Consider the following 72,089-nt stretch of genomic DNA (forward strand, 5'->3'; position numbering starts at 1 on the left):
TAAATAGTAAATATTCAAGTTTTGAAACCAATTATTTTAAATATTATGAATGATTTGAATAGAAAGATTTCTAAGGACCTAGTGATTCATATTTTATAGCTATATAAAGTGCACACACAAATATTTACATCCACACATTTGCAAATGTTGAAGTAAGTCATTATTAATGTGTATGCCAACGATTTCATGGGTTTAAAAGAAAAAAGAAGAAGAAGATTTGAAATGTTGAAAAATGTCATAGTTTTTTTTGAAACTTATAAGAAATTGAATAGGTTCCTCCACAAGGAAATTCATAACAAAATCAAAGACATAATTATTATTTTTAATTATAATAATTATTATTTTAATACATTTGTAATTGATTAACGTTTCATGTAAAATAATATTTTTCTCAAAATTATTTTCTAAGTCTTCAAAACTCATTTTTATAATACTAAATCTTATATTTATTAATTAATTTAAATCTATTGAAGGCTTTATAAATTAAAATTTAATTTTAATACATAGAATTACATTATTAGGACTTTTGTTAGGGTTAGTTTTTTATTGGGACAAGGGTTAAAGTAAGGATTTAAGGGTTAGGGTGAGCATTAGGGTTTGACATTTAGGATTAGGATCATGGTTTAACATTCATAACAAGTTATTAGGGTTAACCATTTAGGCTTAGGGTTTATCTTAAGATTTAGGATTCAAGGTTAGTCTTTTACATTTTGTATGAGGGTTTAACATTTATGGTTATTATTACGTTGAGCGTTATGGTATGGATATGCATAATAGTTAAGATTGGGATTTATATTAAGATTAGGTTTAATAGTTAGAGCTAGGATTTAGAATTAGGGTTGTATATTTAGACTTGATGATTAGCAATTAGGATTAGGGTTTAACATAAGGATTGGATAATGATTTAAGGTTTATCATTTAGGATTATAGATTGGATTTAGATTTAAAGTTTAGTTTTTCGGATTATGATGTGGTAATTGGGGTTAGGATTGGAGTTTGGGATTGGAGTTTATTATTTAGGGTGTAGCATTTAGAACTAGGATTACAATTAAGGCTTATAATTTAAGATTTATTTAGTTATTTTTGGAAATAGGATATGATATTACATCATGGTTAGTATTATAGCTCTGAGTAGATTTTGAATTATGATAGAATTTGGGTTAAAGTTCAACATTTAGCATTATGATTCAATAATAAGGGCTAGGATTAGTTTTTGATAATAGTGATTAGAAATTATGATTTAGGATCATAATTTAGGGTGGGATTAGGATTAGGGTTTAGCAAATTGGATTTGGGATAGGAGAGACTTAGACTTAGGTTAAGGTTAAATATATTTTTTTTGAAAAAAATATTAATCATAAACCTAACTACAATTGAACTATAATAAAAATTCTCACCATAAACTTTAATGAAAAATATTAATCCTTATGCTTACATAAATTTTTCCTTTGATTGTAAGTGTAATAAAAAATCATAACCCTAATTTATTTAATATTCTCACTACAATTATTGTTTGGGTGTTTGAGATTGGAGTTAAAATTTAGGGTTTTGTATTTAGATCATAGTATGCATTATGGTTCTAATTAGGGACACATAATAGTAAATTTTAGTGTCAAGGTTAGTGTTTATAATTATGATCAACACTGAGATTTTACCAATAGGATTATAGTTAGAATTATTTTTAGGTTTACTATATTTAATAAAATTAAAATAATTGAGAACACTATCCACCTCATGTATACAATTATGTAACATATCTTGTTTTTTTTCTCTATAATGACATTGTGCATAAGTTAAATTTTGTGCAAGTTTTTATTTTTGATATTTTCCTTAAATTTGGGCTTACTTATTAGAGTTTAATTCGACTACACTTCCCTCACACATGTTTATAAAATTATTCCAATTAATCACTAAGTTGTGTCAAAATTAAATTAAATTTTATCTACTTCAAAAAATTGTAGAACATATATATTATCCTTTTACTTATTTTTAATATTTATCCTAGAAATAATGAAAATGATTAATATGTATTTTTAACTATCATATATTATTGAGGACTATTTTTTTTAAATAATTAGATATCTAAATCATACGCTGTCTACTCTAAATACTTATCTGAAGTACTTTGTTACCAATTTTAGGGACCACCTCAAATTGGTAGAGCTATATAGTTGTCAACTGAATGAAAACTACATGTTTTCATTTTAAAAATTTCACAAAAATTGATAAAGTTATACTCATTCTTACTTTTGATCTAATTTCTTTAATAATAAGATAAAGGATAAACTACATACATAGCATAAAAAACTTGAAGTACAACATCAAAATAATGATTACTATCAATCATGTAAGAATATTAAATTTGAAACCAAGCCATGTAATCTCATGAGTGAATAAAAAAATAAATAGTGACAAGTTACAATGCTTATCATATACAAAAAAACATCTTGCTGATAACAAAGAATTAACAAAATGATATTGTTTCACGTGAAGGACTAGTCCAATGCACCAAAATTAATGTTGCTAGTTTTTTCTTTATTTTTCTCAAAAGCACCGATAAGAGGATCTACACCTTGAGGAGAGTAAGTGGTAGTCTCCCAACTTGGGCCTACCTTGTCCCACTTCAGTTGGATGGCCCCATTCACTTTCTAGATATCAATGACTCTCTTTAGTGAGCTATCTTAAAGCTTCACATTCTTCCTAATTTAGCATGTTTGAATAAATGTCAAAAGAATGGACTAGTTGTATACCATCCTTATATACAATCAGTATTCCCTCATTAATCTAGATCATGAAGTGGTCCTTGAGGAACTCTACAACCATAGATACTTGAGACAAGATATTGAAGAAGGTGAGTTTAAGCATAAACCTAGTAAGTTCCCTCTTGATATTTTGGAAGACTTCATCATTCCTCTTTTTTTGAAGATACAAAATCACTTCAGTAGATAGAAAAAACTAGAACTGATTAAGGACATTGTCAAATTTATCTACATGACTAGCAAAGACTAGTAAATGGAGTCAACAAAAGGTAAATCGTGCATGAAAGCTTTGAAAAGAAGGGAAGTAGAATATTTTTACTTTAGAGCATTCAAGATTTGATGGATTTATTTTAAGACCCAAAATGGAAGCATTTTCACATAATGTTCATTTGCATTTTAAATGAAGTGTCCATCGCACTGGTTTAGTTTTTAATACTTGCCATTCAAGAGTGGATTTTCTTAATTAAACTATCCAAACATTCCAATGAAAAACATTATAATATTTAGACATGCATTCCATGAAAAATCAAGAATGGTTCATTTTTAAGCTTTTAAACATGGGTTTTCAAGCAATCATTATAAGAAACTTGCAAAAACCTGTTACTATTTTGCTCCCACAAATACTTGCAACAAAAAAAGATTATAGGTTTGCCACTGGTTGGTCAATCCAGCAAGCTCATGGGTTTAAACTATGATCCCACAATGCAGGATCAAAGCTAAAAGGTATTGGGATTGCAGTGAAAAAAATTGGTGAAACTACGAAAAAATGGGTCGTGAGAAGAAAGTAACAGGGCAATCTTGCAAAACGATCATCACATGGGTTTATGGGTACACTTTCCCACTGACAAATTTATCTGTGGGTTTGATAGTGGAGGGAAAAAACTCGGGTACAATGATTGAATAAATAGGTGAAACATTCCTGTAGGTTTTTACAGCGATCCTGCTGGTAAAAATTAGCGTTCCCATGGGAATAGGGTTAGTGGGTATGACAACACGGATGTTTTTAATGGCACGTAGTGGTGGGGTTTGGGGCAAAGGGTGATTTCTCGTTCACAAGGTTGTATTCTCGTGGGTTGAGAATCACGATCTCACAAATACGAGTTTACAATTTTGTGGTTACGGGATTGCGAACCAGGGGTTCTAAAATGTTGGTGAAACTAGAATTTGATTTTATGGCCGGGAGCATAATTCTTGGCAAGGGACTTTGGTGCCTTCAATTTTTTTTAGAAGAACACCTACATGCATAAAAGACACAAAATCTTAGTTTGGTTAGTTCAAACATGAATAAACAAAAGTGTGATTATAGTGACCCGAATGCGGACTCCCACAGGGTGTGCCAAAATGTATCACCTAATCTAGTAGTGTAATATTGAATACTAACTAGTAAAAGAATTCACATAAGTAAATAAGTAAAAACTTATAATAAGACGAGGTTACCACCGAAAGAAGGCAAACCAAGAATGGTAAGCTCCTTGGGTGTAACCTATTATGCCGTAGATATGTCCCTAATGGATAGGGGATGTATGCTGATGATGTACTCAAGCTTCCAATGGGTGGGGGTTTTTACCAAATGTGTAGATGGGTGAGAGTTTCAACAATGGAGGTGTGGATGTATTTCAGCATTATGATGGTGTAAAATGGCTATGATGTAGTAGTCAGTGGGGCATTATAAGTTTTCATAAAAGTGGATTGATAGATTGTGAGAGGGAAGGGCTTTATTTATAGGCTAAGGGGTAGTGAAATGGAGGGTCAAGATGCAAGGATAGGAGAATGGTGAGGAAGGGCTATGATGCTTTCAAAGGGAAGCACATGGATTGTGCTTGTTTAGAGCCAATAGGGAAGTGACACTTGTCCCAAGGAGGATCAATGTGAGGGGATGGAATAATGGTTGGTCAAAGGGAGTAACAAGGGAGGATGAGTGTTTAAGAGAGATGTAAGAGGTATTTAATGGAATGCAAGAGGTATTAATGGTATGTAAGAGCCATAAATTCTCTTGGATAGGGATGGAAGAGGATAAGGGAGACCTTTGGACTTTAGCTTGGGTTAGCAAGTCTCAACCCTTGCTTAAAGTTGTGCACATGTTTAGGAGGGGGATTAAACTTAGTTTAGAAAGGGGATTAGGGGGCAAGTGGCTTAGCTTTGATGGGATGGGTTAGTTAGGTGGCCAAGTAAGGTTAGTATGGTTGGATGAGTTGGATTAGGGGTAAAGGTTGGGTTTAGGGATATTTTTAGGGGTTTTGATAATTTATTTAATAATATGGGGGATGTGGGATTAAATTAAATAGGTTTGAGGATTTATTTAATTTAATAGAGGAATATGGATTTAATTGATAGATTGATTTTGGGTTATCATTTGATTTTATCAATTGGACTATAGTCAATTAAATAAATTAATTAACTAGGGGATGATGATTAATTAATTAAATAATGAATATTTAATTAGTAATGTCCTAGGAGACTACTAAATAAGATTACATAGTGATGTAAATAGATTTAGGTGTCTACAAAATTTACTTTTGAATTGGGGATGGATCCTATGAATTTTCTAGGAAAGTTGATGCATAACCCAAATGATATTTCTCACACAAACTTGACTCAAGCATTTTTTGCGCAAAAAAAATGGGGAAGAAGCAAGAGCAATGAATACTAAAAAATCCCTTAGATTGAAACCCGACATCATACTATACTCATATTTGAATGAAAAATGATTGCACCTGTGAAAAAGGACTTAGGGATTTTTACGACCACAGTGAGACTAGAAACATTAAAAAGTTTTGACTGCTGGGAAAACAAAGGGGCCTTAAACATGACAATCGACCCTTCATTAATTGATTTCAAAAAGTAACTCAAAATTATAATGTGGTAAAGGTTTTCAAGAGTTTCACCTAGGGTTTTATACTTAGGAAACTTTAATGGACATGGAAACAAGTAGAAATCCCACCCTATCAACAAAGTTTGAGCATTTTATGATACAAATATTAGATTTTGCACTTTACTAGAATAAGGGCTAACACCCACAACTACAATTAAACCCTTTTAAATAATTTAGGTTTAAGAAATGAGTTTTCTTTCCTTTCTGTCAGCTCTTCTCTCTCACTCATAGTATCAAGGTTCATAGAGAGAATCGACATAAACCCATTTTGCGCCAAGGTTTAATGGTTTTAATTTATGATTACATAGTGGAAAAATGTGAAATTAAACCTTGCGAGGTCCTTGGTGTTTAATAAGGATAAAAGCTAGAAATTTCCTTCTAGCAATAAAGGTAAGGGAAAAGGAATTATGGAAGAGTTGGGTGATATTAAGAGTGAAATGAGTAAGAGGAAGAAGAAAAATATCGGTTAAAAGGATACAAAAATAGAGTTAGAAGGTGAAGGGAGGAGGATGGAAAGATATTGAAGATGGTGGATGATGGTTATATTGAGTATTTTGGTGGTTCGATGGACAAAATATACAAGCCTCTCAATAATTGTCCTTCCCCTATTTCATCCCATTCTCATGACAACCAAGGCCTTCCTCAGAATGACATGGCAAAGGAGGAAAAAGTGATTAATCAAGAGGAGGATGATGAGGATTTTGATAAAGAGACTCTCCATCTTGAAAAATTTGTGGATAATGTGAATCATGATGTGTACAGTTCACTGAATTCCTCAACCCAAAAAGGGGATCAATAAAGATGTTGAAAATCAAAGAAAGAACATTCCTATAACTAATATGGTGGACACGGATGAGGTTAATTTGAAGCTTTTGGAAGATGAGCTTAAGGATCTTAGTGTTGAACCTTCCTTGGGTGTTTTGTAGATAGTGAAGGCAATTTCCTTGACCAAATTTTGTATGGAGAACTAGTCATTCAATGCTATTAAACTCTTGAATATCAATTATAGGGCCCTAAATGCTAAGATGTATGAATTCTTAGGTAAATGCAAGATTGCATAGAGAAAGAGAATTATAGGAAACGCATTAAAAAGAGCAATGTTATTCTAGCATTGATAGAAAGAATTGAGAATCTAGAAAATACTATGAATGCGAGGATTAAAAGTTTTCACCATATTTTGGAAGCTACCGTTGAATGTCTTAACAAGACACAAAGTAAAGTGGATCAGAAATTGAAGAATCCACTTGTTCTAGAATTAGAGGACCCAAAGTGTTAGAATATATTCGACCAATATAACTTTTGGGGGGGTGGGTGTTGAATTAGTATTTTGTGTGACAGAAGGCAAGCCGCTTGCTCATATTGTATCCCAAGAATTACTGATGATTTATCTACGAAGAGTTAAAGTCATTCAACAATTAAGTCTTTCATTGAGTAAAACTAGAGTAAAGTCCTTCTTTGGTCAAGTAAATTTCTTGAGGAGATTTATGCCTGACTTCTCTAAAATAATTAAATGTATAGTTGGTATGATAAAAGAAAATACAACTTTAAAATGGACTGATGTTGGGAAAAGACTTTTGAAGATATCAAGATTTCCATAGCCAAAGCCCATGTTCTTGTCCATCCTAACTACACTAAAGAATCCATTATTTACTGTTATTCCTTAGAACATACTATGTCAACTATATTGATGAAAGAGAATAAAGAAAGAATACAAGCTCAAATTGCTTTCATGAGTATACCATTGAAGAATCAAGAATTGATATACTCATAGATGGAAAAACATGTATATGCAATGGTGAGAGCCCTCAAATTTTTTAGGTTTTATGTGCTACATTCTCATTCAATAATATATGTGCTAGACCCTACAACAAAAATTATTATGATGGAACAAGAGGTTGGTTGTAATAATAGAGGAGTATGGATAGAAAAAGTCCAAGAATATGATATAGAAATTAAGCCAACAAAACTTGTAGGAAGTAATACACTTTGTAAAGCCTTGGTAGAGGATCAACAATTCAAAGAAGAAGATACTCCAAAAGTTCTAATGGTAAGCCTTTAGGATCCTTGGTTCTCAAACATTACTTATTTTATGATATATGGTGAATTCCTTGATGGATTGATTACTTAGAAAAGAAGGGTTCTAAAAACAAAAATCTTGAAGTATGTGATTCATGATGATGTCTTGTACAAAAAAGCAATTGATGGAACATTTTTGAGATGTGTGGATAAAGAGTAATAGGTAAAATTGTTGACATATTTTCATAATGAAGCATGTGGAGGATACTTTTATTCTACTGTTACTGCATTTAAAATTTTGAGGTGAGGTTATTATTGGCCTTACATGTATAAAGATGCATATAAGTGGGTGGTTACTTGTGAGTTTGCTGGTAAACCTCAACTTGCTATTCTACCTCTTAGGCCAATGGTAGTTGAAGCTTGTTTCAATGAATGGGGTTTATATTTTATAGGTCCACTTAATCCTCCTTCTAGTCAAGGACACTCTTACATGCTAATTGCCACAAATTATTTTAGTAAATGGGTTGAAGTAAAGCCAATGAAGAAGTATTCATCAGAAGTAGTATGTGAATTCCTTAAAGAGCATATATTTATTAGGTTTAGGGTTCCTATAAAATTGATAATGGATAATACATCTAATTTTTCCTCTTTATAAATTATTGGATTTTGCTATGATAATGGTATTCAAGTTGGACATTCCTTTGACTATTTTTATTAAGGAAATGGGCATGGTGAGTTTGGTAATAAGAATCTAATTAATATTTTAAAGAAATTGGTCTCAAATAATCAAAAAAAAGGGCATAAGAAGATTCATGATGGTTTATGGGTTGATAGGACCACACCTAAAAGGGCTATTGGTATTTCACCTTTTCAGTTAGTCTATGGAGTGGAAGCTAATTTGCTAGTACCCTTAGAGCTTTCTACATGTAAACTAAAGACGATGATTAAAGAGGATGATTTAAAAGATGGATTAGAGAAGATGATCTTGTAACTTAGCAAATTGCAAGAGGAAAGAGAAGCAATGGTTGATAAAATCACTGAACACTAGGGAATAATCAAAAGGCTGTTTGATAGAAGAACAAGGCCTAGAAAATTTTGTGGAAGGTGATTTGGGGTTGCTATGGGATAAGAGATATGAGCCAAGAGGTATGCACTCAAAGTTTTAGTCTTTGTGGAAAGGGCCATTTTAGATCATTTAAGTGAATCAGAATAATTCTTTCAAATTGGAATATCCCACTAGAGAAACCCTACTATGTTCCTATAATGAAAAGGATTTGAAGTTGTATCAAATGCAAAATTGAAAGTAGATAACCCCTGCATAGTAGTTAGATAGGTAGGTAACATGCAGTTTGCTTTAGCTTAGTTGCTTGCTTTCTTAGGTAGTTTGTTGTTGTTTTCCTAGTTTAGTTTTTTTTTTTTTTGTTTGTTTTGTTTTTAAGTTGTCACCTTTTGTGCAGAACCAAATATTGCTGGATTTCTTTCAACCATTATCATGCTTAAATACCTATCCAGAGTCAGCCGTTGCCGAAGTTTTAGTTCATATCTTTTTGCTTCAGGGTTTTGGAGTCAAATCAAGTATCAATGTTTCAAGTCTAGGTCTATATTTCCCATAGGATTATCTATCTTCTCATCATTCCTTCAAATGCGCTAACCTAATGCAGAGAATCATATGAACAATGCATCAATTCAAAGCTGGGTGGTTAGGGTTTGAGAGGTTTTATGTGTCATCTTGATGAGAAGAAGGTCTAGACCTTCTATTGATTTGTTCCTAACCATGATCAACAAAAAGATTCAACATTATGTTATGGTTTCCATGAAAGACATTGCAGATAAGAAAGATCAATGAGCAGAAGAAGTAGTTCATGCAAAAGAAAAGATTCAGAACCCTCCTAGAGTCACAATATGAAGATAAGAAAATATGCATCGTCGATTTGGTACATGAATGGTTCATATGCAATCATAATAAGCTAAATGGTGGAGAAAATTCAAAGGAATGAAAGAATGCACAGTATTGGCTAGTTGATAAGTCAAATGGTTTAGAAGATCAAATCCAGATCATTGATAAAGACCAGATCGATGGATGAAGTTTTAATGATCGAAATATGACTATTCAATGATGCATCTTATTCATTGTAAGATCAAAAGAACATCTACACTCGTCACTATATCATTATGAAAAGATGAACATGCTTTAATCATTACAAAAAAGCGACAGAAAGACATTTGTCCTATGGGCCATTACATTTCACGAAGCAAAACTAGGTCAATGTTAGATCGTCCAAGTAATAAAATAGTTCCAACTATTCACCATGGTGTATCTAGTTGGAAAGTGGACCCGCATCATAAAGAAAATAGAGAATTAATATCTTTTATTTTTGCCATCAGATCAAAAGAGAGATCAACGCTCATTGTTATGTTGCTATAAAAAGTTACAAGGAAAATAATCATAGTGATAGAATGATTGAAAGATACGTGTACATGGAGGGACTCATGGATGAAGTTTTAAAGAAAATTTATAATGTTTTAATCATGATCGTTAATTTAAGATTGATGGTTAGTGTTCAAAAATGCAATGACCATTGGAATATGAAATACATAGCTTTGGCCCAAAATAGTAGACTATGAAGAATTAACAATTTTCTACAAGTTTTTCTGAGATTGCATGAAATCAAATAGTCATTTCCTGTTTTCATAAACACCATGGATTTAGAATCATTGATGGAGAAGATGCCACATATTCATATGACTAGATAATTTCACATTTTATTTCCTTTTCTATTTTGTGACTGTTGCTCTGCTAAACTGAAGGATAACAAAAAACTATAAATGTAACCTCATTTGACGATATAAAGGTTGACAAACTTGATGGTGAATTGGTCTATAATTTCATTTACCCTATTTTCTTGTTATGTTTTATTGCCCATGCATAGATTAGTTTTGCATTAAGAGTTGAAAGAAAATCATATGTGGCTCTGTGGTTAACATATGGATTCTATATCATATTGGTAACTATAGTGAAGGTGATTCCATTTACTTTCTTTATATATGGTCTTGTTACTCCTCTTATTAATTTCATCCCACATTAGATAGTTTCATTGGGAAATGAAAGATAAATGTGTATGAATCTATTAGTTATTGGTTGGATTCCATTTCATTCAAGGCTTGTAGTGAGAGCAATTCCATTTTCCCTCATATGCATATCTCTTCATTCCTCTTCTACATTTTGATGGTTAATCTTCATTTGGAATAGAAGTAAGAGTTAGAAATATTAAGATAATCTACTATAGTCATTCCATTGAGAGTGATAGGTTATTCAACTCTATTTTGCCTAAATTGTTCGTGCCTACAAGAAATTTGGTTATCTTTTACCACTGTCAAGTTATGAGCTTATAATGTCAAAACCTCTAATCTCATAAAAACAAATTCATTGCATATCATTTCAAATCATAGGGAATTACACCTAATCATTCAGAGGGTAATCATAGAATACATATACTAACCCGTTTGTTGGTAAACATGTTTTTGTCTCTCCAAGCATTGGGTATCCAAGAGTTAGGATTTTAAAATCTAATAGGAGAGAAAATTGTTAACCAATAGTATTTAAAAAGTAAATTAATCTAATATATCTTGTAAATGGATGAGATCATATTATGTTAGATTTAATCTTGTAGAACTTGTAGGATATGTGCAAAATGATTTTGTTGAGAGGGAAATATGAACTTTTAAGTAATTCTTGCAAGAAACACTATATCAAGACCTAAAATTTTTGTAGGACATGCACAACATGAACTTTTAGAAAATCCTTTAAAGACTTCAAGGAAAATATAGTTTCAAGTTTAAAGCTAGATCATGTCATTGATAAAATAGGATCATTAGAATTATCCATACATCTTCAAAATATGACTTGGGCAATAGTACATTCATGAGACTAACTACTTTTTCAATAGCAACATACATACTTGTCATTGCTTCATTCAAAAGAACAGTACACATTGACAATGCCTAAGGTGTACACTCATTTTCAAGATACGTTAACAATAATATAGATAATATCAATTTTATACATTATATAAAGTACATAACAAAAAAGTTTCTAATTTGAGCCACTCATTCATTGTTAGAATATAATCTGTTACTAATTTAAAATTACTTAACACCTATTTTAATAGAACATTTGCAGGATCTATAAAACCATTCAAAGGAGAAACAATATGAAATATTTCCTAAATTTCTTGTGCACATCATTTGTTTATGTTCAATATTTATTTTCAAGCTACAGATGCAACATAGTTCTATATTCTTTGTCTATGACTCTTTAGATGAACACTTGAACACATACATTACTTTAAGAAACTTTACAATTTATGAATATGTCACCATTACTAAATGTTCAAAAATTTTAATGTACAATTTGACTCAACACTTACCCCAAAACCCACCACACTAGAGGCAAGAACTTTGGCGCTTGCACCCCTTGTTAAGATCTATCATATTCAATAGTAGTATATAATAATAATATATGATGGTTAAGTTTTGGCGGTGTTCAATTTAATAGTGGTATTGTATGAAAGTTAAGTTTTTGTGTGGTATTCTCCTTACTAAGGATCAAACTCTAATAAATAAAATAGACCTATTTTTTAAAAAAATATTATTATTATTAATATTAGGGTTTACATCTAATCTTAATTGAAAAAGTGTCAAAAATTTATACAGATATAATTGAATGTCAATCATTAATTCAATTTGTTAGATTTAATTTTATAATTAGAAATTGAATAATATCTTGATTGTAATTCGAAGAATGTTAGAAAAGTTATATATTTTTAGAAACGCTATTAAAATAACTCAAATTTTGTCATTCTGATAAGTCAACCTGAAAGGTGACACAACTTTGTACTTTCACCCTCTAACTCCAAGTCTAGAGAAAGTGAGGAGAAAGGGAAACATGCGAGGAAAAAATAGAGAACTAGGAGGTTCCAGTGCATCAATGATGATGAGAAGGAAAATGCTACTAAGTCTCCCCTGATGATGGAGGAAGTTTAGTCATTATAAAGGTATATCTCATGTTTCAACTAGTTTCAGTTTGGACAATCTGGATCTCACAGGTTGTCCAACCTAGCCACCCATATAAAAAGATGTGAGATCTAGCTTGTCCAAACTAAAACTAGACAAAACATGAGATATTTCTTTATCTTGAGAAACTTCCTGCATCTTTAGGGGAGATTTAGTAACATTTTTGTCCTCCTCATTATCGATGTACTAGAACCTTCTAGCTTTTTGTTTTTTTCCTTGCATGTTTCTCTTTCTCCTCACTTACTTTAGACTTAGAGTTAGAATCTAGTTCTTTCAGGCTCTCATTATTTTTCACTCTTTTTTTCTTATTAAGATTTGAGACATCTCTATGGGAATGTCTCCCACCCCTAGTTAATTAATTCCATCCTAACCTCACCTACATCCACACCTTGAAATGTCTAAAATAACATAATTGAAAGTTCTAGTATTACATCAGAGAAATGTGGACATGTGGAAGAAAAGCAAGATGAAATAAAAGATAGCCTGGAAGAGATAGACTGGGATTTTGTGTCTAAGGGGATTGGAAAAAAAGGAACCCATGATGCTAAGTAGGAGCAAATAATCTAGGAGGAACTTGTATATTAAGGAACAACATGGTATACTCCAAGATACTGCAAAAGCCTTCTCAGATATAAACACCCATGTTTTGGCTACACTTAGTATGGGCATGGAAAATCTCATGAGAAAGGATGATAACCTAGGCACAAATGATAACTCATCCATGACATCTACTTCCCCTCTCAAGAGGCCTAAGGAGGACCCCCTTATTTCCCCTCCCCCTAAGAAACCCCTTGTCCAACCCTTGACCCCTTTTACTTGTCCCATGCACCCCCTTGTTCAAGACCCCAACCCACCCACCAATTTGGATCAAAGTACTTTCAAATAGGTTGAAGCTAAATTGAAGACATTGTGGACCAAGATGAAAAAGCAAAAGAACCTGCTAATTTATTTGAATATGAGGTTCACCACTTTGGTGGATTTTTTTTGTAAAGTTTATGCATTTTGTAGTAACCATTCTTTAGCTTCTTCAGTTAGGGAAGATGGGAGGTAAGGTGGAGGAAGATGAGGAAAGCACCTAAAGACTCTATAGGTTCCAATTAAATGACATGTTGAATGTGCAGCAAGGGAAACCAACCCCCTGATGAGAAGAAAGACCGACTACTTGGCCTCATTTTGTGTTAATTTTTAAATATTGTTATGATGGTTAAACTTTGACCTTGTGTGGCCAATATGGAAACTTTTTATATGAACTTTAATGTTGGTAGCCTAATTAGTTTTCTTGTTGGTAACTTGTATGACACTATAGACTATAATGGTTTTGATAGTAGATTGACAAATTCCTATAGGTACTTATTTTTTACGATAATGGGAAGCTAATTTGTTGTTTATGATTTGGGTCAGTGAGCTATCTGTCAAGTGATAGTGTTTCCTTCACTATGGTTGTTCTCACTGTCCTAGTCACCCATTTTGGACTGCTAGTGTTATACATAATAAAGGTGACATCAAATATGAAACTCCTTTAGCCACATAATAATATTTGATGGTAAAGGGGTGATTTCCTTCTTAGGCATAATAAATCATATAATGCCTTAAAATTAATCGCATGAAGTTGGACTATATTATCTTGGATTGTTAAGAATATATTCAACTATTATTTAGATTAATTTAGACTAAAGTAATTCTTTTAAGATTTAAAGTGAAAAATTATTTTAATTATGTATTTATATTTTTATAAAATATTAATAAAAAAATTCAAATACTATATCTCGAAGTAGTACAAAAACAATCAAAATCTATGATCTAGCTATTGGTTGCGTATATTATTTATAGATTTAATTTTGTAAGGTTTTTGCACAAACTATCTCATCCAATATTAGAAATGGGAAATATGACAAGACAAATGACAGATCATGAAATTTGATATTGAACACCTAGGAAAAATATCATCCAATAAAATCTAAAAGTAATAGATATTACTCTTTAAAGATTCTTGTAATCAAGAATCTATCACTTGATAATTATTAAATCTAAAGTCCCTTACTTGATCCCACTTTATAAGCCATTCTTGGCTTACATGGTAGAATAAAGTCTATTATCCATCATACATAAAGTAAGAAAAAAGAAAAAGAAATCATACAATTTCATCCAAATTTCGAAAAGAACAATCCATAGAATGGAATTTAAAATTTAAAATTAATATATATTCTTATTTAGAAAAAATGATAATATAAAATCTCTCTATAATAAATTTCAACGAAAGATGTTTAAATTTTATAAAACTATATATTTGCATATAAAAATAATTTTTTAAAAAAATTTATAATAGCCTTTTCTATTAATAATTAATAATCTAGAAATACAATTCACCAAAAAGGAACCAGAGATACAAGATCACCCACCCAGAATTCACAAGTATTATCTCCGTGACAATGAAAATAAAGTAACTCAATCATCTCCCTCTCCCTCTCCGTGACAAGTATTATCTCTGCCATTAGTAAAACAAGAAATGCAAAGGTCGATTCATTCGAGAAGCTGAGTTTTTTCTCTTCCATCTTGTAAGGCAACCGCAAGAAGATATGAACGATTTTCTCGATCCTCAGAATTTATAAGATCTGCTTCCTTACTACAATTGAGCTCATTTATAAGGTGCTCCAAGATTTTAGCCAGGGTGTTCTTCTTTGGAGTTTCTGAGCGCTTGTGTAACTATTCAGACCAAGATTAAATTACATTATAAATCAGGTTGGTTGGATCTCCTCTACTTGAAATTTAAGCTCTTGTATCTGAAATTTGATTGAATCGATTTTGTGTACCATGGCGTCTCATGGTAGCGGCGAATGCAGAACTAACATCAGTACGTTTAATGAAGAAATTAGCTACAAGGAGTCTTGAAACGAGGGATTTCGGAGAAAATTTTGGTTAAATATAAGCAATGTTTTGATGGGGTGGTGTAGAAACATAATGGATGTTGGAAGAGAGGATCCCAGAAGGATTACGCATGCTATAAAAGTTGGATTGGCATTGTCATCGGTTTCGCTGTTATTTCTGTGGGATCGATTATTTCGTAGGGTGGGATTTGGTAACCATGCAATTTGGGCAGTCATGACTGACGTTGTCGTTCTCGAATTCTCTGCGGGTATGAGTTAGTTTAATTTAATTTACCCCTTGTTCGATTGTTTCCCACACAACCATCTTTTTCACCCTAATCGACTAACATTTAGAATGGCTGTTGTTGCTGCTTGAGCAAGGGCTACCATGAAGAAAGGCCTCAACAGAGGAATTGGAACCATGGTGGCTGCATTTCTTGCCTTCCTCATTTGCCACGTGTCAGAGAAGGTAGTGCGAGGAAAGGCGTTTGTAGTGGGATCTTCCCTCTTCATTGTGGGTGAGTTTTTGTGCTCTCTTGGAATCACCTTGTTGCATTCACCAAATCTCAATTAGTACTCCACTACACTCATTTTCCAGGAGTGGCTACCACGTATGCCCGTTTCTTTCATTCCCTCAAGAATAAATTTGACTATGCAGTGCTTATATTCCTGCTCACATTCAGCATGATAACGGTCTCTGGATATCGAGTGGAGAATATATCACGCATGGCATACGAACGCTTCGCCACCATACTCATCGGATGTGGAGTGTGTTTGGTTGTAAGTTTGCTCATCTTCCCCGCCTGGGCTGGCGAGGATCTTCACAATTCCACTGTCAGGAACTTACAAGGCTTGCAGAAATCTCTGCAGGGTAAGAAATTGAGGTTAAAAATCCTTGTTTTGATTGTGATGAAAATGTAACGTTTTCTTCAGCGTAAAATTTGTGTTTTTCGCAATGGGCTGTTACAGGTGAACTACTAGTACGCTTTGATTGGTGTGGCTTGTTATAAATTCGGTAGATTAACTTTTTAAAATATCTGATTAATGTAATGGGCATGATATATTTGATGTTAGGATGCGTGGATGAATATTTCAGCGGATACCGTACTGATGAGAAGGTGGAAGATGAGTCAGAAGATATTATACACAGAGGATACAAGTCTGTGCTGGACTCAAAGGCTACCGACGATTCTTTGGTAAACCGTAAAAATATATAGTTATTAGAAGAAACTAATTAAGTGGTAGCCATGACAACTTTTGACATTAAAGAATGTTAAATGGATCATCTGAAAGCAGTGATTGTACATGTTAATTGCAGGAAGCATTTGCTAGGTGGGAGCCAAGGCACAATCTATTTCGATGTCGGCATCCATGGTAGCAGTATGTGAAAATTGGAGTGAAGCTTCGTTATCTGGCTTATCCTATTGTGGCTTTGCACGGATGCCTTCGATCTGAAATCAAGGTATATTCGTATGCATTTCCTCTTTTGGTATCATTACCTTAAATTTACAAATTATCTTCAATGCATGCACTATAGCTGATGAATTTTTGTTTTGCATACGTTTCAGGCCCCTCATTCCCTTTGTTCACCATTGAAGAAGCCATGCACCAACGTCGCCCACAAAGCAGCCAAATTACTGGCAGAGCTGTCAAGCTGCATTGAACAAATGAGAATATATGACTTTGAGCCAATATTGGAAGAAGTTCAACATGCACTGGAGGATCTTCAAGTTTCCTTGAATTCTCAACCAAAGCTCTTATTCCATTCAACAAGAAGAACGCCGAGTCAGAAAATCGTACTTGAGAATGAAAATAGAGAGGAGGAGGTAAGGTGGGTGACGAGAATAAGATAATGGCATGGAGAAAGTAGTGACGAGAAGAGGTTAATGCTGAGACACGGCGTTGAATTTGGAGAAGCACTTCCATTGGCTACGTTTGTGTGGTTGGTGGTGGAGATCGTAGCGAGGCTTGAGCACGTGGTACATGCCGTGGAAGAGCTCGCGGAAATGGCAATATTCAAGCCTCACAATCCTTCGACGTTGGATCAGGAGGCTTTAATCATAACTAGTTCTGCTTCTCCCCGTAGTTATATCCAGAGACCCAGTCTTGAAAGAACGCCAGAAAGATGTGTACATATCAACAATGTCGACTGATTTTCCCCTTCAATTCACACTCTAATAGAGGAGTCAATTTTTAACATCATACACTAAGGAAAAAATTAAGCTTGTCAAAAACAAAGTCAAATTCTATCGTTGCATTATTAAATTTTATGTATTAATTATTTACGTTAGTCTCATTTTTGTCTCTCTCACAATTGTCATATCATCTTGCTGACACCATGAGCTACTCCTAATCCCAATATTTCTGAGAGGAGCACATATCTTAACTTCACTATGCATGTCTAATCGAATAATATTATAATTATACCAAATAATCAATTTAAAAACAATATACATTATTATTACATTGGTAAATTTTTGTAAACTTTTCAAAGACTAGTTGTTACACCTACTTCCAATCTTGTTTGAGCAGATGTCAAATAACATTTTTAATTTTCACTTCTTTCTAATTTACTAATATCAATCTATAATACCTTCTATTCTTATTTATTATTATAATTATAATCTCATCACATAATTTTATATCATGATTATTCTTTATTTGTTTCTACTAGCTCTATCTACATCTCTATAACTCTTGATATTACCTCTTTGAGACCACTACCTCTTATGGTCCAAATATCAAATATATGTTTATTCATGACAAAAAATATTTCAGATTATAAAATATCGTTCTCTTCTTTCATACGCTTTTCTCTAAATATATCTATATCATTCTTCCTTCAAATATCTGCTTTATATCATCATTGTTTCATGATATGTACTTCTAGATTTCATTTATGATTATATCTAAATATATTTAAAAGTAAATTTAATTATTTTTATATTTATTATTAGTTATTATTTTTGGTTTAAAATAGAGTAAAAGAATCTCAAACCTTTCCTTTTACTTGAAAGTTGGTGTGTAGAGTCCTTGGGCACACTTTTTTAGAACAAACAAAAGGTTTGCAATGCAACTACTGGCACCTACAAACAAGACAATGGAAAACCTTGAATAAATAGTAAATATTCAAGTTTTGAAACCAATTGTTTTAAATGTTATGAATGATTTGAATAGAAAGATTTCTAAGGACCTAGGGATTCATATTTTATAGCTATATAAAGCGTGCACACAAATATTTACATCCGCACATTTGCAAATGTTGAAGTAAGTCATTATTAATGTGTATGCCAACGATTTCATGGGTTCAAAAGAAAAAGGAAGAAGAAGATTTGAAATGTTGAAAAATGTCATAGTTTTTTTTGAAACTTATAAGAAATTGAATAGGTTCCTCCACAAGGAAATTCATAACAAAATGAAAGACATAATTATTATTTTTAATTATAATAATCTCTTTGAGTAAAATATTATTTTTATTTTAATACATTTGTAATTGATTAACGTTTCATGTAAAATAATTTTTTTCTAAGTCTTCAAACCTCATTTTTATAATACTAAATCTTATATTAATTAATTAATTTAAATCTATTGAAGGCTTTATAAATTAGAATTTAATTTTAATACCTAGAATTACATTATTAGGACTTTTTTTAGGGTTATTTTTTATTGGGACAAGGGTTAAAGTAAGGATTTAAGGGTTAGGGTGAGCATTAGGGTTTGACATTTAGGATTAGGATCATGGTTTAACATTCATAACAAGTTATTAGGGTTATACATTTAGGCTTAGGGTTTATCTTAAGATTTAGGATTCAAGGTTAGTCTTTTACATTTTGTATGAGGGTTTAACATTTATGGTTATTATTACATTGAGCGTTATGGTATGGATATGCATAATAGTTAAGATTGGGATTTATATTAAGGTTAGGTTTAATAGTTAGAGCTAGGATTTAGAATTAGGGTTGTATATTTAGACTTGATGATTAGCAATTAGGATTAGGGTTTAACATAAGGATTGGATAATGATTTAATGTTTATCATTTAGGATTATAGTTTAGATTTAGATTTAGGGTGTTGTTTTTCGGATTATGATGTGGTAATTGGGATTAGGATTGGAGTTTATTATTTAGGGAGTAGCATTTAGAACTAGGATTACAATTAAGGCTTATAATTTAAGATTTATTTAGTTATTTATGGAAATAGGATATGATATTACATCATGGTTAGTATTATAGCTACGAGTAGAGTTTGAATTATGATAGAATTTGGGTTGAAGTCCAACATTTAGGATTATGATTCAATAATAAGGGCTAGGATTAGTGTTTGATAATAGTGATTAGAAATTATGATTTAGGATCATAATTTAGGGTGGGATTAGGATTAGGGTTTAGCAAATGGGATTTGGGGTTGGAGAGACTTAGACTTAGGTTAAGGTTAAATATATTATTTTTTGTAAAAAATATTAATCATAAACCTAACTACAATTGAACTATACTACAAATTCTCACCATAAACTTTAATGAAAAATATTAATCCTTATGCTTACATAAATTTTGCCTTTGATTGTAAGCATAATAAAAAATCATAACCCTAATTTATTTAATATTCTCACTACAATTATTGTTTGGGTGTTTGAGATTGGAGTTAAAATTCAGGGTTTTGTATTTAGATCATAGTATGCATTATGGCTCTAATTAGGGACACATAATAGTAAATTTTAGTGTCAAGGTTAGTGTTTATAATTATGATCAATACTTAGATTTTACCATTAGGATTATAGTTAGAATTATTTTTAGGTTTACTATATTTAATAAAATTAAAATAGATGAGAACACTATCCACCTCATGTATACAATTATGTAACATGTCTTATTTTTTTTCTCTATAATGACATTGTGCATAAGTTAAATTTTGTGCAAGTTTTTATTTTTGATATTTTCCTTAAATTTGGACTTACTTATTAGAGTTTAATTCCACTACACTTCCCTCACACATGTTTATAAACTTCCTCCAATTAATCACTAAGTTGTGTTAAAATTAAATTAAATTTTATCTACTTCAAAAAATTGTAGAACATATATATTATCCTTTTACTTATTTTTAATATTTATCCTAGAAATAATGAAAATGATTAATATGTATTTTTAACTATCATATATTATTGAGGACTTTTTTTTAAAAATAATTAGATATCTAAATCATGCGCTGTCTACTCTAAATACTTATTTGAAGTACTTTGTTACCAATTTTAGGGACCACCTCAAATTGGTAGAGCTATATAGTTGTCAACTGAATGAAAAGTACATGTTTTACTTTCAAAAATTTACCAAAAATTGATAAAGTTATACTCATTCTTACTTTTGATCTAATTTCTTCAATAATAAGATAAAGGATAAACTACATACATGGCATAAAAAACTTGATGTACAACATCAAAATAATGATTACTATCAATCATGTAAGAATATTAAATTTGAAACCAAGCCATGTAATCTCATGAGTGAATAAAAAAATAAATAGTGACAAGTTACAATGCTTATCATATACAAAAAAACATCTTGTTGATAACAAAGAATTAACAAAATGATATTGTTTCACGTGAAGGACTAGTCCAATGCACCAAAATTAATGTTGCTAGTTTTTTCTTTATTTTTCTCAAAAGCACTGATAAGAGGATCTACACCTTGAGGAGGGTAACTGGTAGTCTCCCAACTTGGGCCTACCTTGTCCCACTTCAGTTGGATGGCCCCATTCACTTTCTAGATATCAATGACTCTCTTTAGTGAGCTATCTTAAAGCTTCACATTCTTCCTAATTTAGCATGTTTGAATAATTTTCAAAAGAATGGACTAGTTGTATACCATCCTTATATACAATCATTATTCCCTCATTAATCTAGATCATGAAGTGGTCCTTGAGGAACTCTACAACCATAGATACTTGTGACATGATATTGAAGAAGGTGAGTTTAAGCATAAACCTAGTAAGTTCCCTCTTGATATTTTGGAAGACTTCATCATTCCTCTTTTTTTGAAGGTACAAAATCACTTCAGTAGATAGAAAAAACTAGAACTGATTAAGCACATTGTCAAATTTATCTACATGACTAGCAAAGACTAGTAAATGGAGTCAACAAAAGGTAAATCGTGCATGAAAGCTTTTAAAAGAAGGGAAGCAGAACATTTTTACTTTAGAGCATTCAAGATTTGATGGATTTATTTTAAGCCCCAAAATGGAAGTGTTTTCACATAATGTTCATTTTCATTTTAAATGAAGTGTCCATCGCACTGGTTTAGTTTTTAATACTTGCCATTCAAGAGTGGATTTTCTTAATTAAACTATCCAAACATTCCAATGAAAAACATTATAATATTTAGACATGCATTCCATGAAAAAGCAAGAATAGTTCATTTTTAAGCTTTTAAACATGGGTTTTCAAGCAATCATTATAAGAAACTTGCAAAAACCTATTAGTATTTTGCTCCCACAAATACTTGCAACAAAAAAAGATTATAGGTTTGCCACTAGTTTGTCAATCCAGAAAACTCATGGGTTTAAACTACGATCCCACAATGCAAGATCGAAGCTAAAAGGTATCGGGATTGCAGTGAAAAAAATTGGTGAAACTACGAAAAAATGGGTCGTGAGAAGAAAGTAACAGGGCAATCTTGCAAAACGATGATCACATGGGTTTATGGGGACACTTTCCCACTGACAAATTTATCTGTGGGTTCGATAGTGGAGGGGAAAAAGTGGGGTACAATGATTTAATAAATAGGTGAAACATTCATGTAGGTTTTTACAGCGATCCTGCTGGTAAAAATTAGCATTCCCATGGGAATAGAGTCAGCGGGTATGACAACTCGGATGTTTTTAATGGCATGTAGTGGTGGGGTTTGGGGAGAAGGGTGATTTCTCCTTCACAAGGTTGTGTTCTCGTGGGTTGAGGATCACGATCTCACAAATATGAGTTTACAATTTTGTGGTTACGGGATTGCGAACCAAGGGTTCTAAAATGTTGGTGAAACTAAAATTTGATTTTATGGCTGGGAGCATAATTCTTGGCAAGGGACTTTGGTGCCTTCAAATTTTTTTAGAAGAACACCTACATGCATAAAAGACACAAAATGTTAGTTTGGTTAGTTGAAACATGAATAAACAAAAGTGTGATTATAGTGACCCGAATGCGGACTCCCACTGGGTGTGCCAAAATGTATCACCTAATCTAGTACTATAATATTGAATACTAACTAGTAAAAGCATTCACAAAAGTAAATAAGTAAAAACTTATAATAAGACGAGGTTACCACCAAAAGGAAGGCAAACCAAGAATGGTAAGCTCCTTGGGTGTAACCTATTATGACGTAGATATGTCCCTGATGGATAGGGGATGTATGCTGATGATGTACTCAAGCTTCCAATGGGTGGGGGTTTTTACCAAGTGTGTAGATGGGTGAGAGTTTCAAAATTGGAGGTGTGTATGTATTTCAGCATTATGATGGTGTAAAATGGCTATGATGTAGTAGTCAGTGGGGCATTATAAGTTTTCATAAAAGTGGATTGATAGATTGTGAGAGGGAAGGGCTTTATTTATAGGCTAAGGGGTAGTGAAATGGAGGGTCAAGATGCAAGGATGGAAGAATGGTGAGGAAGGGCTATGATGCTTTCAAAGGGAAGCACATGGATTGTGCTTGTTTAGAGCCAATAGGGAAGTGACACTTGTCACAAGGAGGATCAATATGAGGGGATGGGATAATGGTTGGTCAAAGGGAGTAATGAGGGAGGATGAGTGTGTAAGAGGGATGTAAGAGGTATTTAATGGCATGCAAGAGGTATTAATGGTATGTAAGAGCCATAAATGCTCTTGGATAGGGATGGAAGAGGATAAGGGAGACTTTTTGACTTTAGCTTGGGTTAGCAAGTTTCAACCCTTTGCTTAAAGTTGTGCACATGTTTAGGAGGGGAATTAAACTTAGTTTAGAAAGGGGATTAGGGGGCAAGTGGCTTAGCTTTGATGGGATGGGTTAGTTAGGTGGCCAAGTAAGGTTAGTATGGGTGGATGAGTTGGATTAGGGGTAAAGGTTGGGTTTAGGGATATTTTTAGGGGTTTGGATAATTTATTTAATAATATGGGGGATGTGGGATTAAATTAAATAGGTTTGAGGATTTATTTAATTTAATAGAGGAATATGGATTTAATTGATAGATTGATTTTGTGTTATCATTTGATTTTATCAATTGGACTATAGTCAATTAAATAAATAAATTAACTAGGGGATGATGATTAATTAATTAAATAATAAATATTTAATTAGTAATGTCCTAGGAGACTACTAAATAAGATTACCTAGTGATGTAAATAGATTTAGGTGTCTAAAAAATTTACTTTTGAATTGGGGATGGATCCTATGAATTTTCTAGGAAAGTTGATGCATAACCCAAACGATATTTCTCACACAAACTTGACTCAAGCATTTTTTGCGCAAAAAAATTGGGGAAGAAGCAAGAGCAATGAATACTGAAAAATCCCTCAGCTTGAAACCCGACATCATACTATACTCATATTTGAATGAAAAATTATTGCACCTGTGAAAAAGGACTTAGGGATTTTTATGACCACAGTGAGACCAGAAACATTAAAAAGTTTTGACTGCTGGGAAAACAAAGGGGCCTTAAACATGACAATCGACCCTTCATTAATTGATTTCAAAAAGTAACTCAAAATTATAACGTGGTAAAGGTTTTCAAGAGTTTCACCTAGGGTTTTATACTTAGGAAACTTTAATGGACATGGAAACAAGTAGAAATCCCACCCTATCAACAAAGTTTGAGCATTTTATGATACAAATATTAGATTTTGCACTTTACTAGAATAAGGGCTAACACCCACAACTACTATTTCACCCTTTTAAATAATTTAGGTTTAAGAAATGAGTTTTCTTTCCTTTTTGTTAGCTCTTCTCTCTCACTCATAGTATCAAGGCTCATAGAGAGAATCCACATAAACCCATTTTGCGCCAAGGTTTAATGGTTTTAATTTATGATTACATAGTGGAAAAAAGTGAAATTAAACCTTGCGAGGTCCTTGGTGTTTAATAAGGATAAAAGCTAGAAATTTCCTTCTAGAAATAAAGGTAAGGGAAAAGGAATTATGGAAGAGTTGGGTGATATTAAGAGTGAAATGAGTAAGAGGAAGAAGAAAAATATCGGTTAAAAGGATAGAAAAATAGAGTTAGAAGGTGAAGTGAGGAGGATGGAAAGATATTGAAGATGGTGGATGATGGGGATAGTGAGTATTTTGGTGGTTCGATGGACAAAATATACAAGCCTCTCAATAATTGTCCTTCCCCTATTTCATCCCATTCTCATGACAACCAAGGCCTTCGTCAGAATGACATGAAAAAGGAGGAAAAAGTGATTAATCAAGAGGAGGATGATGAGGATTTTGATAAAGAGACTCTCCATCTTGAAAATTTTGTGGATAATGTGAATCATGATGTGCACAGTTCACTGAATGCCTCAACCCAAAAAGGGGATCAATAAAGATGTTGAAAGTCAAAGAAAGAATTCCAACAGAAAGAACATTCCTATAACTAATATGGTGGACACGGACCAGAAATTAAAGAATCCACTTGTTCTAGAATTAGAGGACCCAAAGTGTTGAAATATATTTGACCAATATAACTTTTGGGGGGGTGGGTGTTGAATTAGTATTTTGTGTGACAGAAGGCAAGCCGCTTGCTCATATTGTATCCCAAGAAGGAGTGATGATTTATCTAGGCAGAGTTAAAGTCATTCAACAATTAAGTCTTTCATTGAGTAAAACTAGAGCAAAGTCCTTCTTTGGTCAAGTAAATTTCTTGAGGAGATTTATGCCTGACTTCTCTAAAATAATTAAATGTATAGTTGGTATGATAAAATAAAATACAACTTTAAAATGGAATGATGTTGGGAAAAGACTTTTGAAGATATCAAGAGTTCCATAGCCAAAGCCCATGTTCTTGTCCATCCTAACTACACTAAAGAATCCATTATTTACTGTTATTCCTTAGAACATACTATGTCAACTATATTGATGAAAGAGAATAAAGAAAGAATACAAGCTCAAATTGCTTTCATGAGTATACCATTGAAGAATCAAGAATTGATATACTCATAGATGGAAAAACATGTATATGCAATGGTGAGAGCCCTTAAATTTTTTAGGTTTTATGTGCTACATTCTCATTCAATAATATATGTGCCAGATCCTACAACAAAAAGTATTCTGATGGAACAAGAGGTTGGTTGTAATAATAGAGGAGTATGGATAGAAAAAGTCAAAGAATATGATATAGAAATTAAGCCAACAAAACTTGTAGGAAGTAATACAATTTGTAAAGCCTTGGTAGAGGATCAACAATTCAAAGAAGAAGATATTCCAAAAGTTCTAATGGTAAGCCTTTAGGATCCTTGGTTCTCAAACATTACTTATTTTATGATATATGGTGAATTCCTTGATGGATTGATTACTAAGAAAAGAAGGGTTCTAAAAACAAAAATCTTGAAGTATGTGATTCATGATGATGTCTTGTACAAAAAAGCAATTGATGGAACATTTTTGAGATGTGTGGATAAAGAGAAATAGGTAAAATTGTTGACATCTTTTCATAATGAAGCATGTGGAGGACACTTTTATTCTACTGTTACTGCATTTAAAATTTTGAGGTGAGGTTATTATTGGCCTTACATGTATAAAGATGCATATAAGTGGGTGGTTACTTGTGAGAAATGCAAGATGTTTTCTGGTAAACCTCAACTTGCTATTCTACCTCTTAGGCCAATGGTAGTTGAAGCCCCTTTCAATGAATGGGGTTTATATTTTATAGGTCCACTTAATCCTCCTTCTAGTCAAGGACACTCTTACGTGCTAATTGCCACAAATTATTTTAGTAAATGGGTTGAAGTAAAGCCAATGAAGAAGAATTCATCAGAAGTACTATGTGAATTCCTTAAAGAGCATATATTTATTAGGTTTAGGCTTTCTATAAAATTGATAATGGATAATACATCTAATTTTTCCTCTTTATAAATTATTGGATTTTGCTATGATAATGGTATTCAAGTTGGACATTCCTTTGACTATTTTTATTAAGGAAATGGGCATGGTGAGTTTGGTAATAAGAATCTGATTAATATTTTAAAGAAATTGGTCTCAAATAATGAAAAAATGGGCATAATAAGATTCATGATGCTTTATGGGTTGATAGGACCACACCTAAAAGGGCAATTGGTACCTAAAATGGCTATTGGTATTTCACCTTTTCAGTTAGTCTATGGAGTGGAAGCTAATTTGCCACTACCCTTAGAGCTTTCTACATGTAAACTAAAGACTATGATTAAAGAGGATGATTTAAAAGATGGATTAGAGAAGATGATCTTGTAACTTAGCAAACTGCAAGAGGAAAGAGAAGAGATGGTTGATAAAATCACTGAACACTAGGGAAGAATCAAAAGTCTATTTGATAGAAGAACAAGGCCTAGAAAATTTATGAAAGGTGATTTGGGGTTGCTATGGGATAAGAGACATGAGCCAAGAGGTATGCACTCGAAGTTTTAGTCTTTGTGGAAAGGGCCATTTTAGATCATTTAAGTGAATCAGAATAATTCTTTCAAATTGGAATATCCCACTGGAGATACCCTACTATGTTCCTATAATGAGAAGGATTTGAAGTTGTATCAAATGCAAAATTGGAAGTAGATAACCCTTGCATAGTAGTTAGATAGGTAGGTAACATGCAGTTTGCTTTAGCTTAGTTGCTTGCTTTCTTAGGTAGTTTGTTGTTGCTTTCCTAGTTTAGTTTTTTTTTTTTTTTTTTTTTTTTGTTCTGTTTTTAAGTTGTCACCTTTTGTGCAGAACCAAAGATTGTTGGATTTCTTTCAACCATTATCATGCTTAAATACCCATCCAGAGTCAGCTGTTGCCCAAGTTTCAGTTCATATCTTTTTGTTTCAGTGTTTTGTAGTCAAATCAAGTATCAATGTTTCAAGTCTAGGTCTATATTTCCCATAGGATTATCTATCTTCTCATCATTCCTTCAAATGAGCTAACCTAATGCTGAGAATAATATGAACAATGCATCAATTCAAAGCTAGGTGATTAGGGTTTGAGAGGTTTTATGTGTCATCTCGATGAGAAGAAGGTCTAGACCTTCTATTGATTTTTTCCAACCATGATCAACAAAAAGATTCAACATTATGTTATGGTTTCCATGAAAGACATTGCAGATAAGAAAGATCAGTGAGCAGAAGAAGTAGTTCATGCAGAAGAAAAGATTCAGAACCCTCCTAGAGTCAAAATATGAAGATAAGAAAATATGCATCATCGATTTAGTACATGAACGGTTCATATGCAATCATAATAAGCTACATGGTGGAGAAAATTCAAAGGAATGAAAGAATGCACACTATTGGCCAGTTGACAAGTCAAATGGTTTAGAAGATCAAATCCAGATCATTGATAAAGACCAGATCAATGGATGAAGTTTTAATGATGGAAATATGAGTATTCAATGATGCATCTTATTCATTGTCAGATCAAAAGAACATCTACACTCGTCACTATATCATTATGAAAAGATGAACATGCTTTAATCATTACAAAAAAGTGACAAAAAGACATGTGTCCTATGGGCCATTACATTTCACGAATCAAAACTAGGTCAATGTTAAATCCTCCAAGTAATAAAATAGTTGCAACTATTCACCATGGTGTACCTAGTTGGAAAGTGGACCCGCATCATAAAGAAAATAGAGAATTAATATATTTTATTTTTGCCATCAGATCAAAAGAGAGATCAACGCTCATTGTTATGTCACTATAAAAAGTTACAAGGAAAATAATCATAGTGACAGAATGATTAAAAAATACGTGTACACGGAGGGACTCATGGATGAAGTTTTAAAGAAAATTTATAATGTTTTAATCATGATCGTTAATTTAAGATCGATGGTTAGTGTTCAAAAATGCAATGACCATTGGAATATGAAATACACAGGTTTGGCGCAAAATAGTAGACTATGAAGAATTAACAATTTTCTACAAGTTTTTCTGATAAGTCAGCCTGAAAGGTGACACAACTTTGTAATTTCACCCTCTAACTCCAAGTCTAGAGAAAGTGAGGAGAAAGGGAAACATGCGAGGAAAAAATAGAAAACTAGGAGGTTCCAGTGCATCAACGATGATGAGAAGGAAAATTCTACTAAGTCCCCACTGATGACGGAGGAAGTTTAGTCATTATAAAGGTATATCTCATGTTTCAACTAGTTTCAGTTTGGACAATCTGGATCTCACAGGTTGTCCAGCCTAGCCACCCATATAAAAAGCTGTGAGATCTAGCTACTCCAAACTGAAACTAGCCAAAACATGGGATATATCTTTATCTTGAGAAACTTCTTGCATCTTTAGGGGGCATTTAGTAACATTTTCGTCCTCCTCATTATCGATGTACTAGAACCTTCTAGCTTTTTTGGTTTTTTCCTTGCATGTTTCTCTTTCTCCTCACTTACTTTAGACTTAATTAATTCCATCCTAACCACCCCTAGTTAATTAATTCCATCCTAACCTCACCTACATCCACACCCTGAAATGTCTAAAATAACATAATTGAAAGTTCTAGTATTACATCAGAGAAATGTGGACATGTGGAAGAAAAGCAAGATGAAATAAAAGATAGCCTGGAAGAGATAGACTGGGATTTTGTGTCTAAGGGGATTGGAAAAAAAGGAACCCATGATGCTAAGTAGGAGCAAAAATCTAGGAGGAACATCTATATTAAGGAACAACATGGTATACTCCAAGATACTGCAAAAGCCTTCTCAGATATAAACACCCATGTTTTGGCTACACTTACTATGGGCATGGAAAATCTCATGAGAAAGGATGATAACCTAGGCACAAATGATAACTCATCCATGACATCTACTTCCCCTCTCAAGAGGCCTAAGGAGGACCCCCTTATTTCCCCTCCCCCTAAGAAACCCCCTGTCCAACCCTTGACCCCTTTTACTTGTCCCATGCACCCCCTTGTTCAAGACCCCAACCCACCCACCAATTTGGATCAAAGTACTTTCAAATAGGTCGAAGCTAAATTGAGGACATTGTGGACCAAGATGAAAAAGCAAAAGAACCTGCTAATTTATTTGAATATGAGGTTCACCACTTTGGTTGATTTTTTTTGTAAAGTTTATGCATTTTGCAGTAACCATTCTTTAGCTTCTTCAGTCAGGGAAATGGGAGGTAAGGTGGAGGAAGATGAGGAAAGCACCTAAAGACTCTATAGGTTCCAATTAAATGACATGTTGAATGTGCAGCAAGGGAAACCAACCCCCTGATGAGAAGAAAGAATGACTACTTGGCCTCATTTTGTGTTAATTTTTAAATATTGTTATGATGGTTAAACTTTGATCTTGTGTGGCCAATATGGAAAATTTTTATATGAACTTTAATGTTGGTAGCCTAATTAGTTTTCTTGTTGGTAACTTGTATGACACTATAGACTATAATGGTTTTGATAGTAGATTGAAAAATTCTTGTAGGTACTTATTTTTTATGATAATGGGTAGCTAATTTGTTGTTTATGATTTGGGTCAGTGAGCTATCTGTCAGGTGATAGTCTTTCCTTCACTATGGTTGTTCTCACTGGGCTAGTCACCCATTTTGGACTGCTAGTGTTATACATAATAAATGTGACATCAAATATGAAACTCCTTTAGCCACATAATAATATTTGATGGAAAAGGGATGATTGCCTTCTTAGGCATAATAAATCATATAACGCTTTAAAATTAATCGCATGAAGTGGGACTATATTATCTTGGATTGTTAAGAATATATTGAACTATTATTTAGATTAATTTAGACTAAAGTAATTCTTTTAAGATTTAAACTGAAAATTTATTTTAATTATGTATTTATATTTTTATAAAATATTAATAAAAAAATTCAAATACAATATCTCGAAGTAGTACAAAAACAATCAAAATCTATGATCTAGCTATCGGTTGCGTATATTATTTATAGATTTAATTTTGTAAGGTTTTTGCACAAACTATCTCATCCAATATTAGAAATGAGAAATATGACAAGACAAATGACTGATCATGAAATTTGATATTGAACACCTAGGAAAAAACTCATCCAATAAAATCTAAAAGTAATAGATATTACTCTTTAAAGATTCTTGTAATCAAGAATCTATCACTTGATAATTATTAAATCTAAAGTCCCTTACTTGATCCCACTTTATAAGCCATTCTTGGCTTACATGGTAGAATAAAGTCTATTATCCATCATACATAAAGTAAGAAAAAAGAGAAAGAAATCATACAATTTCATCCAAATTTCGAAAAGAACAATCCATAGAATGAAATTTAAAATTTAAAATTAATATATATTCTTATTTAGAAAAAATGATAATATAAAATCTCCCTATAATAACTTTCAACGAAAGATGTTTAAATTTTATAAGACTATATATTTGCATATAAAATAATTTTTTATAATAGCCTTTTCTATTAATAATTAATAATCTAGGAATACAATTCACCAAAAAAGAACCGGAGATACAAGATCACCCACCCAGAATTCACAAGTATTATCTCCGTGACAATGAAAATAAAGTAACTCAATCATCTCCCTCTCCCTCTCTATGACAAGTATTATCTCTGCCATTAGTAAAACAAGAAATGCAAAGGCCGATTCATTCGAGAAGCCGAGTTTTTTCTCTTCCATCTTGTAAGGCAACCGCAACAAGAAATGAACGGTTTTCTCGATCCTCAGAATTTATAAGATCTGCTTCCTTACTACAATTGAGCTCATTTATAAGGTGCTCCAAGATTTTAGGAGGAACTTCTATATTAAAGAACAACATGGTATACTCCAAGATACTGCAAAAGCCTTCTCAGATATAAACACCCATGTTTTGGCTACACTTAGTATGGGCATGGAAAATCTCATGAGAAAGGATGATAACCTAGGCACAAATGATAACTCATCCATGACATCTACTTCCCCTCTCAAGAGGCCTAAGGAGGACGCCCTTATTTCCCCTCCCCCTAAGAAACCCCCTGTCCAACCCTTGACCCCTTTTACTTGTCCCATGCACCCCCTTGTTCAAGACCCCAACCCACCCACCAATTTGGATCAAATTACTTTCAAATAGGTTGAAGCTAAATTGAAGACATTGTGGACCAAGATGAAAAAGAAAAAGAACCTGCTAATTTATTTGAATATGAGGTTCACCACTTTGGTCGATTTTTTTTGTAAAGTTTATGCATTTTGTAGTAACCATTCTTTAGCTTCTTCAATCAAGGAAGATGGGAGGTAAGGTGGAGGAAGATGAGGAAAGCACCTATAGACTCTATAGGTTCCAATTAAATGACATGTTGAATGTGTAGCAAGGGAAACCAACCCCCTGATGAGAAGAAAGAACGACTACTTGGCCTCATTTTGTGCTAATTTTTAAATATTGTTATGATGGTTAAACTTTGATCTTGTGTGGCCAATATGGAAACTTTTTATATGAACTTTAATGTTGGTAGCCTAATTAGTTTTCTTGTTGGTAACTTGTATGACACTATAGACTATAATGGTTTGATAGTAGATTGACAAATTCTTGTAGGTACTTATTTTTTATGATAATGGGCAGCTAATTTGTTGTTTATGATTTGGGTCAGTGAGCTATCTGTCAGGTGATAGTGTTTCCTTCACTATGGTTGTTCTCACTTGGCTAGTCGCCCATTTTGGACTGCTAGTGTTATACATAATAAATGTGACATCAAATATGAAACTCCTTTAGCCACATAATAATATTTGATGGTAAGGGGATGATTGCCTTCTTAGGCATAATAAATCATATAACGCCTTAAAATTAATCGCATGAAGTTGGACTATATTATCTTGGATTGTTAAGAATATATTCAACTATTATTTAGATTAATTTAGACTAAAGTAGTTCTTTTAAGATTTAAACTAAAAATTTATTTTAATTATGTATTTATATTTTTATAAAATATTAATAAAAAAATTCAAATACTATATCTCGAAGTAGTACAAAAACAATCAAAATCTATGATCTAGCTATTGGTTGCGTATATTATTTATAGATTTAATTTTGTAAGGTTTTTGCACAAACTATCTCATCCAATATTAGAAATGGGAAATATGACAAGACAAATGACAGATCATGAAATTTGATATTGAACACCTAGGAAAAAAATCATCCAATAAAATCTAAAAGTAATAGATATTACTCTTTAAAGATTCTTGTAATCAAGAATCTATCACTTGATAATTATTAAATCTAAAGTCCCTTAATTGATCCCACTTTATAAGCCATTCTTGGCTTACATGGTAGAATAAAGTCTATTATCCATCATACATAAAGTAAGAAAAAAGAAAAAGAAATCATACAATTTCATCCAAATTTCGAAAAGAACAATCCATAGAATGGAATTTAAAATTTAAAACTAATATATATTCTTATTTAGAAAAAATGATAATATAAAATCTCCCTATAATAACTTTCAACGAAAGACGTTTAAATTTTATAAGACTATATATTTGCATATAAAAATAATTTTTAAAAAAAAAATTTATAATAGCCTTTTCTATTAATGATTAATAATCTAGGAATACAATTCACCAAAAAAGAACCGGAAATACAAGATCACCCACCCAGAATTCACAAGTATTATCTCGGTGACAATGAAAATAAAGTAACTCAATCATCTCCCTCTCCCTCTCCGTGACAAGTATTATCTCTGCCATTAGTAAAACAAGAAATGCAAAGGCCGATTCATTCGAGAAGCCGAGATTTTTCTCTTCCATCTTGTAAGGCAACCGCAAGAAGAAATGAACGGTTCTCTCGATCCTCAGAATTTATAAGATCTGCTTCCTTACTACAATTGAGCTCATTTACAAGGTGCTCCAACATTTTAGCCAGGGTGTTCGGAGTTTCTGAGCGCTCGTGTAACTGTTCAGACCAAGATTAAATTACATTATAAATCAGGTTGGCTGGATCTCCTCTACTTGAAATTTAAGCTCTTGTATCTGAAATTTGATTGAATCGATTTTGTGTACCATGGCGTCTCTTGGCAGCGGCGAATGTAGAACTAACATCAGTACGTCTAATGAAGAAATTAGCTACAATGAGTCTCGAAACGAGGGATTTCTAAGAAAATTTTGGTTAAATATAAGCAATGTTTTGATGGGGTGGTGTAGAAACATAATGGATGTTGGAAGAGAGGATCCCAGAAGGATTACGCATGCTATAAAAGTTGGGTTGGCATTGTCATCGGTTTCGCTGTTATTTCTGTGGGATCGATTATTTCGCAGGGTGGGATTTGGTAACCATGCAATTTGGGCAGTCATGACTGTCGTTGTCGTTCTCAAATTCTCTGTGGGTATGAGTTAGTTTAATTTAATTTACCCCTTGTTCGATTGTTTCCCACGCAACCATCTTTTTCACCCTAATCGACTAACATTTAGAATGGCTGTTGTTGCTGCTTGAGCAGGGGCTACCATGAAGAAAGGCCTCAACAGAGGAATTGGAACCATGGTGGCTGCATTTCTTGCCTTCCTCGTTTGCCACGTGTCAGAGAAGGTAGTGCGAGGAAAGGCGTTTGTAGTGGGATCTTCCCTCTTCATCGTGGGTGAGTTTTTGTGCTCTCTTGGAATCACCTTGTTGCATTCACCAAATCTCAATTAGTACTCCGCTACACTCATTTTGCAGGAGCGGCTACCACGTATGCCCGTTTCTTTCGTTCCCTCAAGAATAAATTTGACTATGCAGTGCTTATATTCCTGCTCACATTCAGGATGATAACGGTCTCTGGATATCGAGTGGAGAATATAGCGCGCATGCCATACGAACGCTTCGCCACCATACTCATCGGATGTGGAGTGTGTTTGGTTGTAAGTCTGCTCATCTTCCCCGCTTGGGCTGGCGAGGATCTTCACAATTCCACTGTCAGGAAGTTACAAGGCTTGGGGAAATCTCTGCAGGGTAAGAAAATCGAACGAAAACAATTGAGGTTAGAAATCCTTGTTTTGATTGTGATGAAAATGTAACGTTTTCTTCAGCGTAAAATTTGCGTTTTTCGCAATGGGCTGTTACAGATGAACTACTAGTACGCTTTGATTGGTGTGGCTTGTTATCAGTTCGGTAGATTAACTTGTTAAAATATCCGACTAATGTAATGGGCATGATATATTTGATGTTAGGATATGTGGATAAATATTTCAGCGGATACCGTACTGATGAGAAGGTGGAAGATGAGTCAGAAGATATTGTACACAGAGGATACAAGTCTGTGCTGGACTCAAAGGCTACCGACGATTCTTTGGTAAACCATAAAAATATATAGTTATTAGAAGAAACTAATTAAGTGGTAGCCATTTCAACTTTTGAAATTAAAGAATGTTAAATGGATCGTCTGAAAGCAGTGATTGTACATGTTAATTGCAGGAAGCATTTGCTAGGTGGGAGCCAAGGCACGGTCTATTTCGATGTCGGCATCCATGGTAGCAGTATGTGAAAATTGGAGTGAAGCTCTGGCTTATCCTATTGTGGCCTTGCACGGATGCCTTCGATCTGAAATCGAGGTATATTCGTATGAATTTCCTCATTTGGTATCATTACCTTAAATTTAAAAATTATCTTCAATGCATGCACTATAGCTGATGAATTTTTGTTTTGCATACGTTTCAGGCCCCTCATTCCCTTCGTTCACCATTGAAGAAGCCATCACTACTGCATAGAGGGGTGTTTAAAGACATTTTTAAAGACAAATTGTTATTCAATTGTCATAATCAGAGACAATAAAAAAGTTGTGTATTGTCTCTAATATCATCTTTAACCGAGTGTCTTAAAATATGTCGTAAAATATTGTCTTTGTAAGACAATATGAAACAAAAGTAATGTTGTCTCTTTAGAGACAATTTCACCTTTGTCTCTTTGGAGACAATATTTCCCAACTATTGTCTTTGGAGCAACAATATGTGTTTACATCCAACTATTCTTTCTCTAGAAACAATATGTTTTGTCATCCACAAGTCTATTAAAAGATATTTTAAATTAATATTCTTTTCTCAGCAATTTCAACATATATTGTTTCATTGAAATTATTTTAAATATTGTGTTTCTTACACAACACTCAGCAAAGTAGCATAACAAAATACACTCAACAAACTAACATAGCAAACTAACTTGGCCAGAAAAACCATATTAATTTATTTATTTTCAATGCTTTCTTTACAAAATGATGTGGTAGTTCCTCCACCACAACCAATAAAGTATGTTGTTGATATGACATAACTATCATTGAATAATAACTACCTTCATGTTTCATGTCCACCAAGTTTAATGGTGCAGTACAAAATATCCTTGATTTGAATACATATTTTTATGAAAAAAAACCATTAAAAAGGTCCTTTAAATGTTTGGAGTTTTATGTCACTCTTTTCATAAGTTGAGATCTTCAAACTCCTGCACTTTTCTTGTAATCTAATTGGCACAGCCCCTGATGACATGAATATCCATCTTAGTGGGATCTGTGGCCTGCAAATCATAGTGCACCATCAAACTCCCTTCTAAGTCTGTCTTTGGAGGTAGCATAAAGCATATTTGCCCTGATATGAGAGAGAACAAGAGACCTGATGACATCATCAAAAAAATTCACCACATTTAGATGTTAAAGATAGACATTTATGTGCAATGTGTATAGTTTAATCGATAAGGGCAAACAAAGTAAATATACATTAAGTAAAAATTGTGATCCAAGCCATGGTGTGAACTCAAATGTTTCCGAACTTCATGAAATTGATTAGAGGGAAAAAAATTAAATCCATTTGAGCAGAAACCTCAACTCTATGCACTTCAATACTCACCTTATTGGTGTAAGTTACTTCCAAGCAATTCTTTTACTACAATTTACATGTTATGCCTGAAGAGAGGATTTTGCTCAAATAGACCTCCATAAATTGCCACAACATTCTTGTTCTTACCTACGAGTGCAATGACATCTCTCCTTAATTTATTTAGTATTCCCACAATACCAACTCCTACCGAATCAGCAGCACATACTATCACTATTTTTCAAAGTTCAACGACAAACATGCATCAAATTTAAGTACTAAAAGTGGCATATAAAGACCTCATAATATTAATTGGAAACTATATTCATCTTTCAAGGGAGGCTGAAAATGCACTCCTAAATTTATATACTATTTGAATTTATTCGGTACCAAAAACTCTCCATCCCATAAGCAAGTGTTACCATTGCATTATAAGAAAGCAAATATTAAAACAAGCATATTATTTACCATTCAAACTCATTGTGACCAATTAAAAATAACAGGAACAAGTTTTGAATAGAATGAAGTCTACCACAATTAAAGTTAGTGCCAATTTCTTAGAAGGGACATTACAAGATTTTGATTTATCATAGTCCATGCTATTTACGATTGAAACTTTATTTTACTCATTCATATTTGGATCTGCTCAATAGAAATCTACCTTAGATATTGTGATTGCAAGTTTATCATTGAAGAGGAGTGACTGCACCATGTTTTGACACATAGCGAGGATAACTAGAAACAACATTGATGTTTTGTGCAAGAATAAAATCCAAAAACTGAATAGCAACATATCACTTATAGCGATATCTCACATTGGGATAATATTGCTACAAATAATACTTATCATCTGCACATATCTATATTGTTTATATAACACAAAACCATTATACTATCACTATAAGTGATAGGGAACATCATATTCATAGCATATTTCATATCATTATATCAGGTATCAAATATTTTGACATCAATATTATCCTGCACACATATATTATAATTGGATCTAAATTTAGCAGCTTGTGTACCATATATTAATCTTTAGTTTAATTACAAGTATGTGACAGAGGATGTGTGAGAAGTGGAGTAATTGTTCCTATTTTAAGTTGGCCAAATACATTATAGAAAATGATCAAGTTAGGGAATTACCAAATTCACACTGCAGGAGTGTGGTCCAAAATTTGGAGCACCTCTTCTACAACCTTTGTCTGCTTCATCTATTGTTTGATTCCTACAACCAACAACGCAACCATTATCAGAAAAGTCATCGACAATCAAGCCTCAGTCAAACATAATGCAAAGCTATGACCAACACACCCTATTCAAGTTTTGAAAGAAAACTGATCTCTTTTGACAACAACAGTTAGTTTTCTTTGTTCCCACCCCACGACAATAATTCCACTATCGATGTGGATAATTATGGATTCATCTCAATGGAAGCATCTTGACTATTCTACCTAATGACTAAATAGACCATTGTCCATACCTTTGGTAGCTCAAACCCTCATCCCCCTGTAAGCACGTATGTGGCATGGAGTCACTAGAGGTAGAAGAGCAGGGTTGTGAAGATAATTTCTATCTGATTGTGTGAGCCTTTTCTTGCAGTCTCTGGCCCCGATGAAAAGCCCATCGACAAAATATTGAGAAACCATAATGAGTAAGACAATGCATATGTGCAGTAACAAGTTTAACAATTAAATTACTAAAGCTTTAATCTCACCAATACTTACCCTAGTACATTAGGAGTTAATGATATTGATGCCACCTTGTATATCGCATCAACTATCTATTCAAAAGATAACCAATTAAACTAACAAATGTCATAATAATGCTTGAATCTGAACTTCCATAACAAATATAAAGATGGGCATTATTATCTAAAGAAAAAAAAACAAAACATGATTGCTAAAAAGTGTAATGTGTACAAATAAATCTCAAATGGAGACGACAAACATATGTCACAAAGGTAGTTAGAAACATAGAAAATCTATCCTTAGATAGGTATTTAGCTAGTAGCAACAGCTTTGAAGAAATGGAGGGGATCACTGCTTCCTCTATTAGCTACAAAAGGAACTCAAGATCAAATCTCATAATTAATGAATATCTTTATGTTGGTAATGACTATATATACTTGGTAGTTGCAATGAACAAATTCCATTAAGACATAGGACCTAGTTTGGATCCATTTTACATATGCATCTTTGAAATTATGGAATACAAGGGAAAAAGGAAAGCTAGAAAACATCTCTTGCTATCCCTGTGTAAAATAATAAGGGTAGATATAGGATGCAAGAATAGATATGTAAGAGGAGGTGTCATTTCAGGTCTTACCTTCAGTAAAGGTATTGGGGGCTTCTCTTCATCAGATTGTGGATCCCACTCAAGAAAAACATTATTATTCTCTACAGCATCACATACACATGGCCACATATTCATACCTGTTCTTGAATGAAAATCTCCTCCAGCTTTGAATGCATCTAGCATACTCTTACAATTTGAAAGATGGGCAAGAATCCTCAACTCCAACTACAAGACCCTAACGCAAACTCATTTATTAGCTAAACATTCTAAAATAGCGTTTAACAAACATTCAAATAAGAAATTGACAATCATCCCAAATTGTAAAGAAATTAGTGATAAAATCTAATTTATTTGTTAGGCTCTAAATTTATCTAGTAAAAATCAGACACCTCACCTTCCCGTAATCAACAACAATGAGAGAGTTTACTGGATTAATAATAAAAGCTTGACAAATTTTGTAACGATCTTTCTCCAATACAGGTTGGTTTTGATGCCAAGAAAAATTATACATAAAATGTTAATTGAATGGTAAATAAAACTAACATGTTCCTAAAAATTTGAACAAAGAAATGTAAGCTGTGAAACATAGAACCTTGTGCAAACACATGAATGTTGTGTCCAAAAGATGACTATCTATTAAATAAAAAATATGGAACCTTAAATATTCAAAAAAAAATTGTACTAATATCTAGGTTAGCATCATACAAGTTTCTAATTCTAAATCTGATCTATGTCTTTGTCTGTAAGACCAATCTAGAATTCCTCAATTGATATTTTGATTAACTATCCATATCCAAATAGATTCTTAAAGGTTTTGTGTCCAAATTTTTGGTATGATATGCATCACATTTAATGATAACTCTGCTCAATTTAAGGTGAATAGGCAATGAAGGAAACTCCAAAGCCAAAAGTTGCTGATATTGTTGGTGCTAGGTCTACTGCTACTGGTTCTAGATCTTTGGTAGCTTTTGGCATGTGGTCCCAACCCACACATGTGATCCCAACCCCCAACCCAATTGGCATGTTATCTTGGCAAGTCAAGTGGGAAGGATCTCAAACTGGGAACACCATCTAGCCTAAGATCCCAACCACTAACCTAATTGGCATGGTGCATGTTCAATTAGGGAAACTCAATGCATGTTGCAGACCATGGAGCAGCCATTAATGAAGAAAGCTCACAGTGGAGAATGGAGAATTATGGTTCACAGAAGCCCCTACTATTCTAAAGGTGGTTCAGGTAATCAATCCAAATGAGTCTCCTACTAATAGTGTTATTCGGTTACCAGATGATGAATAGATGGGTAACAAAGAGCTCAGGATGGCAAACCAGGATCAAGTTGAAGCCAAATAGTTCTTCTTACCAATTAACTACATGCTAGTTAGGTCAGACAACAAAGAAAGAGGCCAACCACCACTTGAAGGCCCTTTTCACCTACACCCCCTCCTCGTCTTCTATTGCAGGGAGGGAGTTGCTACTACCTTCAACTTTAGATGGGAGTTAACTCATTATGGAGCTACTCTTGCCTCCCACCCATGGTATAGAAAGCATAGTTTATCGGATAGCCTCACTCGGCCTACTCATCCATTAATTGTTAACTCATTAGGGCCCCGAGAATCCATAGAATAATATGCCCTTTTCCTGCAATAATATGAAGGTGGGGGTAAGGCTTAGGTAGACAATAATTTATTTATGCAGGGGCCCTTACAATAATTTGTTTGGGGGCCCTTATTATAGGCTAGGGTGGGGGGCCCCTGGTAGCCTATTATTGTAGGGGTAGGGGGGGTGCTTGATCTTCTGAATGAAGAAAGCATACAATAAATCAGGGAGGGGTGCACAACTACTATGGAAGGGGGGGTCATTGAACACTGTCCATCGGGGCCACTTCACTCAATTGCTCTGTACCCTTTCCTTTATAATAGTAGGAGTATGCATGGAGAGGCCAGCCAAACAAGAAGGTATTCAAAGAATCTAGTAAAGGATGATCCAGCTGCTTGCCTTCCTTTTCGTTGTCGAATTATGTTAGCACCTTCTAGAGGACCTTCCTTACAGCCTCCAGTAGTTAAGATAGCACTCAACTTTGTAGCACTTAGGATAGCAACTGTACAATAATCAAATGATAGGGGCCATCGGGGAGTAACTCTACAATACATATAACAATAGGGGTTGGTCGGGCTATAGCATTTGTTAATACAATAATTTAATAATAGGGGCCACTAATTGAGCAGGATTATAGCATAATCAAATGAACCTAACCTAACCCGCCATAGGGTCGGAGGGGTTGGAAGGCTCCAACCTTGCTCCATCACCTTGCAGGGTAGTATCATTAGCTATCCACTCCCATCCTCCCTCATTATAGCCAAAGGAGATCAATTCTAGGCATCAAATCAGACACTTTATATAACTACTACAGAAGATAATTGGAGACCTTGCAGGCTTTTAAGCTATAAATAAAACATAGTATCCGCCAAAGAATTTGTAAGATTGTGCACTCAAATAGTGAATAAGGATTGAACATAGGAATTACCATCAGAACAAAAAACCCTCCATTAAATAAGTGTCACCATTGCATTATAAGAAAGTGGATATTAAAAAAGCATATTGTTTACTGTTCAAACGCATTGTGAGCATTGAAAAATAATAGGAACACGTTTTGAATAGAAACAAGTCTATCACAATTAAAGTCAGTCCCAAGTTCTTAGAAGGGACATTACAAGATTCTAATTTATCATAGTCCATGCTCTTTATGATTGGAAATTTATTTTACTCATTCAAATATGCCTTAGATAGAAATCTTTCTTAGATATTTTGATTACAAATTTATCATTTCAGAAGGCTGACGGCACTGTGTTTTGACATATAGAAAGGATAACCACAAACAACGTCAATATTTTGTGCAAGCATATAATTTAGAAAGTGAATAGAAACATGTCACTTATACTGATATCACACATTAGGATAATTATCGTGTCATATCGGACAGAAAATACATTACAGCAAATAAAACTTATCACCTGCATATACCTATATTGTTTATATAACACAACAACATTATACTATAACTATAAGTGAAAGGGAACATTGAATTCATAGCATATTTCATTTCGCTATATCAGACAATGCTATCAAATATTTTGACATCAATATCATCTTGCACACATATATTGTAATTGCATCTTAATTTAGCAGTTGATGTCTCATATAGCCTACATAGTTTAATTACAAGTATCCAATAGAGAAAGTGTGAGAACCAGAGTAATTGTTCCTATTTTCAAGTTATCCAAATAGGGGACATTACAAAAAATGAATGAGTAAAGGAATTACCAAATTTGCTCTTCACGAGGGTGTTCCAAAATTTAAAGCGCCTCTTCAGCAATCTTTTTTTGCTTCCTCTGTTGTTTGATTCCTGCAACCAACAACACAACCATTATCAGAAAAAAGATATCGGGAATCAAGTCTCACTCAAACATAATGCAAAGATATGATCAACACACCCTATACAAGTTTTGAAAGCGGAGTGTTTCCTTATGACGATAACAATCTGTTCACTCTGTTCCTACCCCACAACAATAATTCCATGGGTAGTATGGATAATTATAGATTCATCTCAATAGAACCATCTTGGTTGCTCTATCTGACAACTAAACAACTTGTTGTCCATATCTTTGGAAGCTCAAAACCTCACCCCCCTGCAAGCAAGTTTGTGGCATGGAGTCTCTAGAGGTAGAAGAGCAGGGTCGTGATGCTCTTTTTTAACCTACTGCATGAAACTTTTTTGGCTACCTGTGGCCCTGATGAAAAATCCTATTGGATAAATATTGAGAAACCATACTGAGTCAAACAATGCATATGTGCAGTAACAAGTTCAAAAAATAAATTACTAAAGCTTTGAACTCGCTAGTGCTTACCCAATCTGAACTTCCATAGCAAATAAAAAGATGGACGTTATTATCTACACATGCTTTGGAAAAGAAAATCAAATTTATAAAAAGTGTAAGCAACCTAAAATATTTTTTATTTTCAAGCATTATTTTTATTCTGGTCATGTTCGTCATCAGCAATTTGTTGATTTGGGAAAACGCCAACTTCGGTATGCCTGCATAATAAGACATATAAATAGAATTTCCCACCTTCATCATTAAACAATATTGAAAGATCATATAAGTTAGCAACTTAGTATCATAGATAGCAATAAATTTGGAGAACTTTCTTCCCTCGTAAAGCGCAGGCAAGAGTTCAAAGAAGTATAAGCCCTTAATTTTTAAATTCCATGTTGCAAATAGAAATATGAAGATGAGAAACCTAATGAAGTTGGTTAAATTCCATGTTGCAGATAGAAAAATGAAGATGAGAAACCTAATGAAGTTGGACATTCGACTAATGTGGCTTCACCTTGTAATCAGCTATTTGAAATATAATAGATAGAAAAACAATTGTCACAGTTACAAGAAAATTGCAACTATCCATTTTAAAATAAACCTTTCCCATTATCATCAGCTTTGAGTGCTAAGAAGACGTATTTGAACAAAGGAACCAAAGATAAGGATGGGGCTCCATATACCTCTTCATTTCCACTAGAGTGTTGAGTGTCTTCAAAAAAAGTACTCCTTACTATATAGAGTGGTGAGATACTTAAATCCCCATACACTACACTGAAAGACTTGAATATGCCAAGGTCAAAATAGTCTTCCAAGATTCCTTCTGCATACTATCACAGTAAGGACAAAACTCTCCTTCATGAAAAGCCTTAAGATATCAACTTGTTGCTAACTGCAAATACTGTCATAGTAATGCAGAAATACAAACAATTTTTACATTCATGTATAGTTCTAATTAAGTTCATAGAATCATGGCTTTGACAATGAAGACACTAAGATCTTTCGGAGAGTTTTCATGTTACCAATAGATTCATAATCTTAGAAAGGCCTCTTTGTAATTCCATTCATAAATGTAGAGAAGTAAAATTGATTTATAGAAAATTAATTTGTGCTATAAGAAAAATTAAATATAAAAAGAATGACAACATGAATAACATATATCGACGATATTTGAAATAATAAAATCAAGGTACTTTTAGTTGTAATCATCCAAAAGAGTACAACAACATGAGAAGGTTAAATTTCATTTGGTCTTTAAACATGGCATTTAGTTGTCAGATGCAGACATAAAAGCAATGTAGAATTTTAGAAATATAGCAGTTATTTGTGGATCATATATATCTAGCATCTGCAAATGTCAAAGTGGAGAAAAATTGTTGAGTAAAGCCCTAGATTTAGTCACCTCTACACTGGACATCCTTTTCTTTCCTAGCAAGCTACTTATCATGTTGGAAGAGACTGCTGCTTCAGCTCTATCTTGGTTAAGACAACATAACCTGGGAGAAATTTTCTATCTGAGAATCGTTGTGAACACTTCAATACCGAATAAATAATCTCTTTCAGTTACGCATTATACAGGCTTAGGTAGTTTCTTGGAAGAGACTGCTACTTCAGCTCTATCTTGGTTCTTAAATGTTATTGAGTACTGGTTGTTGGGTCTATTACTGTGTGGGTGTATTGAATGCAGATTCAGAATGGTTCTTGTTCATAAACCACTATTGTTGAAGAAGAAGTTGAAGACAAAACAAAACCTGGGAGAAATTTTCTATCTAAGAATGGTTGTGAACACTTCAATACCAAATAAATAATCTTTTTTAGTTACACATTATATGGGCTTAGGTAGTTTCTTGGGTCATTCGGCTCATTTCCAAACCTGGCACCCCTTGGTGTATGAGATCCCCTCTGAAGAATCCCATAATGAATTATTTTTTCATTTAGTGCACGTGTTGTTTCACACTGGGTGTACATACTCTAATCCTAGGTTTTTACCATTAGACTAGGTCAGATTGCACATGATTATGTACTTGTCAAATCAAACATGTTTCTAGTCCTCAAAGCATTTTAGGATTAGACCCATTTCTAGTCCTCAAAGTATTTTATGAACAATAGTGGGGGCTTGATAGGTACTACTCATTTGATCTGTTTGCGCAAAACGTAACACTCCCAAACTCATCTTAATCTCCTTTTGTATTTACATTTTGGTAAAGCATGAGTGATAGTCTATTATTTGTCCATTTTGAGGATTAATACATATCTATGAACTGTTTATGGTCTCCAAATATCGAACTAAATTGTCTTCCTTCTAATTTGTATGAGTTTATTATGTAGCTACTCTCCTTTCATGTCTTAGGAAATTGTTAGGCATCAATCTAAAAATTCTATAGTAAAAACAAAATTGATTTGTAACTCACTTCCATGTAATGAAAGGTGATATGATTATAGATTCAATTTCCATCTGATAAACTGAAGTCTAGAAAGAAAAGGTAAGAACTATCCATTATTATACACAGTTTTGAAATCAAACACCTGAAGATGAAAGAATGAAAACAATGCATTAGTAAGAGTAAAAACAAAAATACTTTCAGTTTGGGTTTTCTCAAAGGGCAACCCAAACATGAACAGGTTTGTACATGCTACTGTCTAGTTTCACCTATGGCTCTTCCCATGCTTCTGGATCCACCCTAGGTTCATCCATCCTATAGCTATAAGGCTCTATCATCTTTGGTTTCATTGCCTGTTATTTTGTTTTTGTTCTATTCATTTAAATGATAAAGCTTATAGTAGAGAATTCTATGCACTGATTGCTGAGAGGACCCTCAAGGTTAAGTATTTACTTTTTAAGTCAGATATATATGTTTTGAAGTTAGTGTCGGCCCTGTGGGATCCCCTAGTTTGACCAATTATTTCAGTCTCCCCCCTTTGAGAGACACGGGACTTGTTCAAGGAGAAAGGCAAAGAAACCCTCTCAATTCTTCACCTTAAGATGTCTAAGGTAGGTGAATCAAGAGGAAAGGTGATTTATAAACCTGAACAATGGAGGAGGTTCATCCCTGTCCTTCAGGAACTCAGGAAAATAGGAATGACTAGGAGTGGGAGATTCATCTTGCACCAATAATCCCTTCACACGGAAGGCAAACCCATCAGAATCATGGAAAAACCCAAGAAGAACTTTACACAGAAAATAATTTAAAACATTTTTTTATGACTAGATGCAAAAATCAGACCTAAACAACCCCAACTAAGTTTAGAAAATGGCTTGGAGGGGACATAAAGCATTGGAATATAGTGCCAAAGCAACCACACTAGGATGCATTTTCGGGGATCTTACCTTCATCTTGATCAAGAGTGAGGAGCAAAAGGTTGCAACACAAAACTTGTCTGGTCAAGCTATTGGCAGAGACATTCACTGATTGTCAGTCAAAACAAACCAGAGACACGAACACCCTCAGTCTCAGTGAATAGCAGTACGATGACTGGAATCAATTTTCAATCTATACTTGCACTAAGCATTTTTATTTGTTTAATATTAAAAAATCAATTAGTAAATTAAATAGTTTTAATTTCATTTATATATGGGACAACCAAACCCATAAATATTGAATCAGAGGAAAAATACAGGGTCCTGAATTCATACTGAAACTGTAGAAAATATACATAAAACTAGTTGGGCTCTTCTAATTGAGATCTTGTTATCTTAAACTTATCGAATAGGGCATTCATTCATTTGATTTAATTGCAGTCAATGTATCAAACTAGATAAAGCTCAACACGCCAGGCATCATTTTTCCCTCAAAATCTATTTCAAAAGTCAAAAGCTCCGGATTTAGCTTACCTCTATATTTGCTTCTAAAAATTAGAGTCTGAAGCAGGATTAGGGAAGATTGACATGACCCAAAAATTAAGAGTTAGACCACATAAACTCCACAGCAAAAGGAAGCATAAGCCATATCACGTCGTTAACCCAGTTGTATGAAATTAAATAATGCAACAGATATTAACACAGACTACAATGATTTCAAGAATATCTTACCTAACATTTGTCTGTTGCCTCAATGTCTGTAGTTAGACCGTGGGTTAAATCGGAGTCTCCCCGTAGATCAGAGCAAAAGCAGGGCAAATTAGAGGGCTGGAGGCGGCTACCATGTTAAGGATCGGCCTGGCTGGATCTAGCGTTGATCATGGCAAAGAAGGTCTTCCCGATTTTTACATACAATCGCCCAACGAGCCGCGTGGACGAAACCTTACAGTGTGTGCAGAGGAAGGGCATCTGTGTCTCAAGGGTTTTCCCAACCCCAAGGATTTTGTCCAAGTGATCTAGCCTTCCCATATTTTTATCATCCTAGTGAATGCAGGGGCGCTGGGAACTAGACTGCCTATGGAATATGGAATTTTTGCTCTTGCATTCAACCAAAGCCTAGCTGCGGTGTTTCAAATTTCCTGCTTTTTTCATTTTTTCCAATCCCCAATGTATTTTCCTTTGCACTTATATTATTATTATTACTATTAAATAATGATGTTTTCTATTTTGTCATGTAGAGATGAAAGTGTGAATATTAATTTTAAAAAATTGAAAATTTAGGAAGGCCGCAAAGTTAAAGACAAAAGAAGATTTTTGTCTGAAATATGTGTCTTAAAACGTGTTATTATGTAGTAGTGCATGCACCAACGTCGCGCACAAAGCAGCCAATTTACTGGCAGAGCTGTCAAGCTGCATTGAACAAATGAGAATATACGACTTCGAGCCAATATTGGAAGAAGTTCAACATGCACTGGAGGATCTTCAAGTTTCCTTGAATTCTCAACCAAAGCTCTTACTGCATTCAACAACAAGAACGCCGAGTCAGAAAATCGTACTTGAGAAGGAAAATAGAGAGGAGGAGGTAAGGTGGGCGACGAGAAGAAGATCATGGCATGGAGAAAGTAGTAACGAGAAGAGGTTAATGCTGAGACACGGCGTTGAATTTGGAGAAGCACTTACATTGGCTACGTTTGCGTGGTTGGTGGTGGAGATCGTAGCGAGGCTTGAGCACGTGGTACACGCCGTGGAAGAGCTCGCGGCAATGGCAATATTCAAGCCTCACAATCCTTCGACGTCAGACCAGGAGGCTTTAATCATAACTAGTTCTGCTTCTCCCCGTAGTTATATCCAGAGACCCAGTCTTGCAAGAACGCTAGAAAGATGTGTACATATCAACAATGTCGACTGATTTTCCCCTTCAATTCACACTCTAATACAGGAGTCAATTTTTAACATCATACACTGAGGGAAAATTTAAGCTTGCCAGAAACAAAGTCAAATTCTATGGTTGCATTATTAAATTTTATGTATTAATGATTTACGCTAGTCTCATTTTTGTCTCTCTCACAATTGTCATATCATCTTGCTGACACCATGAGCTACTCCTAATCCCAATCTTTCTGAGAGGAGCACATATCTTAACTTCACTATGCATGTCTAATCGAATAATATTATAATTATACCAAATAATCAATTTAAAAACAATATACACTATTATGACATTGGTAAATTTTTGTAAACTTTTCAAAGACTAGTTGTTACACCTACTTCCAATCTTGTTTGAGCAGATGTCAAATAACATTTTTAATTTTCACTTCTTTCTAATTTACTAATATCAATCTATAATACCTTCTATTCTTATTTATTATTATAATTATAATCTCATCACATACTTTTATATCATGATTATTCTTTATTTGTTTCCACTAGCTATATCTACATCTCTCTAACTCTTGATATTACCTCTTCGAGACCACTACCTCTTATGTTCCAAATATCAAATATATGTTTATTCATGACCAAAAATATTACAGATTATAAAACATCGTTCTCTTCTTTCATACGCTTTTCTCTAAATATATCTATATCATTCTTCCTTCAAATATCTGCTTTATATCATCATTGTTTCATGATATGTACTTCTAGATTTCATTTATGATTATATCTAACTATATTTAAAAGTAAATTTAATTATTTTTATATTTATTATTAGTTATTATTTTTGGTTTAAAATAGAGTAAAAGAATCTCAAACCTTTGCTTTTACTTGAAAGTTGGTGTGTAGAGTGCTTGGGCACGCTTTTTTAGAACAAACAAAAGGTTTGCAATGCAACTACTGCCACCTACAAACAAGACAATGGAAAACCTTGAATAAATAGTAAATATTCAAGTTCTGAAACCAATTGTTTTAAATATTATGAACGATTTGAATAGAAAGATTTCTAAAGACCTAGGGATTCATATTTTATAGCTATATAAAGCGCGCACACAAATATTTACATCCACACATTTGCAAATGTTGAAGTAAGTCATTATTAATGTGTATGCCAACGATTTCATGGGTTCAAAAGAAAAAAGAAGAAGAAGATTTGAAATGTTGAAAAATGTCATAGTTTTTTTTGAAACTTATAAGAAATTGAATAGGTTCCTCCGAAAGGAAATTCATAACAAAATGAAAGACATAATTATTATTTTTAATTATAATAGTCTCTTTGAGTAAAATATTATTTTTATTTTAATACATTTATAATTGATTAACGTTTCATGTAAAATAATATTTTTCTCAAAATTATTTTCTAAGTCTTCAAACCTCATTTTTATAATACTAAATCTTATATTAATTAATTAATTTAAATCTATTGAAGGCTTTATAAATTAAAATTTAATTTTAATACCTAGAATTAGATTACTAGGACTTTTGTTAGGGTTATTTTTTATTGGGACAAGGGTTAAAGTAAGGATTTAAGGGTTAGGGTGAGCATTAGGGTTTGACATTTAGGATTAGGATCATGGTTTAACATTCATAACAAGTTATTAGGGTTAACCATTTAGGCTTAGGGTTTATCTTAAGATTTAGGATTCAAGGTTAGTCTTTTACATTTTGTATGAGGGTTTAAAAGTTATGGTTATTATTACGTTGAGCGTTATGGTATGGATATGCATAATAGTTAAGATTGGGATTTATATTAAGGTTAGGTTTAATAGTTAGAGCTAGAATTTAGAATTAGGGTTGTATATTTAGACTTGATGATTAGCAATTAGGATTAGGGTTTAACATAAGGATTGGATAATGATTTAAGGTTTATCATTTAGGATTATAGTTTGGATTTAGATTTAGGGTTTAGTTTTTCGGATTATGATGTGGTAATTGGGATTAGGATTGGAGTTTATTATTTAGGGTGTAGCATTTAGAACTAGGATTACAATTAAGGCTTATAATTTAAGATTTATTTAGTTATTTATGTTAATAGGATATTATATTACATCATGGTTAGTATTATAGCTATGAGTAGAGTTTGAATTATGATAGAATTTGGGTTAAAGTTCAACATTTAGGATTATGATTGAATAATAAGGGCTAGGATTAGTGTTTGAAAATAGTGATTAGAAATTATGATTTAGGATCATAATTTAGGGTGGGATTAGGATTAGGGTTTAGCAAATGGGATTTGGGGTTGGAGAGACTTAGACTTAGGTTAAGGTTAAATATATTATTTTTTGAAAAAAATATTAATCATAAACCTAACTACAATTGAACTATAATACAAATTCTCACCATAAACTTTAATGAAAAATATTAATCCTTATGCTTACATAAATTTTTCCTTTGATTGTAAGCGTAATAAAAAATCATAACCCTAATTTATTTAATATTCTCACTACAATTATTGTTTGGGTATTTGAGATTGGAGTTAAAGTTAGGGTTTTGTATTTAGATCATAGTATGCATTATGGTTCTAATTAGGGACACATAATAGTAAATTTTAGTGTCAAGGTTACTGTTTATAATTATGATCAACACTTAGATTTTACCATTAGGATTATAGTTAGAATTATTTTTAGGTTTACTATATTTAATAAAATTAAAATAATTGAGAGCACTATCCACCTCATGTATACAATTATGTAACATGTCTTGTTTTTTTTCTCTATAATGACATTGTGCATAAGTTAAATTTTGTGCAAGTTTTTATTTTTGATATTTTCCTTAAATTTGGGCTTACTTATTAGAGTTTAATTCCAGTACACTTCCCTCACACATGTTTATAAACTTCCTCCAATTAATCACTAAGTTGTGTTAAAATTAAATTAAATTTTATCTACTTCAAAAAATTGTAGAACATATATATTATCCTTTTACTTATTTTTAATATTTATCCTAGAAATAATGAAAATGATTAATATGTATTTTTAACTATCATATATTATTGAGGACTTTTTTTTAAAATAATTAGATATCTAAATCATACGTTGTCTACTCTAAATACTTATTTGAAGTACTTTGTTACCAATTTTAGGGACCACCTCAAATTGGTCGAGCTATATAGTTGTCAACTGAATGAAAAGTACATGTTTTCATTTCAAAAATTTCACAAAAATTGATAAAGTTATACTCATTCACAAAAATGGAAGCGTTTTCACATAATGTTCATTTTCATTTTAAATGAAGTGTCCATCGCACTGGTTTAGTTTTTAATACTTGCCATTCAAGAGTGGATTTTCTTAATTAAACTATCCAAACATTCCAATGAAAAACATTATAATATTTAGACATGCATTTCATGAAAAAGCAGGAATGGTTCATTTTTAAGCTTTTAAACATGGGTTTTCAAGCAATCATTATAAGAAACTTGCAAAAACCTATTAGTATTTTGCTCCCACAATTACTTGCAACAAAAAAAGATTATAGGTTTGCCACTGGTTTGTCAATCCAGCAAACTCATGGGTTTAAACTGCGATCCCACAATGCAAGATCGAAGCTAAAAGGTATCGGGATTGCAGCGAAAAAAATTGGTGAAACTACAAAAAAATGGGTCGTGAGAAGAAAGTAACAGGGCAATCTTGCAAAATGATGATCACATGGGTTTATGGGGACACTTTCCCACTGACAAATTTATCTGTGGGTTTGATAGTGGAGGGAAAAAAGTGGGGTACAATGATTTAATAAATAGGTGAAACATTCCTGTAGGTTTTTACAGCGATCCTGCAAGTAAAAATTAGCATTCCCATGGGAATAGAGTCAGTGGGTATGACAACTCGGATGTTTTTAATGGCACGTAGTGGTGGGGTTTGGGGCAAAGGGTGATTTCTCCTTCACAAGGTTGTGTTCTCGTGGGTTGAGGATCACGATCTCACAAATATGAGTTTACAATTTTGTGGTTACGGGATTGCGAACCAAGGGTTCTAAAATGTTGGTGAAAATAAAATTTGATTTTATGGCCGGGAGCATAATTCTTGTCAAGGGACTTTGGTGCCTTCAAATTTTTTTAGAAGAACACCTACATGCATAAAAGACACAAAATGTTAGTTTGGTTAGTTGAAACATGAATAAACAAAAGTGTGATTATAGTGACCCGAATGAGGACTCCCACTGGGTGTGCCAAAATGTATCACCTAATCTAGTAGTGTAATATTGAATACTAACTAGTAAAAGCATTCACAAAAGTAAATAAGTAAAAACTTATAATAAGACGAGGTTACCACCAAAAGGAAGGCAAACCAAGAATGGTAAGCTCCTTGGGTGTAACCTATTATGACGTAGATATGTCCTTGATGGATAGGGGATGTATGCTGATGATGTACTCAAGCTTCCAATGGGTGGGGGTTTTTACCAAGTGTGTAGATGGGTGAGAGTTTCAACAATGGAGGTGTGTATGTATTTCAGCATTATGATGGTGTAAAATGGCTATGATGTACTAGTCAGTGGGGCATTATAAGTTCTCATAAAAGTGGATTGATAGATTGTGAGAGGGAAGGGCTTTATTTATAGGCTAAGGGGTAGTGAAATGGAGGGTCAAGATGCAAGGATGGAAGAATGGTGAGGAAGGGCTATGATGCTTTCAAAGGGAAGCACATGGATTGTGCTTGTTTAGAGCCAATAGGGAAGTGACACTTGTCACAAGGAGGATCAATATGAGGGGATGGGATAATGGTTGGTCAAAGGGATTAATTAGGGAGGATGAGTGTGTAAGAGGGATGTAAGAGGTATTTAATGGCATGCAAGAGGTATTAATGGTATGTAAGAGCCATAAATCCTCTTGGATAGGGATGGAAGAGGATAAGGGAGACTTTTTGACTTTAGCTTGGGTTAGCAAGTTTCAACCCTTTGCTTAAAGTTGTGCACATGTTTAGGAGGGGGATTAAACTTAGTTTAGAAAGGGGATTAGGGGGCAAGTGGCTTAGCTTTGATGGGATGGGTTAGTTAGGTGGCCAATTAAGGTTAGTATGGGTGGATGAGTTGGATTAGGGGTAAAGGTTGGGTTTAGGGATATTTTTAGGGGTTTGGATAATTTATTTAATAATATGGGGGATGTGGGATTAAATTAAATAGGTTTGAGGATTTATTTAATTTAATAGAGGAATATGGATTTAATTGATAGATTGATTTTGGGTTATCATTTGATTTTATCAATTGGACTATAGTCAATTAAATAAATAAATTAACTAGGGGATGATGATTAATTAATTAAATAATAAATATTTAATTAGTAATGTCCTAGGAGACTACTAAATAAGATTACCTAGTGATGTAAATAGACTTAGGTGTCTAAAAAATTTACTTTGGAATTGGGGATGGATCCTATGAATTTTCTAGGAAAGTTGATGCATAACCCAAACGATATTTCTCACACAAACTTGACTCAAGCATTTTTTGCGCAAAAAAATTGGGGAAGAAGCAAGAGCAATGAATACTGAAAAATCCCTCAGCTTGAAACCCGACATCATACTATACTCATATTTGAATGAAAAATTATTGCACATGTGAAAAAGGACTTAGGGATTTTTATGACCACAGTGAGACTAGAAACATTAAAAAGTTTTGACTGCTGGGAAAACAAAGGGGCCTTAAACATGACAATCGACCCTTCATTAATTGATTTCAAAAAGTAACTCAAAATTATAACGTGGTAAAGGTTTTCAAGAGTTTCACCTAGGGTTTTATACTTAGGAAACTTTAATGGACATGGAAACAAGTAGAAATCCCACCCTATCAACAAAGTTTGAGCATTTTATGATACAAATATTAGATTTTGCACTTTACTAGAATAAGGGCTAAAACCCACAACTACTATTTCACCCTTTTAAATAATTTAGGTTTAAGAAATGAGTTTTCTTTCCTTTTTGTCAGCTCTTCTCTCTCACTCATAGTATCAAGGCTCATAGAGAGAATCCACATAAGCCCATTTTGCGCCAAGGTTTAATGGTTTTAATTTATGATTACATAGTGGAAAAAAGTGAAATTAAACCTTGCGAGGTCCTTGGTGTTTAATAAGGATAAAAGCTAGAAATTTCCTTCTAGAAATAAAGGTAAGGGAAAAGGAATTATGGAAGAGTTGGGTGATATTAAGAGTGAAATGAGTAAGAGGAAGAAGAAAAATATCGGTTAAAAGGATAGAAAAATAGAGTTAGAAGGTGAAGTGAGGAGGATGGAAAGATATTGAAGATGGTGGATGATGGGGATAGTGAGTATTTTGGTGGTTCGATGGACAAAATATACAAGCCTCTCAATAATTGTCCTTCCCCTATTTCATCCCATTCTCATGACAACCAAGGCCTTCGTCAGAATGACATGGAAAAGGAGGAAAAAGTGATTAATCAAGAGGAGGATGATGAGGATTTTGATAAATAGACTCTCCATCTTGAAATTTTTTTGGATAATGTGAATCATGATGTGCACAGTTCACTGAATGCCTCAACCCAAAAAGGGGATCAATAAAGATGTTGAAAGTCAAAGAAAGAATTCCAACAGAAAGAAAATTCCTATAACTCATATGGTGGACACGGACCAGAAATTGAAGAATCCACTTGTTCTAGAATTAGAGGACCCAAAGTGTTGGAATATATTTGACCAATATAACTTTTGGGGGGGTGGGTCTTGAATTAGTATTTTGTGTGACAGAAGGCAAGCCGCTTGCTCATATTGTATCCCAAGAAGGAGTGATGATTTATCTAGGCAGAGTTAAAGTCATTCAACAATTAAGTCTTTCATTGAGTAAAACTAGAGTAAAGTCCTTCTTTGGTCAAGTAAATTTCTTGAGGAGATTTATGCCTGACTTCTCTAAAATAATTAAATGTATAGTTGGTATGATAAAAGAAAATACAACTTTAAAATGGACTGATGTTGGGAAAAAACTTTTGAAGATATCAAGAGTTCCATAGCCAAAGCCCATGTTCTTGTCCATCCTAACTACGCTAAAGAATCCATTATTTACTGTTATTCCTTAGAACATAATATATCAACTATATTGATGAAAGAGAATAAAGAAAGAATACAAGCTCAAATTGCTTTCATGAGTATACCATTGAAGAATCAAGAATTGATATACTCATAGATGGAAAAACATGTATATGCAATGGTGAGAGCCCTTAAATTTATTAGGTTTTATGTCCTACATTCTCATTCAATAATATATGTTCCAGATCCTACAACAAAAAGTATTCTGATGGAAGAAGAGGTTGGTTGTAATAATAGAGGAGTATGGATAGAAAAAGTCCAAGAATATGATATAGAAATTAAGCCAAAAAAACTTGTAGGAAGTAATACACTTTGTAAAGCCTTGGTAGAGGATCAACAATTCAAAGAAGAAGATACTCCAAAAGTTCTAATGGTAAGCCTTTAGGATCCTTGGTTGTCAAACATTACTTATTTTATGATATATGGTGAATTCCTTGATGGATTGATTACTAAGAAAAGAAGGGTTCTAAAAACAAAAATCTTGAAGTATGTGATTCATGATGATGTCTTGTACAAAAAAGCAATTGATGGAACATTTTTGAGATGTGTGGATAAAGAGCAATAGGTAAAATTGTTGACATCTTTTCATAATGAAGCATGTGGAGGACACTTTTATTCTACTGTTACTGCATTTAAAATTTTGAGGTGAGGTTATTATTGGCCTTACATGTATAAAGATGCATATAAGTGGGTGGTTACTTGTGAGAAATGCAAGATGTTTGCTGGTAAACCTCAGCTTGCTATTCTACATCTTAGGCCAATGGTAGTTGAAGCCCCTTTCAATGAATGGGGTTTATATTTTATAGGTCCACTTAATCCTCCTTCTAGTCAAGGACACTCTTACATGCTAATTGCCACAAATTATTTTAGTAAATGGGCTGAAGTAAAGCCAATGAAGAAGAATTCATCAGAAGTAGTATGTGAATTCCTTAAAGAGCATATATTTATTAGGTTTAGGGTTTCTATAAAATTGATAATGGATAATACATAGAATTTGTCCTCTTTATAAATTATTGGATTTTTCTATGATAATGGTATTCAAGTTGGACATTCCTTTGACTATTTTTATTAAGGAAATGGGCATGGTGAGTTTGGTAATAAGAATCTGATTAATATTTTAAAGAAATTGGTCTCAAATAATGAAAAAATGGGCATAAGAAGATTCATGATGCTTTATGGGTTGATAGGACCACACCTAAAACGACGATTCATGATATAAAGGTGAAACTATAATCCTAAATAGCCGTTTTAGGTGTGGTCCTATCAACCCATAAAGCATCATGAATCTTCTTATGCCCTGAAACGTATGCAAAACAAAAATTCATCAGCTATAGTGCATGCATTGAAGATAATTTGTAAATTTAAGGTAATGATACCAAATGAGGAAATTCATACGAATATACCTCGATTTCAGATCGAAGGCATCCGTGCAAGGCCACAATAGGATAAGCCAGAGCTTCACTCCAATTTTCACATACTACTACCATGGATGCCGACATCGAAATAGACCGTGCCTTGGCTCCCACCTAGCAAATGCTTCCTGCAATTAACATGTACAATCACTGCTTTCAGACGATCCATTTAACATTCTTTAATTTCAAAAGTTGTCATGGCTACCACTTAATTAGTTTCTTCTAATAACTATATATTTTTATGGTTTACCAAAGAATCGTCGGTAGCCTTTGAGTCCAGCATAGACTTGTATCCTCTGTGTACAATATCTTCTGACTCATCTTCCACCTTCTCATCAGTACGGTATCCGCTGAAATATTCATCCACATATCCTAACATCAAATATATCATGCCCATTACATTAGTCGGATATTTTAACAAGTTAATCTACCGAACTGATAACAAGCCACACCAATCAAAGCGTACTAGTAGTTCATCTGTAACAGCCCATTGCGAAAAACGCAAATTTTACGCTGAAGAAAATGTTACGTTTTCATCACAATCAAAACAAGGATTTCTAACATCAATTGTTTTCGTTCGATTTTCTTACCCTGCAGAAATTTCCCCAAGCCTTGTAACTTCCTGACAGTGGAATTGTGAAGATCCTCGCCAGCCCAAGCGGGGAAGATGAGCAGACTTACAACCAAACACACTCCACATCCGATGAGTATGGTGGCGAAGCGTTCGTATGGCATGCGCGCTATATTCTCCACTCGATATCCAGAGACCGTTATCATCCTGAATGTGAGCAGGAATATAAGCACTGCATAGTCAAATTTATTCTTGAGGGAACGAAAGAAACGGGCATACGTGGTAGCCGCTCCTGCAAAATGAGTGTAGCGGAGTACTAATTGAGACTTGGTGAATGCAACAAGGTGATTCCAAGAGAGCACAAAAACTCACCCACGATGAAGAGGGAAGATCCCACTACAAACGCCTTTCCTCGCACTACCTTCTCTGACACGTGGCAAACGAGGAAGGCAAGAAATGCAGCCACCATGGTTCCAATTCCTCTGTTGAGGCCTTTCTTCATGGTAGCCCCTGCTCAAGCAGCAACAACAGCCATTCTAAATGTTAGTCGATTAGGGTGAAAAAGATGGTTGCGTGGGAAACAATCGAACAAGGGGTAAATTAAATTAAACTAACTCATACCCGCAGAGAATTCGAGAACGACAATGACAGTCATGACTGCCCAAATTGCATGGTTACCAAATCCTACCCTGCAAAATAATCGATCCCACAGAAATAACAGCGAAACCGATGACAATGCCAACCCAACTTTTATAGCATGCGTAATCCTTCTGGGATCCTCTCTTCCAACATCCATTATGTTTCTACACCACCCCATCAAAACATTGCTTATATTTAACCAAATTTTTCTTAGAAATCCCTCGTTTCGAGACTCATTATAGCTAATTTCTTCATTAGACGTACTGATGTTAGTTCTGCATTCGCCGCTGCCAAGAGACGCCATGGTACACAAAATCGATTCAATCAAATTTCAGATACAAGAGCTTAAATTTCAAGTAGAGGAGATCCAGCCAACCTGATTTATAATGTAATTTAATCTTGGTCTGAACAGTTACACGAGCGCTCAGAAACTCCGAACACCCTGGATAAAATCTTGGAGCACCTTGTAAATGAGCTCAATTGTAGTAAGGAAGCAGATCTTATAAATTCTGAGGATCGAGAGAATCGTTCATTTCTTCTTGCGGTTGCCTTACAAGATGGAAGAGAAAAAACTCGGCTTCTCGAATGAATCGGCCTTTGCATTTCTTGTTTTACTAATGGCAGAGATAATACTTGTCACGGAGAGGGAAAGGGAGATGATTGAGTTTGTTGGATTCACAAAATAGTGGCAAACCTATAATCTTTTTTTGTTGCAAGTATTTGTGGGAGCAAAATACTAATAGGTTTTTGCAAGTTTCTTATAATGATTGCTTGAAAACCCATGTTTAAAAGCTTAAAAATGAACCATTCTTGGTTTTTCATGGAATGCATGTCTAAATATTATAATGTTTTTATAATGTTTTTCTACTGAAGTGATTTTGTATCTTCAAAAAAAAAGGAATGATGAAGTCTTCCAAAATATCAAGAGGGAAGTTACTAGGTTTATGCTTAAACTCACCTTCTTCAATATCATGTCACAAGTATCTATGGTTGTAGAGTTCCTCAAGGACCACTTCATGATCTAGATTAATGAGGGAATAATGATTGTATATAAGGATGGTATACAACTAGTCCATTCTTTTGAAAATTATTCAAACATGCTAAATTAGGAAGAATGTGAAGCTTTAAGATAGCTCACTAAAGAGAGTCATTGATATCTAGAAAGTGAATGGGGCCATCCAACTGAAGTGGGACAAGGTAGGCCCAAGTTGGGAGACTACCAGTTACCCTCCTCAAGGTGTAGATCCTCTTATCGGTGCTTTTGAGAAAAATAAAGAAAAAACTAGCAACATTAATTTTGGTGCATTGGACTAGTCCTTCACATGAAACAATATCATTTTGTTAATTCTTTGTTATCAACAAGATGTTTTTTTGTATATGATAAGCATTGTAACTTGTCACTATTTATTTTTTTATTCACTCATGAGATTACATGGCTTGGTTTCAAATTTAATATTCTTACATGATTGATAGTAATCATTATTTTGATGTTGTACATCAAGTTTTTTATGCCATATATGTAGTTTATCCTTTATCTTATTATTAAAGAAATTAGATCAAAAGTAAGAATGAGTATAACTTTATCAATTTTTGTGAAATTTTTGAAAGTAAAACATGTACTTTTCATTCAGTTGACAACTATATAGCTTGACCAATTTGAGATGGTCCCTAAAATTGGTAACAAAGTACTTCAAATAAGTATTTAGAGTAGACATCGCATGATTTAGATATCTAATTATTTAAAAAAAAAGTCCTCAATAATATATGATAGTTAAAAATACATATTAATCATTTTCATTATTTCTAGGATAAATATTAACAATAAGTCAAAGGATAATATATATGTTCTACAATTTTTTGAAGTAGATAAAATTTAATTTAATTTTAACACAACTTAGTGATTAATTGGAGGAAGTTTATAAACATGTGTGAGGGAAGTGTAGTGGAATTAAAATCTAATAAGTAAGCCCAAATTTAAGGAAAATATCAAAAATAAAAACTTGCACAAAATTTAACTTATGCACAATGTCATTATAGAGAAAAAAAACAAGACATGTTACATAATTGTATACATGAGGTGGATAGTTTTCTCCTCTATTTTAATTTTATTAAATATAGTAAACCTAAAAATAATTCTAACTGTAATCCTAATGGTAAAATCTAAGTTTTGATCATAATTATAAACACTAACCTTGACACTAAAATTTACTATTATGTGTCCCTAATTAGACCCATAATGCATACTATGATCTAAATACAAAACCTTGAATTTTAACTCCAATCTCAAACACCCAAACAATAATTGTAGTGAGAATATTAAATAAATTAGGGTTATGATTTTTTATTACGCTTACAATCAAAGGCAAAATTTATGTAAGCATAAGGATTAATATTTTTCATTAAAGTTTATGGTGAGAATTTGTATTATAGTTCAATTGTAGTTAGGTTTATGATTGATATTTTTTACAAAAAATAATATATTTAACCTTAACCTAAGTCTAAGTCTCTCCAACCCCAAATCCCATTTGCTAAACCCTAATCCTAATCCCACCCTAAATTATGATCCTAAATCATAATTTCTAATCACTATTATCAAACACTAATCCTAGCCCTTATTATTGAATCATAATCCTAAATGTTGAACTTCAACCCAAATTCTATCATAATTCAAACTCTACTCATAGCTATAATACTAACCATGATGTAATATCATATCCTATTTCCATAAATAACTAAATAAATCTTAAATTATAAGCCTTAATTGTAATCCTAGTTCTAAATGCTACACCCTAAATAATAAACTCCAATCCTAATCCCAATTACCACATCATAATCCGAAAAACTACACCCTAAATCTAAATCTAAACTATAATCCTAAATGATAAACCTTAAATCATTATCCAATCCTTATGTTAAATCCTAATCCTAATTGCTAATCATCAAGTCTAAATATACAACCCTAATTCTAAATCCTAGCTCTAACTATTAAACCTAACCTTAATATAAATCCCAATCTTAACTATTATGCATATCCATACCATAACGCTCAATGTAATAATAACCATAAATGTTAAACCCTCATACAAAATGTAAAAGACTAACCTTGAATCCTAAATCTTAAGACAAACACTAAGCCTAAATGTATAACCCTAATAACTTGTTATGAATGTTAAACCATGATCCTAATCCTAAATGTCAAACCCTAATGCTCACCCTAACCCTTAAATCCTTACTTTAACCCTTGTCCCAATAAAAAATAACCCTAAAAAAAGTCCTAATAATGTAATTCTAGGTATTAAAATTAAATTTTAATTTATAAAGCCTTCAATAGATTTAAATTAATTAATTAATATAAGATTTAGTATTATAAAAATGAGGTTTGAAGACTTAGAAAATAATTTTGAGAAAAATATTATTTTACATGAAACATTAATCAATTAAAAATGTATTAAAATAAAAATAATATTTTACTCAAACAGATTATTATAATTAAAAATAATAATTATGTCTTTCATTTTGTTATGAATTTTCTTGTGGAGGAACCTATTCAATTTCTTATAAGTTTCAAAAAAAACTATGACATTTTTCAACATTTCAAATCTTCTTCGTCCTTTTTCTTTTGAACCCATGAAATTGTTGGCATACACATTAATAATGACTTACTTCAACATTTGCAAATGTGCGGATGTAAATATTTGTGTGCACGCTTTATATAGCTATAAAATATGAATCCCTAGGTCCTTAGAAATCTTTCTATTCAAATCATTCATAATATTTAAAACAATTGGTTTCAAAACTTGAATATTTACTATTTATTCAAGGGTTTCCATTGTCTTGTTTGTAGGTGCCAGTAGTTGCATTGCAAACCTTTTGTTTGTTCTAAAAATGTGTGCCCAAGCACTCTACACACCAACTTTCAAGTAAAAGGAAAGGTTTGAGATTCTTTTACTCTATTTTAAACCAAAAATAATAACTAATAATAAATATAAAAATAATTAAATTTACTTTTAAATATAGTTAGATATAATCATAAATGAAATCTAGAAGTACATATCATGAAACAATGATGATATAAAGCAGATATTTGAAGGAAGAATGATATAGATATATTTAGAGAAAAGCGTATGAAAGAAGAGAACGATGTTTTATAATCTGAAATATTTTTGGTCATGAATAAACATATATTTGATATTTGGACCATAAGAGGTAGTGGTCTCAAAGAGGTAATATCAAGAGTTATAGTGATGTAGATAGAGCTAGTGGAAACAAATAAAGAATAATCATGATATAAAAGTATGTGATGAGATTATAATTATAATAATAAATAAGAATAGAAGGTATTATAGATTGATATTAGTAAATTAGAAAGAAGTGAAAATTAAAAATGTTATTTGACATCTGCTCAAACAAGATTGGAAGTAGGTGTAACAACTAGTCTTTGAAAAGTTTACAAAAATTTACCAATGTCATAATAATGTATATTGTTTTTAAATTGATTATTTGGTATAATTATAATATTATTCGATTAGACATGCATAGTGAAGTTAAGATATGTGCTCCTCTCAGAAAGATTGGGATTAGGAGTAGCTCATGGTGTCAGCAAGATGATATGACAATTGTGAGAGAGACAAAAATGAGACTAGCGTAAATCATTAATACATAAAATTTAATAATGCAACCATAGAATTTGACTTTGTTTCTGGCAAGCTTAATTTTTTCCTTAGTGTATGATGTTAAAAATTGACTCCTCTATTAAAGTGTGAATTGAAGGGGAAAATCAGTCGACATTGTTGATATGTACACATCTTTCTGGCGTTCTTTCAAGACTGGGTCTCTGGATATAACTACGGGGAGAAGCAGAACTAGTTATGATTAAAGCCTCCTGATCCGACGTCGAAGGATTGTGAGGCTTGAATATTGCCATTGCCGCGAGCTCTTCCACGGCGTGTACCATGTGCTCAAGCCTCGCTACGATCTCCACCACCAACCACACAAATGTAGCCAATGGAAGTGCTTCTCCAAATTCAACGCCGTGTCTCAGCATTAACCTCTTCTCGTCACTACTTTGTCCATGCCATTATCTACTTCTCGTCGCCCACCTTACCTCCTCCTCTCTATTTTCATTCTCAAGTACGATTTTCTGACTCGGCGTTCTTCTTGTTGAATGGAATAAGAGCTTTGGTTGAGAATTCAAGGAAACTTGAAGATCCTCCAGTGCATGTTGAACTTCTTCCAATATTGGCTCGAAGTCGTATATTCTCATTTGTTCAATGCAGCTTGACAGCTCTGCCAGTAATTTGGCTGCTTTGTGGGCGACGTTGGTGCATGGCTTCTTCAATGGTGAACGAAGGGAATGAGGGGCCTGAAACGTATGCAAAACAAAAATTCATCAGCTATAGTGCATGCATTGAAGATAATTTGTAAATTTAAGGTAATGATACCAAATGAGGAAATGCATACGAATATACCTCGATTTCAGATCGAAGGCATCCGTGCAAGGCCACAATAGGATAAGCCAGATAACGAAGCTTCACTCCAATTTTCACATACTGCTACCATGGATGCCGACATCGAAATAGACCGTGCCTTGGCTCCCACCTAGCAAATGCTTCCTGCAATTAACATGTACAATCACTGCTTTCAGATGATCCATTTAACATTCTTTAATGTCAAAAGTTGTCATGGCTACCACTTAATTAGTTTCTTCTAATAACTATATATTTTTACGGTTTACCAAAGAATCGTCGGTAGCCTTTGAGTCCAGCACAGACTTGTATCCTCTGTGTATAATATCTTCTGACTCATCTTCCACCTTTTCATCAGTACGGTATCCGCTGAAATATTCATCCACGCATCCTAACATCAAATATATCATGCCCATTACATTAGTCGGATATTTTAACAAGTTAATCTACCGAACTTATAACAAGCCACACCAATCAAAGCGTACTAGTAGTTCATCTGTAACAGCCCATTGCGAAAAACACAAATTTTACGCTGAAGAAAATGTTACATTTTCATCACAATCAAAACAAGGATTTTTAACCTCAATTTCTTACCCTGTAGAGATTTCCGCAAGCCCTGTAAGTTCCTGACAGTGGAATTGTGAAGATCCTCGCTAGCCCAGGCGGGGAAGATGAGCAGACTTACAACCAAAAACACTCCACATCCGATGAGTATGGTGGCGAAGCGTTCGTATGCCATGCGTGATATATTCTCCACTCGATATCCAGAGACCGTTATCATGCTGAATGTGAGCAGGAATATAAGCACTGCATAGTCAAATTTATTCTTGAGGGAACGAAAGAAACGGGCATACGTGGTAGCCGCTCCTGCAAAATGAGTGTAGTGGAGTACTAATTGAGATTTGGTGAATGCAACAAGGTGATTCCAAGAGAGCACAAAAACTCACCCACAATGAAGAGGGAAGATCCCACTACAAACGCCTTTCCTCGCACTACCTTCTCTGACACGTGGCAAACGAGGAAGGCAAGAAATGCAGCCACCATGGTTCCAATTCCTCTGTTGAGGCCTTTCTTCATGGTAGCCTTTGCTCAAGCAGCAACAACAGCCATTCTAAATGTTAGTCGATTAGGGTGAAAAGGATGGTTGCGTGGGAAACAATCGAACAAGGGGTAAATTAAATTAAACTAACTCATACCCGCAGAGAATTTGAGAACGACAACGTCAGTCATGACTGCCCAAATTGCATGGTTACCAAATCCCACCGTACGAAATAATCGATCCCACAGAAATAACAGCGAAACCGATGACAATGCCAATCCAACTTTTATAGCATGCGTAATCCTTCTGGGATCCTCTCTTCCAACATCCATTATGTTTCTACACCACCCCATCAAAAACTTGCTTATATTTAACCAAATTTTTCTCAGAAATCCCTCGTTTCAAGACTCCTTGTAGCTAATTTCTTCATTAAACGTACTGATGTTAGTTCTGCATTCGCCGCTACCAAGAGACGCCATGGTACACAAAATTGATTCAATCAAATTTCAGATACAAGAGCTTAAATTTCAAGTAGAGGAGATCCAGCCAACCTGATTTATAATGTAATTTAATCTTGATCTGAACAGTTACACAAGCGCTCAGAAACTCCAAAGAAGAACACCCTGGCTAAAATCTTGGAGCACCTTATAAATGAGCTTAATTGTAGTAAGGAAGCAGATCTTATAAATTCTGAGGATCGAGAAAACCATTCATATCTTCTTGCGGTTGCCTTACAAGATGGAAGAGAAAAAACTCGGCTTCTCGAATGAATTGGCCTTTGCATTTCTTGTTTACTAATGGCAGAGATAATAATTGTCACGGAGAGGGAGAGGGAGATGATTGAGTTACTTTATATTCATTGTCACGGAGATAATACTTGTGAATTCTGGGTGGGTGATCTTGTATCTCCGGTTCCTTTTTGGTGAATTGTATTTCTAGATTATTAATTATTAATAGAAAAGGCTATTATAATTTTTTTTTTTAAAAATTATTTTTATATGCAAATATATAGTTTTATAAAATTTAAACATATTTCGTTGAAATTTATTATAGAGAGATTTTATATTATCATTTTTTCTAAATAAGAATATATATTAATTTTAAATTTTAAATTCCATTCTATGGATTGTTCTTTTCGAAATTTGGATGAAATTGTATGATTTCTTTTTCTTTTTTCTTACTTCATGTATGATGGATAATAGAGTTTATTCTACCATGTAAGCCAAGAATGGCTTATAAAGTGGGATCAAGTAAGGGACTTTAGATTTAATAATTATCAAGTGATAGATTCTTGATTACAAGAATCTTTAAAGAGTAATATCTATTACTTTTAGATTTTATTGGATGATTTTTTTCCTAGGTGTTCAATATCAAATTTCATGATCTGTCATTTGTCTTGTCATATTTCCCATTTCTAATATTGGATGAGATAGTTTGTGCAAAAACCTTACAAAATTAAATCTATAAATAATATACGCAACCAATAGCTAGATCATAGATTTTGATTGTTTTTGTACTACTTCGAGATATAGTATTTGAATTTTTTTATTAATATTTTATAAAAATATAAATACATAATTAAAATAATTTTTCACTTTAAATCTTAAAAGAATTACTTTAGTCTAAATTAATCTAAATAATAGTTGAATATATTCTTAACAATCCAAGATAATATAGTCCAACTTCATGCGATTAATTTTAAGGCGTTATATGATTTATTATGCCTAAGAAGGAAATCATCCCTTTACCATCAAATATTATTATGTGGCTAAAGGAGTTTCATATTTGATGTCACCTTTATTATGTATAACACTAGCAGTCCAAAATGGGTGACTAGCACAGTGAGAACAACCATAGTGAAGGAAACACTATCACTTGACAGATAGCTCACTGACCCAAATCATAAACAACAAATTAGCTGCCCATTATCATAAAAAATAAGTACCTACAGGAATGTGTCAATCTACTATCAAAACCATTATAGTCTATAGTGTCATACAAGTTACCAACAAGAAAACTAATTAGGCTACCAACATTAAAGTTCATATAAAAAGTTTCCATATTGGCTAAAGAATGGTTACTACAAAATGCATAAACTTTACAAAAAAAATCCACCAAAGTGGTGAACCTCATATTCAAATATATTAGCAGGTTCTTTTGATTTTTCATCTTGGTCCACAATGTCTTCAATTTAGCTTCAACCTATTTGAAAGTACTTTGATCCAAATCGGTGGGTGGGTTGGGGTCTTAAACAAGGGGGTGCATGGGACAAGTAAAAGGGGTCAAGGGTTGGACAGGGGATTTCTTAGGGGGAGGGGAAATAAGGGGGTCCTCCTTAGGCCTCTTGAGAGGGGAAGTAGATGTCATGGATGAGTTATCATTTGTGCCTAGGTTATCATCCTTTCTCATGAGATTTTCCATGCCCATACTAAGTGTAGCCAAAACATGGGTGTTTATATCTGAGAAGGCTTTTGCAGTATCTTGGAGTATACCATGTTGTTCCTTAATATACAAGTTCCTCCTAGATTATTTGCTCCTACTTAGCATCATGGGTTCCTTTTTTTCCAATCCCCTTAGACACAAAATCCCAGTCTATCTCTTCCAGGCTATCTTTTATTTCATCTTGCTTTTCTTCCACATGTCCACATTTCTCTGATGTAATACTAGAACTTTCAATTATGTTATTTTAGACATTTCAAGGTGTGGATGTAGGTGAGGTTAGGATGGAATTAATTAACTAGGGGTGGGAGACATTCCCATAGAGATGTCTCAAATCTTAATAAGAAAAAAAGAGTGAAAAATAATGAGAGCCTGAAAGAACTAGATTCTAACTCTAAGTCTAAAGTAAGTGAGGAGAAAGAGAAACATGCAAGGAAAAAACAAAAAAGCTAGAAGGTTCTAGTACATCGATAATGAGGAGGACGAAAATGTTACTAAATCTCCCCTAAAGATGCAGGAAGTTTCTCAAGATAAAGATATATCTCATGTTTTGTCTAGTTTTAGTTTGGACAAGCTAGATCTCACATCTTTTTATATGGGTGGCTAGGTTGGACAACCTGTGAGATCTAGATTGTCCAAACTGAAACTAGTTGAAACATGAGATATACCTTTATAATGACTAAACTTCCTCCATCATCAGGTGGGACTTAGTAGCATTTTCCTTCTCATCATCATTGATGCACTGGAACCTCCTAGTTCTCTATTTTTTCCTCGCATGTTTCCCTTTCTCCTCACTTTCTCTAGACTTGGAGTTAGAGGGTGAAAGTACAAAGTTGTGTCACCTTTCAGGCTGACTTATCAGAATGACAAAATTTGAGTTATTTTAATAGCGTTTCTAAAAATCTATAACTTTTCTAACATTCTTCGAATTACAATCAAGATATTATTCAATTTCTAATTATAAAATTAAATCTAACAAAATGAATTAATGATTGACATTCAATTATATCTGTATAAATTTTTGACACTTTTTCAATTAAGATTAGATGTAAACCCTAATATTAATAATAATAATATTTTTTTTAAAAATAGGTCTATTTTATTTATTAGAGTTTGATCCTTAGGAAGGAGAATACCACACAAAAACTTAACTTTCATACAATACCACTATTAAATTGAACACCACCAAAACTTAACCATCATATTTTATTATTATATACTACTATTGAATATGATAGATCTTAACAAGGGGTTCAAGCGCCAAAGTTCTTGCCTCTAGTGTGGTGGGTTTTGGGGTAAGTGTTGAGTCAAATTGTACATTAAAATTTTTGAACATTTAGTAATGGTGACATATTCATAAATTGTAAAGTTTCTTAAAGTAATGTATGTGTTCAAGTGTTCATCTAAAGAGTCATAGACAAAGAATATAGAACTATGTTGCATCTGTAGCTTGAAAATAAATATTGAACATAAACAAATGATGTGCACAAGAAATTTAGGAAATATTTCAAATTGTTTCTCCTTTGAATGGTTTTCTAGATACTGCAAATGTTCTATTACAATAGGTGTTAAGTAATTTTAAATTAATAATAGATTATATTCTAACAATGAATGAGTGGCTCAAATTAGAAACTTGTTTGTTATGTACTTTATATAATGTATAAAATTTATATTATCTATATTATTGTTAATGTATCTTGAAAATGAGTGTACACCTTAGGCATTTTCAATGTGTATTGTTCTTTTGAATGAAGCAATGACAAGTATGTATGTTGCTATTGAAAAAGTAGTTAGTCTCATGAATGTTCTATTGCCCAAGTCATATTTTGAAGATGTATGGATAATTCTAATGATCCTATTTTATCAATGACATGATCCAGCCAACCTAGTAGAGGAGATCCAGCCAACCTAGAAATAATGAAAATGATTAATATGTATTTTTAACTATCATATATTATTGAGGACTTTTTTTTAAATAATTAGATATCTAAATCATACGTTGTCTACTCTAAATACTTATTTGAAGTACTTTGTTACCAATTTTAGGGACCATCTCAAATTGGTCGAGCTATATAGTTGTCAACTGAATGAAAAGTACATGTTTTCATTTCAAAAATTTCACAAAAAATTGATAAAGTTATACTCATTCACAAAAATGGAAGCGTTTTCACATAATGTTCATTTTCATTTTAAATGAAGTGTCCATCGCACTGGTTTAGTTTTTAATACTTGCCATTGAAGAGTGGATTTTCTTAATTAAACTATCCAAACATTCCAATGAAAAACATTATAATATTTAGACATGCATTCCATGAAAAAGCAGGAATGGTTCATTTTTAAGCTTTTAAACATGGGTTTTCAAGAAATCATTATAAGAAACTTGCAAAAACCTATTAGTATTTTGCTCCCACAATTACTTGCAACAAAAAAAGATTATAGGTTTGCCACTGGTTTGTCAATCCAGCAAACTCATGGGTTTAACCTACGATCCCACAATGCAAGATCAAAGCTAAAAGGTATCGGGATTGCAGTGAAAAAAATTGGTGAAACTACGAAAAAATGGGTCGTGAGAAGAAAGTAACAGGGCAATCTTGCAAAACGATGATCACATGGGTTTATGGGGACACTTTCCCACTGACAAATTTATCTGTGGGTTTGATAGTGGAGGGAAAAAAGTGGGGTACAATGATTTAATAAATAGGTGAAACATTCCTGTAGGTTTTTACAGCGATCCTGCTGGTAAAAATTAGCATTCCCATGGGAATAGAGTCAGTGGGTATGACAACTTGGATTTTTTTAATGGCACGTAGTGGTGGGGTTTGGGGCAAAGGGTGATTTCTCCTTCACAAGGTTGTGTTCTCGTGGGTTGAGGATCACGATCTCACAAATATGAGTTTACAATTTTGTGGTTACGGGATTGCAAACCAAGGGTTCTAAAATGTTGGTGAAACTAAAATTTGATTTTATGGCCGGGAGCATAATTCTTGGCAAGGGACTTTGGTGCCTTCAAATTTTTTTAGAAGAACACCTACATGCATAAAAGACACAAAATGTTAGTTTGGTTAGTTGAAACATGAATAAACAAAAGTGTGATTATAGTGACCCGAATGCGGACTCCCACTGGGTGTGCCAAAATGTATCACCTAATCTAGTAGTGTAATATTGAATACTAACTAGTAAAAGCATTCACAAAAGTAAATAAGTAAAAACTTATAATAACTAGATATGTCCCTAATGGATAGGGGATGTATGCTGATGATGTACTCAAGCTTCCAATGGGTGGGGGTTTTTACCAAGTGTGTAGATGGGTGAGAGTTTCAACAATGGAGGTGTGTATGTATTTCAGCATTATGATGGTGTAAAATGGCTATGATGTAGTAGTCAGTGGGGCATTATAAGTTTTCATAAAAGTGGATTGATAGATTGTGAGAGGGAAGGGCTTTATTTATAGGCTAAGGGGTAGTGAAATGGAGGGTCAAGATGCAAGGATGGAAGAATGGTGAGGAAGGGCTATGATGCTTTCAAAGGGAAGCACATGGATTGTGCTTGTTTAGAGCCAATAGGGAAGTGACACTTGTCACAAGGAGGATCAATATGAGGGGATGGGATAATGGTTGGTCAAAGGGATTAATGAGCGAGGATGAGTGTGTAAGAGGAATGTAAGAGGTATTTAATGGCATGCAAGAGGTATTAATGGTATGTAAGAGCCATAAATACTCTTGGATAGGGATGGAAGAGGATAAGGGAGACTTTTTGACTTTAGCTTGGGTTAGCAAGTTTCAACCCTTTGCTTAAAGTTGTGCACATGTTTAGGAGGGGGATTAAACTTAGTTTAGAAAGGGGATTAGGGGGCAAGTGGCTTAGCTTTGATGGGATGGGTTAGTTAGGTGGCCAATTAAGGTTAGTATGGGTGGATGAGTTGGATTAGGGGTAAAGGTTGGGTTTAGGGATATTTTTAGGGGTTTGGATAATTTATTTAATAATATGGGGGATGTGGCATTAAATTAAATAGGTTTGAGGATTTATTTAATTTAATAGAGGAATATGGATTTAATTGATAGATTGATTTTGGGTTATCATTTGATTTTATCAATTGGACTATAGTCAATTAAATAAATAAATAAACTAGGGGATGATGATTAATTAATTAAATAATAAATATTTAATTAGTAATGTCATAGGAGACTACTAAATAAGATTACCTAGTGATGTAAATAGATTTAGGTGTCTAAAAAATTTACTTTGGAATTGGGGATGGATCCTATGAATTTTCTAGGAAAGTTGATGCATAACCCAAACGATATTTCTCACACAAACTTGACTCAAGCATTTTTTGCGCAAAAAAATTGGGGAAGAAGCAAGAGCAATGAATACTGAAAAATCCCTCAGCTTGAAACCCGACATCATACTATACTCATATTTGAATGAAAAATTATTGCACCTGTGAAAAAGGACTTAGGGATTTTTATGACCACAGTGAGACTAGAAACATTAAAAAGTTTTGACTGCTGGGAAAACAAAGGGGCCTTAAACATGACAATCGACCCTTCATTAATTGATTTCAAAAAGTAACTCAAAATTATAATGTGGTAAAGGTTTTCAAGAGTTTCACCTAGGGTTTTATACTTAGGAAACTTTAATGGACATGGAAACAAGTAGAAATCCCACCCTATCAACAAAGTTTGAGCATTTTATGATACAAATATTAGATTTTGCACTTTACTAGAATAAGGGCTAACACCCACAACTACTATTTCACCCTTTTAAATAATTTAGGTTTAAGAAATGAGTTTTCTTTCCTTTTTGTCAGCTCTTCTCTCTCACTCATAGTATCAAGGCTCATAGAGAGAATCCACATAAACCCATTTTGCGCCAAGGTTTAATGGTTTTAATTTATGATTACATAGTGGAAAAAAGTGAAATTAAACCTTGCGAGGTCCTTGGTGTTTAATAAGGATAAAAGCTAGAAATTTCCTTCTAGAAATAAAGGTAAGGGAAAAGGAATTATGGAAGAGTTGGGTGATATTAAGAGTGAAATGAGTAAGAGGAAGAAGAAAAATATCGGTTAAAAGGATAGAAAAATAGAGTTAGAAGGTGAAGTGAGGAGGATGGAAAGATATTGAAGATGGTGGATGATGGGGATAGTGAGTATTTTGGTGGTTCGATGGACAAAATATACAAGCCTCTCAATAATTGTCCTTCCCCTATTTCATCCCATTCTCATGACAACCAAGGCCTTCGTCAGAATGACATGGCAAAGGAGGAAAAAGTGATTAATCAAGAGGAGGATGATGAGGATTTTGATAAATAGACTCTCCATCTTGAAATTTTTTTGGATAATGTGAATCATGATGTGCACAGTTCACTGAATGCCTCAACCCAAAAAGGGGATCAATAAAGATGTTGAAAGTCAAAGAAAGAATTCCAACAGAAAGAACATTCCTATAACTAATATGGTGGACACGGACCAGAAATTGAAGAATCTACTTGTTCTAGAATTAGAGGACCCAAAGTGTTGGAATATATTTGACCAATATAACTTTTGGGGGGGGTGGGTGTTGAATTAGTATTTTGTGTGACAGAAGGCAAGCCGCTTGCTCATATTGTATCCCAAGAA

General features: G+C 33.4%; 1 protein-coding gene, 1 long non-coding RNA gene and 2 pseudogenes across 2 annotated transcripts; 2 read left to right on the forward strand and 2 right to left on the reverse strand.

The window, feature by feature from the left end:
* Window positions 1–15,678: 15,678 nt before the first annotated feature.
* LOC149563379 (aluminum-activated malate transporter 14-like) lies at window positions 15,679–17,437 on the forward strand (annotated as a pseudogene).
* Window positions 17,438–33,703: 16,266 nt separating this feature from the next.
* Window positions 33,704–35,446, forward strand: LOC149563380 (aluminum-activated malate transporter 14-like; annotated as a pseudogene).
* Window positions 35,447–35,830: 384 nt separating this feature from the next.
* On the reverse strand, window positions 35,831–42,239 carry LOC149563381 (uncharacterized). Its single transcript, XR_016364068.1, has 5 exons — window positions 42,101–42,239; window positions 38,916–39,003; window positions 37,964–38,263; window positions 37,627–37,708; window positions 35,831–36,181 (listed from the first exon to the last, which is right to left on the reverse strand). It is a non-coding gene; the product is annotated as an uncharacterized LOC149563381 (long non-coding RNA).
* A 13,863-nt stretch (window positions 42,240–56,102) lies between these two features.
* On the reverse strand, window positions 56,103–57,833 carry LOC149563382 (aluminum-activated malate transporter 14-like). The gene is made up of 6 exons (XM_089828148.1): window positions 57,512–57,833; window positions 57,263–57,400; window positions 56,910–57,182; window positions 56,570–56,691; window positions 56,311–56,433; window positions 56,103–56,204 (listed from the first exon to the last, which is right to left on the reverse strand). The coding sequence occupies exons 1-6, from the start codon at window positions 57,831–57,833 to the stop codon at window positions 56,103–56,105; spliced, it is 1,080 nt and encodes a 359-aa protein (XP_089684274.1).
* Window positions 57,834–72,089: the final 14,256 nt, after the last annotated feature.

Source organism: Cupressus sempervirens, chromosome 4 (assembly GCF_028749045.1).
Source record: "Cupressus sempervirens isolate cs-2001-9-10 chromosome 4, ASM2874904v1, whole genome shotgun sequence".
NCBI classification, from domain to species: Eukaryota; Viridiplantae; Streptophyta; class Pinopsida; order Cupressales; family Cupressaceae; genus Cupressus; species Cupressus sempervirens.

Bases quoted from the DNA above. Each gene is read 5' to 3' on its own strand.
- LOC149563382 (XM_089828148.1), bottom strand. From the start codon at position 57,833: ATGGCGTCTCTTGGCAGCGGCGAATGCAGAACTAACATCAGTACGTCT. The intron at 57,401-57,511 runs GTATGAGTTAGT...CTGCTTGAGCAG, and splicing joins CGTTCTCGAATTCTCTGCGG to GGGCTACCATGAAGAAAGGC. The intron at 56,692-56,909 runs GTAAGAAAATCG...ATTTGATGTTAG, and splicing joins CTTGGGGAAATTTCTGCAGG to GATATGTGGATGAATATTTC.